Source organism: Falco peregrinus, chromosome 11 (genome assembly GCF_023634155.1).
Source record: "Falco peregrinus isolate bFalPer1 chromosome 11, bFalPer1.pri, whole genome shotgun sequence".
NCBI classification, from domain to species: domain Eukaryota; kingdom Metazoa; phylum Chordata; class Aves; order Falconiformes; family Falconidae; genus Falco; species Falco peregrinus.
The window spans coordinates 891,660-950,300 of NC_073731.1; the positions used below are offsets into that span (position 1 = coordinate 891,660).

Genomic DNA, 58,641 nt, shown 5'->3' on the forward strand with positions numbered 1-58,641 from the left:
GTATTTGTGTTCCAAGCCGGAGCTGAGCCGGGAGCCGTCCCCTTTGCTTTAGCGGGGTGGACGGGGGGCTCGCTCGCCCCACCGGGCTCGAACCCCATCCCCTTGCCAAGGGCCGTCCCCGCGGGAAGCGCTCCGTGCCGACCCGGCCCCGGGGCGGGGGGGAGCGGCGGGGGGTCCCTACGCGTCGCCCCGGCCCCCGGGGGAGCGGGCCCGTGCGGCGGCGGCCGCGGGGGAGCGGCGGGGATCCCCCTGCCCCGGGGGGCTCGGGAACGGGCCGGCAGCCGGTCCCCGGGCTCGCAGAGGCCGAAACCGCCGTTTTCCGTCTCAGACCCGTCCCTGCGCGGCGCGGCCGGGGGCGGCCCCGAGGGCGGCGGGGCCAGGGGGCAGCGCGGGGCGCGGGGCGGCACCCCGGGAGCCGGGGGTTCGGGCTGGCCAGAGCAGCCACACTGCATCCGCACGTACACCGGGAACGAAGCAGCCAACTCTTGAGAACAACTTTTCCTTTTATTGTAATTAAAAGAAAAAAAAATGTAAAAGAATAAAATGCCGGACAGTTCCGAGGAGCGCCCCCGGGGCGCGGTGTGCCCGGGGCGCGGGCGAGGGGCAGCCCCCGGCCCTGCCTGCCGCTCGGCGCCGCTCCTCCTGAGCCGGCTGGGCCCGAGCCCGACCCGCTGCCCGGCGCCGGGGCTGCCGCGGCGATCCCGGGCCGATCCCGGGGCGATTCTCCGTCGTCCCGCAGCTCCTCAGACGTTTGGCGATGTGCCGGCGTCTGCGGCACCGTCCCCGCGAGGAAGCGCACCGTGTCCACACGCGCACACCCGTTCACTAAGCGGAATTTCTTAACAACGATAAAAACGTTCCCCCCCCACAAATCCGCGCCCGGGCTGGGTCGCGCTCCTGCCCCAGCGCCCTGCGCCGCCGCCGCCCGCGGGCCGCTCCGCCCGCTTGCTCCGGCCGCTCCCCGTCCACCAAAAGGCAGCGGCCGCCCCGCCGCCTCCTCCACCTTGCGTTACAGCTCAATTTACCTTCAATCAAATAATAATGAAATTGCACTTCATGGCCACCCTTATAAAATTAATTCCGCCGAGATAAGTTGCACTTCAGAAGATTTATTGTTCGCGTTCAGTGGGTCTGTAAAGTATGTTCGCCGGTACCGGCGCGGGCTCCCGGTGCGCTCGGGTCTGGCCGCCGGTGCTCGGCCGCAGGAGAGCAGGGCCGGGCCGGCAGCGCAGCCCCGGCTGTCCCCGGCTTCCCCCGGCTGCCCGCCGCCGGCCGGGCGTCCCGTCGGGGCGGCTCTCCCGGGCGGGCCCCAGCGCACCCGGGCGCGAAGGCGGCGGGACGCGGAGCCACGGACGCGCCCCCCCCACAGGCAGGTGGCGGCGCGGACACACGCCCGCAGCCCCGCGGCGGCTCTGCCTTCGGGCCCGTCTCCGAAGCCCCAGAGAGTCTAAAAAACACACGCGAAGGGAGGCCGGGGGCGGGGGGCGGGGGGGGCGCGGACCAGGCGGAGGCCCACGGACGGCCATCGGGGCTCCCCGCAGGTGCCCGGCCGGGCCCGGGCGGCCGTCGGGGCCGGGAGGGTCCGGTCCCGGAGCGCGGGGAGCGACGCCAGGGCGGGGCGGGGGCGGGGGGCCCGGGACGGGGAGACGACATACACACGGATTACCACGTCCTGCCGTAGAGCAGGTTGGGGCTGACCATGCCGCTGTTGTAGTCGACGCCGGCCGAGTCCATGGGGGCCAGAGGGGGGCACCTGGCCGTGCAGCGCCGGCGGGCTGGGCGAGAGCTCCTCCAGGTCGGCCGCCTGCCCCAGCGAGCCGGGGTGTGGGTGGGCGCCGGGGGCTGCGGCAGGCAGGGCCCCGGTGGAGGCGGCGGGGGGCGGGGGAGCGGGCTGCCCAGGGGCCGGGGTGCCGCTGCCCGGCGGCGGGCAGGGCTTGCCGTCCTTCACCAGCACGGGCACGGCGACGCGGCGCGGTGAGTGCTGCTGGCAGAGGCCGCTGCTGCCACCGTCGGGGTGCAGCTGCTGGGCGGCCGCCTTGTCCTTGGCCTGGCGCTTCATCTTGTAGCGATGGTTCTGGAACCAGATCTTCACCTGGGTGGGGGTGAGGTGGATCAGGCTGGCCAGGTGCTCCCGCTCCGGCGCCGACAGGTACTTCTGCTGCTTGAAGCGCCGCTCCAGCTCGTAGACCTGCGCCTGGGAGAAGAGCACCCTCCTCTTCCTCCGCGGGGCCGCGTGGAGCGGCACGATGGCCTTGGCGCCCTCGGCGATGCCACTCAGGCCGCCCATCCCGGCCACGTTCATCCCTGCCGATGGACCCATGAACCTGGAGACTGAGCGGGACAGGCGGCTCAGCGCCGGCGGCCGCCCCATCAGGGGCAGCGCACCCCTGCCCCCCGCCCTGGCCCGCCCGTCCAACCCCACACCCGCACTTACTGCTGGAGTAGCGAGGGTCACCGCCGGCCCCATACCAGCCGCTGCCCGCCGCTGTGCCGCTCCGCATCCCCTCAGGGTAGGCGGGCAGCTCACCCATGTTGCCCAGCCCGCCGTTGCAGTAGCCCCCGACGGCGCCGTGCGGGAACTGGGAGACGCCGTGGGGCATGTGGTAGGCAGCCGCCCCAGTGGGGCCCGCCACGACGTGCTGTGGCACGGCGGCAGCAGCGGCGGGCACCGGCGGCTGGCGGTAGGGCCCAAGGGGCGCGCCCAGCCCGCCCGCCCCGTCCATGCCGCCGAACTTCTTGTAACTCTCCTCCATCGGGCTGAGGATGTCGGTGACCGAGAAGGGCGTCGTGTGCTTGGGGCTCAGCGACATGGCGCGGCGGGACGGGAGGGGATGGGCTGGGCCGGGCCGGGCGCTGCCGCCGGCACCGGCGAGCCGTCCGCGGGCGAGGCGCGGCGCGGCGGCCACCAGCCCCGGGAGCCGGTAGCTCGCCGTTTCTTTTAGCCCGGCGCCGGGTTTACGCCAGACGCGGGGGGGGCGGAGCGAGCGCGCCCGGCGGGGGAGAGCGGCGGCGGCCGGCCCCGTCCCCTCCCCGCCTCCCGCCGCCCTCCCCGGCCCCCTCCTCCCGGCCATTGTCCTGCGCCCGACGGACGGCTCTTAAGCCCGGCCGGCCCGGGGCAGCGCCGGAGCGGCTCCCGGCCCGGGCCGAACCCCGCGGCCCCCGCCTGTAAGTACCTGCCCGCTCCCCCTGCCGTGCTCGGGCCGCAACTCTCCGCGCCCCTGCCCGTGCCCGTGCGTCTCCCCCCAGATAAGCCGCCCCCCGGGCAGCGCGACGGCTGCGGAACCGAGCCCGACGGCGCGGACTCGTCGGCAGGAGCCGGGAAACCCCTCGCCCGGCCCGGACCCCCGCGGGGGGCGGCTGCCAGCCGGGGCAAGGCAGCGGGCCGGGCCCGGCCCTGGGGGGACGGCGGGACCCTCGCGAGACTGATGCTTCGTTTGCGGTTGGCTTTGGGGGTCTTTTGGTTGGCGGCGTTTGGGGTTTTTTTTGGTCGTTGTTCGTTTGTTCGTTGGTTTTGAGACAACGAAATGCTCCCTCGGGGCTGCCCGTGGCCACGGCTGGGGGCCGGGGCACACGCGGGACGCACTCCCCCCGCCCCGGGCTGCAGCGGGTCCCGCGGCAGGAGCCGGCCCCGTCGGGGGGCAGCGGCCGGGCCGCCTCCTGCCCGTGCCCCGCCGCTGCCGGCGCGACGGGGAGAGCGGAGCGGGCTCTTCGACGGGAGTAGCAGGACCCCGCGACCAGAGCTTCCCCTTCCCCCCGCCTCCGGGCCGGGGCTCCGCGGGGCAGGCCGGGCAGACGCGACGGGGCGGCCGGGCGGCGCGGACTTGCGGGGCGGTGGGCAGCGCTCCGCGACACGCCGCTGTGTGCCTATGCATCCGGGCGGGCCCCGCAGCAGCCCGCAGCTCCCGCACAAAGCCGCGGCGCTCGCTCGGAGGGGCCTCTCGCTGCCCCCGACCTGCCCGCGCCCCCGGGGCTGCCTGCGCTCTCTGGCGCTGCCCGCTCCGCGCAGGGTGCGGGCCGGGGTGCCCTGCAGGCCGGGGTGCCCTGGGGTGCCAGCCCCCCGCACAGCCCCGTGCACCCACCCGGCCGCAGTCCTTCCCAGCGGGGACCAGCAGAGCTGCGCTTTCCCCGAAAAGAGAGAAAATTCCGTGTGTGCGATAAGCACCGCAGTGCCCGGGCCGTCCTGGGAGGCTCTGGCTGCCCTCCCCGTGGCCCACTCCGGGGGGGCCGAGCCCCATTTTGGGGAGCCAGGGATGTCCCGCACCTCGGGAACAGAGCTTTCCCTTCCTGTCTCCGAACACCATCCTTTCCCTGACACCTTCGGTGAGAACTGCTGGGCAAAGCACCTCCCAGTACCGGGGTGATTATCAAAGAAACACAAAAGATAAAAAATCAGAGAGGGAGGGAGCAGTTCAGCTTCTTAAACCTTGTGCTCCCCCCCTGCACGCTGAAGGTCGGCAGCAGTTAAACAAGGTCAGACCTCCGCATGCGCTGCTGCTTCTGCTCACCTCGAAACTCCCACTCCCCACAATTTTACCTGCAACGCTTTATTCAGTTGCAGTTTTCCCACAGTCCAGGCAGAATTCCTGGCACCCGCGTTAATTTTTCCTGTGTTTGTGTGTCCCATCTGCCCCCTCCCTGCTTCAAAAAAATGCTTTAAAACCCCCTTGGTGGCTGCCCGCCGTCAGGCTGTGCGGAGGGCCAGCTGCCACTCCTGTGGCTGGAGGTGACCCACCAGTGAGACCCCGCTGCCTGCCAGGGCACCCTGGGGGGCACGGCATCGCCTGTCCACCCTGGGGGATGGGGCCCTGTGGCCGGGCCCCCGCTGCCTGTGCCCGCTGGCCCATGTGTTTCCCCGTGGAACGGCTGCGCTGCACGTGCTGCTGAGCATCTCCGAGCTCAGCTTTTCCTTTGCTGGAGTCTTCCTTGAAAGGCAGACAGTTATGCTTTGATTTGATTATTTTTATTTTTTTTTCCTGAAGAGAGTTTTCTGTCCCTTTTGGAGCTGTCCCTGACTCCTTTCTGGGAGTCACACGCCAGGAAGGGGCTGTGGAAAACTCTGTCCTCCCTGGACTTAGAGGTGTCAGGGCAGGGGATGGGGACCGCGCCTGAGCCCCCCAGCCAGGCGGGAGGAGGGAGGGGAACCCCGGTCAGCCTTGCAGGGGAACAGTCCTGGGGTTAGCCCGCAGCTTGGCGAAGGACCCCGCGCAGCCCCATCCCCGTGCAGGGGAGACCCACGGGAAGGGGATGGCTGGATGGAGTCTGGCTGGGAGAGGCAGAGCATCCATGGGGTTCCCGCTCGTCTCTGGGGAGGGGGGAGGCTGCTCCGGGTACCGCGGGAATGATTCCTGCAGGCTGCTGGGGCAGGGAGGAGGTTTGGGATCCCAGTGAGGCCTCAGGGCTGCTTTGGTAACACACCGGGCAGGGTAAGGCGAAGGGGTGAGCAGGGCTGGCCCCGTGCACGTGAGTCCGGCAGGCGTGACCTGGGGTTCTGGGATCTGGCCTGAAGCAGGTGATCCAAAGGGACCTGAGCGATGGGCATGGCTCCGACCCCTGCGGCCTCCGCTTGCACACAAGGTGGCTGCTGGGGGACTCTGCACACGGGGGTACGCAACGGGGCTGCCCCGAGGAGCGCAGCCGAGGGAGGCTGAACCGGGCAGGAAAGGGCTCTGAATGCAACAGCCGCAGCGGAGCACCCACGCGAGGGGCTGGGATGAGGAGCCACACGGTTCTCGCCAGCGACGGGGCTGGGACAGGCTCTCGAGGTCTGCGGTGGGTCCATGGGGCTGCAGCAGGGACTGGCCCAGGCCTCCTGCCTGCTGGCTCCTCCACAGAGCCTGGGAGACTCCTCGCCCCCAGATCCCTGGGGGCAGAGGCCACTTCTCCCTGCATCCCCTTGCAAAGCCAACAGGGAAGCACAGCCTGGGGGGAGCAGAAAGAAACACCACTGACGAAATTCCTCGTGTTTATTTTGCACAGAAAACACCGCTGAATTTTTCCCGCATCAGTAGCATGATTTTTTTTATATATATATAAAAAGCATAGCACGTCAGTGAAGGCTTTCCTCCTTTCTTAAACCGGGCATTGCAACTTTCCTGAAATCGAGCCTTTTGGCAGGGTCAGCATCAAACACTTGGTCCCCATAGAAATGAAGTATCAAGGTGATATTTTCCTTTTGCACTTTTACTCTAGCAGAAACTGAGCACGCTCCTTTGTTCCAGTTCAACTTCAGTGACTGGGTTTTCTGGCAGGGAGATGTTTCATTTTGTTAGTGTGCTGGACTGGTGGTAAAGAAAATCCTATTGTTACAGCGAATGTTTCACCAAAAAATCCCTTAAAATCATCCTTATTTGCAGAATGTGTATTTTCCTGACTTAATCAGTCATTACCTGGAAGTGCCATACAAAAACGGACCATGTCCATCCATAGCCTGGGAAGATCGAACTGAAGATTTCAAGCAAAGTAGTTTCAAAAACAGGTTTTAAAAAAAGACGTGGCAAATGCAATAAGGCTGACAGTGATAGGAAAGAACCTACCAAGAAGTCAAACCATTAGGTTTTAATTTTTTTGAATTATGTTCCTAGCTTCTTGATTACACACCTTCCACAGAAGGTCATCTTTATTTGAAGCTGTAGGAGTGCAGATGTTATTTCAGAGATCAGTTTGTCTTTCTGATAATAATGACATATTTTGGCCGCACGGTGCTCATTTCCACACGTAAGTTGTTCTTGCTGTTTGAGACTGCCTATTACAGTAAAGATATTGACCTTGGCAAGACACAATTGACATATAGATAGAGGCTGATTTTATTTTTTTTTGACGTTTTTCAATAATCCAGTATAAATGCTAATTTATTTCTGTGGCAGCTTGCCTAAAAGCAATAGTTTCATCTAAATAGTCAGCGATAGTCACTCATTGCCCAGTTACAGTGTTGTGATCGCAGCTGATGGCAGTTTGCCTTGGTTCAGCTCTTACCAATAATTTGCACAGATTAAAAGGGTCTTGGAAATGGAGGCTTAAATAATTGCTTTCTAAAGACGTTGTTAGACTGAAAAAGGAACCTGGGGTTTCCAGTGCACTCTAAAATCATTTCCACATAAACCCCAGATTTAGTAGTTTTGAATGTCACTAAACAGGCTGTTCACAGGGAAAGGAAGATATTTATGTGGCATAAAGAGATCTCTGCTCTGGCTGCAGATGTTGGGCTTGCTGCCTGTGCCCGGGGGTGTGTGTCTCCCTTTCCAGGGGAAATCAAGCACCTAGAAAGTAATTGTGGGCAGGAGTTAGTGGCTGGGCTGTTTGCTCAGCGAGGGTCGGTGCTTGCCAGCAGGAACACCCGGCGGTGCCACCGCAGGGATTCCTTAGGAACTTTGGGTTCCTGTCACCCTGCCCTGCTGTAAACGGTGATGATTGCTGTCAGACGGTTACCCTTTCAGTGTTTTTCCTTGTGGCTGTAGGTTTCCCTTGTGCCACTTTTTTTTGGGGGGAAAAACCCTTAAACCACTAAACATATTGGCCTTCTCAAAACTTCCCTGAATGTCACGCTTGCCAGATGGGTATTTTTCCTTGTGGCTTTTTATCCAGAGGAGCCTTTCATGCCCTTTTCCCAGCATCTGTGGCAGGCAGGGTGTCTGCAGTGCCTTGGGCTGAAATTACCACCCCACCCCTGAGCCCCCGGCTGCCAGCCCCATTGCCTGCTGCACTGTGCAGCCTGGCAGAGCAAGGACAGGTTTATCTGGCTAGCTGTGCCTGCCCCGTCCTCGCTGGTGGCTTGGGGCAGTGCCTACCCCATCACCTGGGTGGGTGCTGGCCGTGCCCTTGAGGGAGCCCATGAGAGTTCATCCCTCCTCTGCCCTCGATGCCCAGGCACACGGATGCTGCAGTTGGGTGCATTAAAGCTTTTGCAGTCGCCTTTTGGAAGGAAACTCTTCCTGTAGCCGTTGACCGTGCTGTTAATTTGGGGTGGGGGTGGGTGGGGGGTGAGTGAAAATCCTAGCAGTCCTTTTAGATTTTCTTCCAAATCGCTGGAGAAGATGCTGAGCCACACAAGACCCCTCCAGAAACACCCTGTGGATTGGCAGTGGGTGCAGCTATCATCTGAGGTCACTTGCTGGTCCTGTTGACGAGGGTGACATTGATTTCGTCTGGCGCTGATTCTGTGTTCAGCGAACCCCCTGGGCCTGGGTTACATGACACCGGCAGCGGCCTCCGCTGCACTGAATAACGGCAGCCTCGCTCACCCCGATGGGTTTTGCACACTCACGGGCACTGACTGCTGCCAGCTGCCGACCCGTGCGCTTCTGGGCGGCTGTTGTGCCCTGCGTGGAGCCCCCTGGGGCCAGCAGCCTGCGGGGGGGCCAGGGCGAGCACAGCAGCTCGCACAGCCGGGGGCTGTTAGCAAGAGCCTCCACCGACTCCTGCGTTTATGAAGGCTCGTGGGCAGCGAGGGGCTCCCCGGGGGCTGCCGCGGGCTCTGCACCTCTTCTGCCTTGCCTGGTGGTGTGGGGCTTCTGCAGCCGTGGGAGTACAAGCCCATTTTTCTCCTGCCTGTGGAAGGGGATGTTTCCAGCTACAGACATCCCAGGTAAATGTCTTGTGAGCGCAGATCTGGCCGGAGAGTTTTTTGGCAAGAGAAAGGTGGTGGTGCATGGTGATGGGAACAGAGCTGTCTCCTGCGGGGCTCCCCAGTGTGGGGAACATTGGTCCTCCCAGTTTGGTGGGGTGCTTTTACTGTTTCCCTAATTGTTGATGCAGGAGAAAATATTCTAATGCTGTGTGACGGTGGCATCTTGTCCAGCTTTTCCTCAAATAACAGAACGTAAATATTTATTTGGCATCCCAGCCTTTTCTGCAAGGTTCACTGAACCCTGCACCGCTCTGGCTAGCCGCGGGCTCGTGCTGCCACCGGCTCCTTTGTGCTGTGCTGCAGCCTCCTGGCCAACTTCCCCTTCTCTCTTTGTTGATACGGTTTTCTTTTATTCCGTATTGTTTTCCCTTCCTTTTTAATTAGTAGGCTTGAATAATGAGGCTGGCTCTCCCTGTCACCGCGGTGTGTGAGGCTCGGTGATTTCTCTGTGAGGGAACACCAGTGAAATCTGGGCTCCTGAGCTGCCGCTCAGGTTATTTTTCTGTTGCTCTTTAAAATTTCCTCCCGGTGCATGTTGCCAGTAACAGCTTCTGGCTTTGGAAGTGGAGCCCTTTCACACGGGACATGCCTGTTTGTCCGACCATTGTACCTGGCCTGGGCTGTGCTTAGTGCTGGCAGAGGGACTATCGAACGCCCTCGTGCTCCTTGGCAGCCTAACTAGATGCTGCACAGCCTGCCAGGGCTCTGTTCTACTTCTGTGACATTTGGGGTGAATTTTATTAATGCCTCTCCTGTCCTGTTCTGTCATCCAGGAGAGACCTTTCTGCTGATGTGGGGGCTGCCCAAACCCACATGGCTCCTTCCCTCTGTCAAAGAAGGCTCAGTGTTTCCCCCAATCCCCCTTACTCAAGTATTTTACTGATTTCAATGCTAATTTTTTGTTTCCCCATACCCGTTCTCTCCTGTGCCTGAGTCAGTGAGCTGAGGTCTCCGGCCGGTCTGACCCCATGGCTGGTTTGCAAAGCTCTGGCCCCCAGCTGGTACTGGTGTTTGCCCCAGCAGCTGCTGGGCCCTTGCCTGCCCGAGGGTGAGGGTTTGGCAGCGGTGCGCTGCTTTCCTTTCCGGAGGCCGGGCTCTCCGGGAGCGCAGGAAAGCCCTCACATGCTGGTCTATGCACGCTGGGGAATCCACGGTGCAAACAGTGTATTTAGCAAATGGTACAAACTGTTCTATGTTAACAGGGAGGATTAAAGAGTCAAAGGCTGCAGGCATCCAGCCTGGATAGCAGGTGGAGAAGTTAGTCTTCAGGGCAGGGCTGGCTCTATGCAAAGCCCCAGATAGGCATTTATCAACACATGGGTTTTCTTTGGAAGAGGGGGGGAAACCCACCTCTGTATTCATTCAGTGATATCTGATTTCTTTTGTTGGCATCCTTATGTCAGCACGTGGTCAAGATGACTCTTTGGGTTAGATTTAGATGCAGTGTGAGGAAATCGCAAAGTAGAGAGGCTTCATGAAGGATCCTCTCCATTACCTTTCAAGTCAGAATAATATTCCTTGTGCAATTAGAAGTAACCATAGTTACTCAGAGCCATGGCTCTGGGAAGCCAAGCAGAGCAAGGTGGCAACCAGAGCAGGGAGAAAACATCTCTTTTTGGAGGGAGAGTTCCTGTGCAAGTACTCCATGGAGCAGGTGTGTGTCTGATGGGCAGCATGGCTGCAGGACCTGGCATGGGGACGTGGCTCGTTTCTCAGTGATCTGGAGAACCTGGTCCATGGGGCGTCACTCACCAGCAGTGCCGGTGTGGGTGCTGGTGTTAAATGGTGCTCAGCTGTGAAGCTGGGCTTTGAGGATGTTTGTTCCCTGTTAACTGCTGGTGGAGGGAAGGCTCACCTCATCTGGTCTGACGGAGTGAAGGGGAGCTGAGGAGAAGCTCCAGCTCGTCCCACCTAGGAGAGCAGGATGCGGCCATTTCCACAGGGCAGTGTGGGCATGTGAGGTGAAGCTGCCTGCCTGGTGGCAGTGGGGATTTGGCTATGTGGGGAGATGAGCATTATACTCGGATCATTGCTGACTGATGAAAGTGATGGGTAAAAGTATTAGAAATACTGTCGTCTCTCCCGGTCCCTCATCATGTGTTTACACTGGAGGGGGCATGTGGTGAGGTTTGCATGCAGCAGAGCAGACCCCCAGGGCAGCTTCAGGGCTGTCCCCTGCAAGGAGGAAGCTGGAGACCAGCTGTGGCTGAGCTTTCATGGCTGGGATAGACCTGCAGGAGCTGTGGTGTGGCAGCCAGCTCTGCTGCTGGATCACCTCAAGCCAGGACCTTGCGTAGGGCACTTGAGCTTGCATGTGGCTTGCTGGCACCCAAGTTGGCTTTCCCGACTTGGCTGCCTGTGGCTTCTGTGTGTCAGTCCCCAGGGTTGCTGGTGTTGGACAATGACTGGCAGGTATGCTTCCTGTGATGGGAGGGCTGGAATATGCAGAGTAAAAGAACAAATATTCTCCAGTAATGAGAAGGGGATAATGGAGCCACCAGACAGACATTTTTCTAAAGAAGAAATCATATCTGAGCTTTCTCTTTCAATTAAATTACACTGAGGGAAGCCAATGCGTGTAGGGTGACTTACGGTATTGGCTATTGGGAATCAAGAGGCAACACTTGAAAGTAATTAACCAAACTGAGCTTGGGTCTGAATGCTGTCACATGGACTGGGCGGAGCTGGGCTGGCATGGGAGGGGGTGGCAGCTAGTGGCGGGGTGCAAGGTGGTCTTTGGCTGGGAGAGGGAGTCTGTGTGCCCTGGTCACCTCATTTCTCTGCCCTCTTGTGCAGAGGGAGGCTTCTCGATGCCTCCTTGGGGGTGTCCAGGCTGTCTGACAGTCTGTGATGTGAGTGGGGGTTTTCAGACCTCATAGAGGACCACAAACCCTAGTGAAAAATCAATGGGATTCACACCCCGAATGGGGAGGTAGGTCCTGCAAGGGCATCGGGCGCTTTGGGCTGCCAACTTGTGCCGCTGGACCACTCCAATGCACCCAGAGCATACATGCACTCTGCAGCTGGGTACTGACTCCTCTTTGTCTTGGTGGGTGCCTGTCAGCATCTCCAGGGACTGAAATAGCTTTATAAATCCTGCTGGGGTGAAACCAGTTCTGGTTTGAGCACTGGGCAGCCACGTTACCATTCTCTGCTGAGCTGCCCTGCCTGGCTCAGCCAGGATGAGCAGCTCGGTTACACCACTGCCTGCAAAGGGTTAGCCTCTTGCCCGGGGCTGGCAAGGGCCATGTAGGCCTTCTGTAAGTATGATTTATATATCCAGTGCGTCTGTACTTCAGCATCTTGTGGCTCTCTGTGCATATGGAAGCTTGAGGGGCAGCCTGGGGGGGTGATGATCCGAATCCCAGAGAGCAGAGCCGGGCAGCAAACAGCTGCAGCTGGAAATAACAGGCCAGGTCAAGGCTGAGTCAGGAGGGTTGGTTAAACTGGCTTTGAGAATGATGTGAACCTGGAGGAGACCAGTTCTCCTCTCAAATGAGCAAGTAGTGGTAAAAGGCACCCTGGAAAGCCACTGGCCACATTCCATCCATAGAAGCCCCCATGGCTGTAGCCACCTTTGCCTAGGTCCGAAGCTGTTGCACAGGGGTTTGCCTTTGGGGTTCAAAAGGCTGTAGCAGGGCGAGTGCCCTGATGCCTTCCCAGCTCCTGGGACAGGCTGCTGCATCCCCGGCAGTGGTGTCCCCAGGCTGAACTCCATGATGTGCTGTACCCCAGTGGCCCATGGCCATAACCCAGCCGTTATCTCCTGGGTCTCACCTGCAGGAGGTGGCACTTTGAGGGGAAAACCAGTGGGAAATGTTGCAGGTTTGAAATGCTGAAATAGGCCATTGACAGGCCAGGCATGTTAGAGCAGCGGGGGCAAGGGAAGGAAAAGTTTGGTACTTGAGCAAAGCATCCAAGGAAATGTTTAAGAAGTGCTGGCCTCTTCCAGATTGTGCTAATAAAAAACTTAATTAAGGTAAAAAAAGAGGAAACATAAGTTAAGGACCTTCTCTGCTATGTGTTTTCTTATCCTCAAGGCTATCCTCTTTTTCATGCCCTGGGTTATGCTCCAGTTCTTTGTTTTCTTCCCTTGCTGCTGCACATTCTGTGCAGGCTCTGACCCATAAATATCACAGGTTTCCTGGTGGTGTTTGTCACCATGGAGTTGCAGTCTGCAAAGTAATAGTAGTATTTAAAAAAAAAAAAAAATCCCAAACCTTAAAAAGCAGCATCACCTTCCATAGCCAGCAAAGCAGAGCAGATGGCAACAGTGGCACCGCTGCCCGTGATGCTCTGGGGACGGGTGCCTGTGTCAGAAGGGCTTTGTTTCCCTGTTTGCTCTTTACCCTTGAAGATCTCCTGCAGGTGGAGGGAGAAGAGTGGAGCCGTGGGTGCCTGGGCACCGCACGTGAAAGGAGCGACAAACACCTGTAAGTTTCCCCCCTTATGTTTTTTTTTCTGCAGGATCCTGCTCTGCTCCAGAGTCCTCGGGCTGTTCAGGGTGGGAACCATGCCTGGTCATTTCGTTTTTAGGGTGGGAACTGTCTGGGCTGCTCCATCGTGCCTTGTAGGCTCCCGAGGGCTGGTCCAGAGCCTACAGTGGGGTGCGAGGTGCCCGGTGCTGGGCACCAAGTACGGGTGAGTCCGCTCCTCAGCGCCTGCAAGCACTGGGCATAGCCGCTCAAGGGGCGAGGGTAGGGCTGACTGTCGTCTTTGCGGGGTTCTTGGGTTTCAGCTCTTGCCAAGAGCCAATCTTGATGATTTTTAATTTGTTCTTCTTCAAGTCTTGTTGCGTGTCTGGTGGAAGGCACTGGGTTTGACCCAAATCTAAGACCCCCCATCTGCACTTCTCCATGGGGGTGCGGGTCATTCTGCATGCTGATGAGCACCTTCTCCATCTGGGATTGCTGCCCCTGCGAGGATTTTGAAGGCTTCGTGTCTATGTGCAAAAAAACCAGCTGTGCCTTCGTATCTACCCCATGCAAGGTGTGAACCATGTTGCGAGAGGTGCTGGGAAGCTGGCTGATGTCATGGCTTTGCTCACTAAACATAAAGAAACAAAACGTTCCGATGGGTGTTGAGGAAAGGCAGGACCAGCCTTACCCCTGGGGAAAGCAGCAGGCTTTGGGGTGGTGCAGACCAGCCCCAGGACCCTGTGGCGGTGCTGGGGGTCCAGCAGCAGATCGCTGCCCAGTGTGAGGTTCCCCTGCAGGTGGCCAACGGCATGAGGGTGGGTGATGACACATTATTCCTCTGATTCCAGCTGCGCTTACTGCGAAGGGATGGTGATGTGGGGCCCCGTTCTGTGGTCCCTGGCATACAAAATCCCCAGCAGCATCCCCGCCAGGGCAGGCTCGCACAGCCAGTGCATGCTGGTGTGGGGGTCCTGTGGCTTGAATATTTATAGCACCTTTGCTGTGTTCATTCTAGCATTAAACTGCTAATTAATTATGACATTTGTACTACTTCATTTTTCACTGTGAATCTGCAGAACCTGGCAGGCAGTTAATTAGCTCTCTCTATGCAAAGGATACTAAGGAGAAATAATTGCTTGAGGAATCATCATCGCATTCTTTCAGAAAGGTCTTACCTGTGAGCTGGCTTAAAGCTTGCTAGATTTGCACTTTGAAAGATGCCTCTGTCAAAGGCCAATCCTTTGGAAGAGAGATTTGAAGGAAGAGGTTATCTCAGAGATGTGGCTCAGTGGGTGTTTTTTAGTGCTTGTAAGTCCAAGGGAAATCAATTATCTAAACAACTCCCGTTCTGGAATGGATTTCTTTATTCTTTTCTAAATATGTACTCATCTTTGTCTTCGTATTGATGTGTACAGTCAACAAACCTGAGATTGCAGGAGGTGATCGGTTCTTCTCTGGGTTTCTCACAGCTATTGCCTGGGGAAGGGTGAGGGGCTTCCCCATCATCTTTTCATTTATTTTTTTTTATTATTTTTTTTTAATGGAGCTGTGGGGGAATGGTGCTTACAAACAGTCCCTGATTTCATACGCCCGTCTTCTCTTCCCAAATGTGTCTTGGCCTCATAAACACAAAACCTGTCTGAGCCCCCTGAGGAATTTGGGGCTGTTGCAGAAAGTGCTTGCAGGCTGATGGTTACAGTGCGTCCTACCTGTAAGGTTGCCCCAGTTTTCAGATCTTGCTGCTTTTGGGGGGCATTTATCCAAAAAAAAAAACCACCCCAGCCCTCAGAGGGTTGAGCAGCACATCAGGGGTCTCTATCAAATCAGCTGTCTAATGTAGCTTTGGGTTTTTTTTATGGCCCCTCCGGCATGCCAGGCATTGCTCTCTGTATTTGCTGGCAGCTTCTATAACAAGAAGAGGTCTGCGACCACCACAGGCTCCTTGGGGTAAGGAGCAGGTTTTTATTTTTGGGCAACAAAGACAACGAAGAAAACAGAATAATGAAAATGGTATTTTTGCCTAGAGGGATAAATGGGCATTTTCTTAAACAGATTGAAACTTACAGCAGGTACATTTGCCCTCAGCGCTCCCTTTGAGAAACTTGTTTTATTAGCAGATAGTTACATGTTGGGGTTACAGACGGAGCATTACAGTAATGGAGTTGACATCTATATAATGGAGTTGACATTTTCTTGAAAAGGAAAAAGAAAAAACCTTAACAGAGTTCCTCTCCCTCCCACTTTCTTTATTTCCTTATTTCGCTGTCATCAATTGCAATAAGACACACCAACTTTGAACAGCTGTTGATGCTGGCAATTTAATAAAATTTCATACAACGGTAGGTGCTTCAGGAATGTTAGCGGGACTAATCAGTCTGCTGTAAACTTGAACTTTGCGGAGAAATCAAGGCAATAGCTTGTTCAACAGCAAATCATAACAATTTGAATCAATTCTTGCCAGCACTTTCTTGTTAACTGTTATGCACTGTCTCAGCTTCCAGTTTGTGTTTGATGCTTTTAGCAAGAAGTTCAGAATAGGGATCTCTTCCTACAGGACAAAGCTGCTTTTCTAAGCCAGCTGATAAATGCTTTGCTCTGCTGGGGCCAGAGATTAGACTCTCTATCATTTTTGCATTGAACCGAGCTGGGGCGTAAAGAAAATTCTTTGCACGCCAGATTCATTAGAGCAGGTTTAGGGTAAGAGGGACGAACAAGCCCATCTGGCTTACAAAGATGAAAGAAGATGCCAGAGCAAGATGCCAACTGGATTGCAGATTGGGGTGGGGAAAAGATAAGGAATGGAAACACAACAGCATCTTTGAGCCCACAAGAAGCGTTGATGAAGCTTAGACGTTGATCTCCAGGAGTTTTGCAATTCCCAAATTAACTCGTGACAACTGAGTAGGTGGCTACAGCTACACTGTCACTAAATGGGTATAAAATGTGGCTCTTCCTTGCTGTGGAAGATGAGCCGTTCAGGTCTTTGTGTCTCTGATTTGGGTGATCAAGAAATGGAAATGAGCCGCAGTTCTCCCTTCTGGTTGATTGTCTTGGCCTTCACTTGTTCTGGGTGTAGCAATAGGATCATTTAGGAAAAACAAAAGCTCTCTGCTCCCAAAATGCTGTTCAGAAGTAATACCCTTTTAATTAACAGAAGTTACAAGTCCTTTGTTGGCTTCTGCTCTTCCCTCTGTACTGTAATTTAAGACACCTCTTGCCTTTTTTTTTTTTTTTTTTTCTGATAACTTGGGTTACTACAGCTCATTGACATTTGTATTTCTAATGTAATAATCAAATGCTAAAATACAGAGATTACATTTGGATTGACACATTCAGTTCTTAAACCCTGAAAGTAATTATCTTTTCTCATGTACAATGAAATGAAAATATTATTGTATTAACCATTAGCAGCTCTATTGTCTGAAAGTCGGCCAGTGCAGACTTGCAATGCCACCCACTGCTTCTGTAGACTTAAACCTCAAGAGTTTTCCCAGAGCTGGAAACTTTCTGGGGAGCTGTGGGTGATCCTCATTCAGGGACCATGACATAAGCAACACACAGCTCTTCCCAGCAGGTGATAATCGGCTCGGGTATAATGAAATGCTCATGAAGTGATGAGGCTCTTGAAGACTTTGTGGCTGAACACGTAGCTGAGGTCCAGTTAGCTCCACTCCTGACACCTAATTTATGGAAAACTTTTTGGAGCTGTGCAGCTGAACTGCAAGCCCCTCAAGACACCCCAGGTTGCCCAGGGTGAGGCTTGACCATAGCTGCAGCTGCTTCTTGACCTGCTGAACTCTGAACCGCTGTGCAGATGAGCCATTAAACCTTTCAAGAGCTTCTTGCAAATTCATGTAAGATGGAGAGAAGGAGACTGCGTGTGTGGCAAGGCTGGGGCTGTTCCCAGCCGCTGCCCACCTGGCAGCACAGCCCTGCTCGTGCCGTGGTGTGTGGAGCAGCCTGTCCCCAGCCCGGGGGGAGCCTGGGGAGGGACACCCGGCTGCTGCTACAGCACGAGCCCCACACCGCAGAGATCCAGTGTCTCGCTCTGGGCTGTGAGTAGCTGTTGTATTTCACATACGAGTAGTATTTTAGTTCCTGAGCCAAAGTCTATCTGAACAAACAGAAAATCCTGTGCTGGTCCTTGCTGGCTGCTTGCATGGGCAAGCATTTGGTTCACCTCGGCAATCACGGCTGCTGCTCATGCAAGCCAGAGGTGTGGGACTGAGCTTAAATCGGGCTTTAAGTTCTGGCTGCGCAAGGCTTGACCTGGCCGGCTGTTCCTGAGCGCCCCTGTGCATTGGCAGCTCTCACACTGCTTGAAAACAAAAAGCTGTTGGACTTTATACTGTGCTTGAAATGGACACGGGCGCTGGCTTTCGTGGTGGGTAAATAACCCAAGCAGTTTTCTTGCCAAGTAGGTTCCATTCCCTGTGAGTTACCAGGGGAGGAGAGGAGCTGGCATCACTTCTCTCCATTGCAAGGGGATTACTGGGGTGTCCAGAGGTGAGAATCCGGGCTGATTTGTAATACGTTTGCACAAACATAAGACTTTCTAAACTGTGCTGAGATGTTCTTTGTTTCCAAGATCCAGCATGTTTCAGGCAATGTGATTTTTACCACATAGCTGTGAAAACCACAAGAGTGGAAATCCTTCAAGGGTTTCACCCCCAACAGTAATCTACACTTGATAGTACAATACATAATTGCAGTTTGAAAATGTGATGGTGATCCATGGAGACCTATTGCAAGGCTTCTAGAAAAAGCTTCAAACATCATCTTTAATTACCTAGTGCTGTGAAGTTAGAATTTCAAACCCTCCGCCAGCATGTTCCCACGGCCTTGTAAGAGACAGGGATAAAGCTGCAAGTCCTTGTTGGCACCTACTGATGCGTGGTGGTGATTAGGTTTGCTCTCATCAGTGGGATCCTGTGTCGGTGCCTGCTGAGTGCCCAGTGGGTGCTGTCCTTGGGTGCTGTTCAGGCTGTGGCTCGTCCCCCTCCACAGGGGAAGACATCCACAGCGTCAAAACGTAAGAATGATATCGATGTAGCCCGGTCTGTCGTGGTCCAGCCAGTGTTTTGGCTGTCAGCCTGAAAGGCTGGTGCTAACCAGGGCTTGCTCTTTGGGCAGCTCTAGATCGTCCTTGGCTGCAGCTGGAACGTCGCAGCGAAGGTGGTGATGGCAGGACTGTGCACATTGCTGGGGCTGAACAGCCCCAGGAGCAGCACCCCGGCCAAAGGGGTAGGTACCTTTTTATACAGAGGCAAATGCTGCTTTTCTTACTCCCTTCCATCAATCTGAAAGGGAAATCCCTGGAAAAAAAAAACAACATGATTGCCTATCTTGGGAGGGGCTCTCAGATGAGGGTTACCTATATCCTTATCCAAAGGGCACTCTGAGCCAATCTAGACCCCCTGGAGCAGGCAGCTGGAGACTGGGCTCGTTGGGCATCTGCAACAGCTTTATCAGCACCAGGAACTGACAGTATTAACTGGCCATCTGCTTCAGAACCGAGGGGAAAAAATGTTTCAGCCCTTACACTTTCTAATGTAGAGCAAAGCCTTAAAACTAGGGGAATGCTTTGAGCGCTGCGTGCACAGACTTTAGCTGCTGCCCAGCGCACCCCACATCAGCCTGTATTGTCTGCTTTAAAAACTGCAGTTGAATTCCTTGGGTTTCTTGGCAAGCCTGGCTGAACAGTTGGGATTCGGGAACAGTTGGGATTCGGCTGCTGCTGCTCTGGGTGCATAGGGCAGGCGAGGGGTCTGTGCACGGGGCGATCCCATGGTGTGTGCCGGGCAGGCAACGTTTCAGGCAGCTGCCTGCCTATTCTGCCCGTGCTTCCCAGGGTGAAGCATAACTGCCGTCCCAGATGGGAAAGGGCCTCGAAGGAAGGTAGGAAAACATCTTTCTGGAGCCCAAGCTAGCAAGCATGGTCCGGCTCTCCGGGCATCTGGCTCTCCACTTGAGTCCCTGCAAAATGGGGATGTGATCAAGGCACAGCGAGTATGCTTCAGAAAGCATTTGATGCAGGGAAATTGCACGAGTTGATAAAAAAGTTGATAACGGTGTGTGTCTGAAGTGGAACTTAAGCTAACTGCTGAAAATACTTTGAAAAGCACTGACCACAATTAAGTACTTAATCAGGAGAGAGCTGCAATTTTCTGAGGCTCAAAGTACAAAAATCATGAAGTACAGATCCAGAGATATGAAGGAAAATGTCTCTTTGGCAATTAAGATCCATTCTGCTCAAAGGCTGGAAACGGTATCACTGAATTACTTTTGTTGCACAGTTGATACACTAAATTATCTAAAATGTAAACCATTGTGCCTAAAATGCCACTCAATGAGTAAAACAGCTTCTCCTGTTCAACTGTTACTCAGCAGATTGGCTTCTGATCATATCTGCTTTCCCTTCTTCAAAATAATGCTTTAAATCAACGTTTTCCTCCGCCAGGAAATGAAGTGCTAGCTGGAAGGACCCGTGTGAGCACACCAAGGGTAAGAGCTTTTTCAGGAACTCTTCTGTCTGCACGTAGATGCAATGCCTACCCCAGGGCTGACGTACAAAGCCCCTGAGGAAGGCGTTGGTGGTCCCACAGGAGAAAAGTACTGGGGTACCTGCCCCACGGCTTCTTTGCAGGTATCGTTTGGAGGCTGGCTCATCCTCTGTGCTTCACCCAGCAGGTGAGTGTGCGTTGGCTTTCTCCCCCTTTATTGGGTGTACTTCCATGCAATGCAGTGGCCAATGCAAGCATCCAAGCCAGTGATGTGGGTGGTGAAGAAGCCAAATCTCCATCCGTGTGACGCTGAGAGGTCAGCGGGGAAGTCTGGGTGGGTGCAGCCTCCTGACCTACAGTTCCCTGCTGCAGGTAAAGGAGGTGGTTGCTGTTGCCCACCACAGGAGCCCAGCAATCCTTGAACCCCCATGAATCACCCCTGGTCACGCAGTAAAGGAAGAGGAGCCTGTGTGGCCTCTGGAGATGGACATGCTGTCTCCCAGCCTGTGGTTTTGGAGAGGCTGGACTTACCCGGCATGTGAGGGGATTGACTTGCTGCATGAAAGCCAACGTGTTTGTCTTGCAGGCATCTGCTAGAAGGAGGGGTCCTAGCTTCTGTGGGTGGCTGCAGTCAAGGTCCCAGGCTGGACTTCATTCTTGAGGAACCTCTTTGGTGGAAGGTGGAGCTGATGCTAAGAGGAAGGTGCTGTCCGAAGTACTCCACAGCTGTGCTGCTAGCAGGTATCGGCAGGAGGAGCCTGCCTACAAACCCACCTTGTCAAGGGCTGGAGAGAAGATAAATTCATGCTGCTTCAGATCTGGCAGCAAACACCATGGTTCTCTGGCCAACAACAGGAGAAGATGATGTGGTGCCTTCGAGTGGCACCAGAGTGCTGTCACAGGTAGGTCAGTCAGTCACGTGTGGGTTATGGTGGTGAAGGAAGTGCACTGTGCTCACATCAGACGTGGTATGTGCTGCCACCAGCCAGAAGAGAACTGGCTTCAAGGGACACCGTGCTTAAACGGCCTCCAGGCGCCTGTCCTCTCCCTTGTGTCACAGCCATGGCTGGAATCTGCCAGTGATGGGTCCATGGGGAAAAATGGCTCTGCTAAAGGCAGGGACGTGTACCCCTTGCCCTCCCTTCACACCGTGTGAAGGGCCTTGTGAGGATGGCTTGGGAGGAGCCTCTGCTCACAGCACAAGTGCCAGCCAGGGCGCTGGAAGCAGGTCTGACTGGGCACCCGGGGCACTGGTGCGGGCCACCGGTCAGGAGGACACGCGGTGTTACCGGGAAGGCACGTTCCCTCTGCTCTGTTTTATTTCTTCTCCCTCCCGGGTGAGCTGTGGCAATGACACAAGTGCAAACCCCGCTCTGTTGTGTGAGTGTCTCTTACCCCTTGTAACCCCAAGGTATTGATGGCAGATCTGCAGTAAGTACCGCTGGAAGTATTGTGCTGCAACTGCTGCTATTTCCACTTGTTTTAAACTTGATTATAGATGATGTTGTAGAGTTTTATTGTTGATGTTATTTTTTTACATCTGTGACTTGTCAGAACTCCCTGTTACATGTCCAAGTGCCAATAAACCTGAAGCCTATATCCATCAGTCACTTCTTGCAGCTTGTCTTCCTTTTGAGAACCTGATTCAGTGTCTCCTGAAGTCAATGTGAGTCTTTCCATTGATTCCAGTGGATGTCAAGTCAAGCTCTTCTTTTGACTGAGATGGCAGGCACTGTCTTTGAATTGGCTTTGAGTGTCATACACCTAGTGTGATGAGGCCCTTATTCATCTTGGGGCCTCTAAGAGCTATATTAACAATGACAGTGAAGTCATCTTAAATTCAGATGAAACCCTTGTACCACACCACATCTTACGTTTTGTTTGTGGAGGGGCATAAACAAAGCTAGGACTACTATAGCTGCCCGTTACCTCTTTCGAGAGCTCTGTGTTTGTGTGTAGGCAATTTAGGAGGTGGGAGAAGACTTGAGTGGCACGTATTATTTCTTAGACTGACAAGTTTGATAAACAGTTTGGCAAATTATTTAGTTGTATGTATTTTTAGCTACTCTGGTGTTCCAAAGCTTCATGAAGCAGCGCAGTGTTACACTGACACAGCCTATAGAGGAGTTAAGGGTAGCTTTTATGCTCTGATGACTAACATGCTGCAGCCAGATGGAATGGTATAAATCTCTTCTTACACACAACCAAGCCAAAACAAATATTATGCAATGATTAAGTGGCAACCCAAACAGAAGCAGGCGTCCTGTGGGCTGAAACAGGAAATCTTGGGTTACAAAACTCAAGATATGTTAATTTAATTTGATTATATATTTGATGGCTATCTGAAGTGGCCCATGAATAATTGATGAAAACTAGAAAAGCTGTTGTTTGCCTTTAAAAGCAAGCTGAAGAAAGTAGAAACTGAATACTTAAGAACAAAATTATTGCTTGCATGAGTCGTATGAGAGGTCCCCACAGCCTACCACTGTCCCTGGCAGTGACCAGTAGCAGAGGCTGATGGAAGAGTGTACGTGGAATTCTCCCTATTTGGCTGCATTAATGGCTCATCATAAATTAAGGACCGTCGTGTTCAGTCTACCCATGCCATGTAAATAACTGACTCACGCTCACAGGGATATGCCTGCAGGTTGGGGAGCTGGTGGAGCCCTGGTACCCCCATGTCAGAAGGCAGCAAGTGTTGCTGATGGGATCCTCCATCCCTCGCGCAGGCTGTAGGCAGCCAAGCCAAGGGTATCTGACAGCTTTGGTGCCTGCAGTGTTCTCCGCAGAGGGCTGCGTCCTGCCAACACACGGTTGAACTCACATCTTACCCAGCAAACTCCGAACAGCCACGTAGTGCGAACAGAAGGGTTGGTTAGCCCCCTTCACTACTGGCTCTTGGAGAAGGGGAGGAAACAAGTTTTGTAGGTGTTTCTGGCAAGGGGTTACTCTGTGGTGCCGTTCTCCTCTGCACTGGGATTGACTAAGGCCTTCCTTGTTAAGGAGGAGGGCTGTGCTTCCTGATTGCTTTTTGATCTGTTCTGCAGGCTTTGAGAAAAATCTTTTAAATATGGGTGCGGGGCGGGGGTAACACAGATGATCTTTACCCTGCGAAGGTTGTTTACCCTGCTCTTGGGATCCCAAAAGACATGGTGAGAGCCACAGTCGCATCAGCACAGTGACAGCCAAGAAACCAGCTCTTGAGGGTGACCCCAAGCCCTGGTCTGCCGTTGCTCTGGAGGAGGAACAACAGAGTTCTTCAGCTCCTCTGTGGCCAAGCTAGAACCTCCTGAAACCCAGGTAGGTGCTGCTTTCTGCACTGACCTGATGTCACCAGAGTGTGAGCAGAGGGTGACATTGGGTCTAAGCTTCTCATGCTTTGGGTAGCTGAGTGTCTTTCCCAAAGATGCAATGATCTAGACTTTGGTGGTGGTGCTAGTGAAAACCAGGTCCTTTGCATTTCCAAAACCTTTGTCTCTAACAGGTGCAAAGACCCATTTGCTTCATTTTCTGAATTATGTTTAATATTAATCTCAATGACGCATGCCCAAATAACGACCGTGTGAGTGGGAGCTGTGATGGCAGAGCTGCACTCACCTGATGAGCTGTTCTTAGCCTGAGCTGGTCCCACATCCCCTCCCAGCACCTCCAGCACCTGCAGCCAGCCCTGTGTGCCGGGTGCTTGGTCACCTCCACCAGCAGCACAAAGCTGGCCCCTGGCCAGGCGCCTTCCCCCTGTCCGAGGAAGGATGCTTGGCAAGTAACGAGTCAGACTGATGCACGCAGTGAATATGATTTGAGGCCAAGAAGGCAGATCGCACCCCACGGAAAGCTGGAGACCCAGCAAGGGTCAGATGTCAGCACTTTACCTGAAGAACTGAAGAAAGTGTGGCATGTTTTTTCTCGCAGTGAAACTGCGTTGCTCAGCTGCAGAGCAAACACCACGACCGAAGGCTACACATCCTTACTTAGCAAGGAGAGGGCTGAAATGAAAGGGGTTACCTGGCAGTGACCTCTTGCTATTGTAAGAGGTAGTAAACAAGGTGAAGGTAGAATAGGGAAGATGGGTAAATAGGCCTCCTTAAAATAAAATAAGCATCAAACTTTTATTTGTCTGGGCCTCTAAAGGAGCACAATAACCAGAGGCGCGTGGGGAGGGCAGGAAGCATTATTTACTCCAGGAAACGATCATGAATTATACAGAAAGTTGTCCAGGAGCTCCACCGGCACTGTGACCTGTGATGATCTGTAAAGAAGAGAGCACGTTGGTACCAGTTTGCTCGCAGCTGAAACAAGTGTTACACCCCACGGGCTCAGAGGGAGAGATGCCAGGTTCGCTGAAGATCTGACCTCAGCAGTAACGGAGAGGTAAAAGCAAGTAGATGGAGAACAAAAGCCTGTCTTTTAGCATACTTTAAAGTCCTTAACCCAGATACAAGGCATGGCTATAAATGAAAAGGCAGCCCTAGAATTTTAGTTTAAGCTAAACAAAATTGACTGGTTGTGGAAAAACAGTCTTATCTTGTTTACTGCCAAGCTTCAGCTTTACGTTTGAGCTGAAAGGAGGATAAAGTTTAACAGTGGTTACTTTTAGGCTCCTATCTGAATACTTGAGCAATGGTTATAGCTGAATGGAGAGTCTAGACTCATTTAGGAGGGGTTATGACAGCAGTAAAAAAAACAGATTATGTGTTAGGCCAGATGGCTTAAAATACGCCATTGAGTTGATTTATTCCTTTACAGATGCTGGAGTGTCCAGAAAAAATATTTTTCCAAAGTTTAAGTCTTCCTAAAGTAAAAAGCATTCTTTAATGAGGTTAATGGGTATCTTCAGGCTCCTGCCTCCATCAGCAGAAGGTGGACCTGTACATACCAGTATAGATGGAGCTTGGCGTTCATGTGCCTTTTGCTGAAGCATTTTCCTGGTGATGATATGCCACCACTGTAATCCTTTTCTGCTTTGAATCCCCTCTGAAAATGTATGCTCACGCTGAAGACAAAGTAATGACTTTTCGATTATGTGTGCCAACTGGCAGTCACTAATTTGCTACTAACTTGTTCCAGAATAAGTTTGGACAGGCCAGATTTTGACCAGGTCTCTGTCAAATGGACCACACGGCGCTCAGGCTGCAGTTTAAAGATCAGGTGGTTGTTGTTATTTACAGGTTACAACCAGAAAAGTATTTGGTTCAAGAGAAATGGAGAAGGAAAAACAATCCTGAATGTCCTGGACTGCAAAAAGGCAAAATAACTTCCAATGTTACCATTCCTCTGTCATAGATTCATTTTTGTAATCCATCTATTTTTTGTGGATTTATTTTTCCCAAGTATCTACATTGAAAGGGGGGTGCATAGTCACTGTCTGTGGGCAGTACCCAGCACAAAATGCGTAAGGAGTGTTTGGATGTCCACTGGTACAGACTGGGTGGCAGTACCTTCTTCGCTTCTCCTTCCCTCCTCCATCAGCTTGATTTGTTCTTTATTGACTCTGGGCTGAGTTTTGTTTTTGCCTTGTTCTGAAACACTTACCTTAAGAGATCCAAAATACAACAAGCTGGGGATGTTTCAGTTGCTGTGTTTTTCCATAATATGGAGGTTTAAGTGGCCTTACTTGAGAGGGACGAATCAAGTAGTCTTCTGAAAAATGCAGCAAACAGCTGCTATCCAAAGTCACTGCTAATTGATAACATTGAATTCTCTTTTGTAGTGGATTTTCATCCAGCTGTTACCTAACTCTGAGAGGGACCATCAAAGGCAAGTTCTGCATTTATCCGTCACTTCAAAAAGCAACCCATAAGCATGAGTGAGTTTTTCTTTTGACCTCTAAAGCCTTTGTCTTTAGAAATCAGTGGCAAGAATTTCATGAACCTAATGAATTGTCATCGTGGATGAAATGCTGCTATGGCAGGAGTAAATTAATGAGATGTCTAGCACTGCTAGCACCCCTTTCCTTGTCATTTTTAAATGTGGATGTAAATTCACGCACGTCACACACATGAGTGCATACAGATTTAGACTGTTGGTGGTCATGATGGATGAGCATGCGAAGGCAGCATCAGTGGGGCTGAGGACCTGTGAGAGTGGAATGGATGGCAGTGAAGAGCTTGGGCTGCTTCTGGCAGAGCCAAGGTTTCCCTCTGACATCTCTAACAGTTGCTGGAAGGCGCTGAAGATGCGGTTACCTGGCACGCACGTGTAAGCAGTGTGCAAGAGGGAAAGGGCTGGTGTGATGTTCCCTTGATCTGTGTTCTGAAGCAGCCTCTAAAATCACCGGTAACTGCCTTTCCTTCCCCACCTATCATCGTGGTACCGGAGCGTGAAGGTGATGGGTCTGTGTAGCCACTGCCCCCTCCACCTGGGAGGAAGGCCAGAATTCCAGAAATCTTCAGATACGCGTGATGTGTGCTGAGCTCTGTGTATGTCTCGGCAGAGGCAGCGTCTCATCTTGCTTCTACAGCAAAGTAAGGTTGGGTTAGAAGTAACTTGCATGTAAATGGGTCTTCTAGGATTGCTCCATGGGCTGTGGTTTCACACCTGGTTCAGTTGTGGGGCTACAACATGCTTTTAACCAGGTCCTTACATTGCTGGCTTATGTGAATATATCTGGGGAAATAAACTCAAGGGCTGCTTTATTTGAAAGTGTGTGTTTCGGGCTGATTCCTGCCATGTTTTCTGAACTACGCGTTGTTTCTGTTTGTGCAGAGGTTGTGGAAGGGAAGCTGCACCATGGACCAGACTTTCTCAGCCACTGGAGTGATTACAGAAGCAGAAGTGTAAAGGAGAGGAAGAGGAACGAGCAAACCCAACGGCCGCAGCATGACCCGAGCTCCCTAAGCTGATGAGCCAGGGGAGCCGCCGCTGCAGATCACTGGGGACCACACGCCGGGGGGGGGTTGAGGGGGACAGCCTGTGCCCAGGCACCAGGGGGACATTTTCTGGAGATCCCGTCTCTCCCGTTACATGCGCCGCAGGCGGCTCTTCAGTCCCACGCCACTGCTGTCGCAGTCGCCTGGCTCTGCACCCGCCAGCAGCACTGTGCCCCTCCGGCTGGCTGAGCACGGGGCAGGGCAGAACTGTGCCAGAGAGGGTCGGGAATCTGTGTTACCCTGTGAGACACGATGCCTCCTCCATGGTGAAGCAGAGGATGAAGACTGGGCAGAGCCTCGGATAGAGAAGATATGAGGGACTTAAGGCCACTTACATCAGAAGTGTATTGATGCTGAGTTACTTGGGCTGGTCTTGGGTGACAAATCACATGTGTGTTAATCTTTTTTTAGGAGTCACCGACCCAGGCTTTTGCAGGACAACTTTCACTGAACAAGGAGGGGGAAAAATGTCTGAATAAGAAAATAGCTGGAAGATCCACGACTGGGAAAGCTTTCCAGCAAAATATTATTTTTTTTCAGTCTTGGACATGAGATGAACTCTTATCCTGCAAATGCTTCTTTCCTGCAAGGTGTCATACAACACATGCCACAGGTCACAGGGAGAGCAGCTCTTGTGTGCTGCTCGCAACCCACAGGTCCCAGTCAGCCTTGGTGAGGGCTCACAGCAGCAGCGTGACTGCAGGCCTGGGGGGACACAGCCCCTGCTATGGCCTCTGGGGTGGCACTGAAATGATGCTCTGGTGGCCTGGGGAAGAAGCAGGGACTCTCCTCGTAGTTTGGTGCTGTAGAGCATGCTTCCCAGCAATGGTCACCAGCCCAGTTCAGTTTACTAGTATAGGTACAACCTTAGATGCTGAAAGGATCCTGTATTTAAGTCCCCCAGACCTCCCCCATCCTATATGCTCCATGTGGTCAGAATAGGATTTGGTATGTTAAGGTGCTTGAATTCTTTGTGTTTGTTTCTCGAAGTTAGATTGGTATACTTTTTTTGTTGTTCTTTGCACTAAAAAAAAAATACCTTGGAATACATGTACACTTTTAAAAACTGTTCTTCCCTTAAATAGTTCAGCCTGTTTGACCAGACCTGGGCTGTGGTGGTGATAATATGATTTTACACAATTTATTCTAAGCAGCTTTGCTTGCAGTTTTTATCTCACGGATAACTTTCTTCCTGAAATGGTGCTAAACCCCATGAAATACAGCAGATCTCTATGCAGAATCAAGTGAACCTGCAACAATTGAAGGCAAGTTTGTCTGAGCTCTTGGATTTTTACATCACAGCTTGAATGTTTTCTGTTGATAGCATTGATATGATTTCTAGCAGTTAAATCCCAAGTATTTAAGTGGAACAGAGCTTATTATGTATACCCTACTTACCTCAAACTGCTCAAACTTTATTTGAGTAAAACAATAAAGTATATTAAACATTAAAATGGAGATGTGATAACTCATCTTTTAAATTACTTTTGCCTTATGTATAAAACTTTTTTTAAAGATTTTATTGTCAGATTTGTGTGCCAGTATGTTCTTGCAGTGCCTCGAGGGAACTGCATGTTGATGCTGGTTTTATCCGTGGGACAGACTTTAATTTTTGTGGTTGGCCAGACTCTCTGAGCCCTGTGGAACACACAGTCAGCCTGGGAGCCTGCAGGAAGGAAGGATGCTGCACCGTAACTATAACCCACCCTTCAGGCTGAAATCCATTGTTTTCCAGCCAAATGCTTGTCCTTTGCAGCTCTGGAGCATCACAGGTGCTCTGAACCTGCTGGGCATCCAAATGTTTTTTCTGGGGGGACCAACCTGTCCCAGCGAGGAAGGGAGGGAGAAGGGGCGGGGGGCCTGCCTGAAAGGACTGGGGGAGCCGAAGGGGAGGTCCCTCCTGTCCAGCCCCCTGGGGCCAGCCGGTGTGGGCAGCAGGAAGGAACCTGAGGCAGTGAGGTGGTGTTAGAGGCTCCCTCTGAAGCCTTTTAGGTTGGGAAGGTAGTGGTGACAGCCACCCCCCCCGGTAAGGTCTGAGCCCCCAGGAGCAGCAGAAGAACAAATGCTGGAGTGTTGCCCCAGGTGAGTGGCTGTGCAAAGTGGGAGCAGTGTTGCGTGGGGAGGGAGCATGGGGGGGGTGCACCTCCAGTGGGTGATGGGCAGTGGGGTTGTCACCCCAATGACCCTAGCCATCCAGTTGGTTCTGGTTGATTCTAGGTGCTCTTATATGTGTGCCCATGTATGTGCACATTAAAAAAAAAAAAAAAAAAAAAAAAGACAGAACTGTTGGCTCTTCATATGTAAAAAAAGTATCATTAACTAATGCTGCTGTGAAAAACCCAGCAAATTTGCTGTCACTGGATGGTGAATCTGCTGAATGAAAGTCTTGCTGTTTACTCAATTAAATGCAAAATTTAGCGGTGCATCACCTGGTAGAAATAAACACAGAATGGATCAGCCTGTGAAGCAAAATAGATCTTTCCGGAGCTGGGAATGGGTTATCTCCTGGGGAAGAAATAGAAATCCCTGGTTTGGAGAGTGCTGGTTGCACTCTCAAAAAAGTGAGCAGTGCCAGGCCTTTCTTCTCACGCTTTACTTAAGCGAGGGCTGATTTTGTTTCTCCTGAAGCATTTCCTAGCAGGGTCACTGTAAGGTGGGGTGAGCATGCAACACTGCTCTCAGGAATGAGAGCTGGCACTTCTCCAGAACTGATTAATTTTTTAATTTTTTTTTTGTTACAAAGGTGTCCTAACTCCCTCACTATGAGCTTTAAGTTTCTGCTCAGATACTTTCAAATGCCAGAAGTGGAGACAAAGCCATAGCCTGACTCTTGATTTTGACACAAACTGTGAGTGTTGGGCATTCTTTTAAAGCTAATGCAACACACCAAATAGCACGGCAGGGGAACAAAGCTCAGCTGAGCATCCCTGTGGCTATTGCACGTCGTGGTAGGCTATCTGCTGCTGGGGGGGGACACTTCCTAGAGGCTGCCGTTTATTTGGCCTTTTCCAAAGCACTTTGAGTTGGGTCATGCAAAAAAAAGGGACGTCCTCAAGCACCTACCTGCCATGCTTAGATGACTCACTCGCTACCTTCAAGGGTGCAAGTTGTAAGTGCCCCCAGTGCATTCAAAAGCAGCAAGGCAGCTGTAGCCATCCCCATGCCTGCCCATGCTCTGGCTTTAAGCAGAGGTGGGAAGAGATGGAGTGCTGGGAGGAAACTGCACGTGTCACAGCATTTCAGCGAGCTAAAGGTGAAGCAATACCCTTACTGGATAGTTGGTTTGTCCTTCTGGTGCAGTTGATACTCGTACTTATATAAAACAGGTCAATGCTTTGTACCAGACCCTGTACTGCCTCCCCAAAAGGTGGGTTCCTAGGTCTCGAGGGTCTGCTTGACACCTGTAGCTGCTGGGGGCAGAAGAGGCAGCAGGAGTCCCCACTTCTCTGGTGTCTTGCCCCACATAAGGATTGGGGGACAGATATTTTCACGTCATGACTTTGCACCTTGAGCTCTGTGCTGTACTTCGAAGTGGTGGCTGGGGACCCCTGCGTGCAGGGCCGAGGATGCTCCCCGCCGCAGCGGGGAAAGGCAGGGTGCTGGCGGGACCCCTGGAGCGCTCCCTGTCCATCCGTCCTGTCGGTGCAGCTGCCGTGTCACAGGGGGCGTGGGGGGACCCTTCCCCGGATCGATGCTGTGCTGAAGGGTCTCGGTCGCCATCGGGACCCCTGCGGCGGGGGGGGGGGGGGGGTGTGTGTGACGGCACGTCCCTTATCCGGCAGCGCCCCCGTGCGGCCGCCCGCGGGCCATGACCCGACGGGGGGGCGGTCGGGGAGCGGTGCCCCGCGCCTCGGCTCCCGCGGGTTCCCCCCGCCCCGGCCCCGGGGGAGCGCGGAGAGGGAGCGGGTCTCCGCGCCGGGGCTGCGCGGGGCACTGCTGCCTCCCTGCGGTCGCTGCCCCGGGGAGGGGGGAGGGATAAAATACATTCCTACCGCTGCAGAAAGCGATAAACCCCTAAACTGTTTCTTTTGGGAGCGGCGGGGGGGGGGGGGGGCGGATAGCGGTGGGACGTTTGGCTGGGGAAACGGGCTGCGGGGCTTTATTGGGTGATGCGGGCAGGATAAGGGGAGGTGATGGTGCGGGAAGGATAAGGGGAGGAGATGCGGCCCAGAGCACCGTGTTTCTGAAGCCACAAGTGCACGTTTCCTGAAACACCGCCCAGGGCCGTGTCTCGCCGCCCCGCCACTCCAGCCGCCCCGGGCACGTTGCAGGGTGGGGGGGCGGTCCCCCCTGTGTCCCCCCGCAGCCCTTCCTCACCGGCTCCTTAATAAACACCGCCGAGAATTGCCCTTATACTCTGTAAATATTGGATTAGCTTTTCATTGACCAGCTCTCTTGAAAAGACCCGAAAAATCCACACCGGTTCCAAACTAAGCCAAACAGTCAATAGGTGACGAAAGTAAGTTATTTCCAGGGCTTAAGGGGCTTCCAGCTCATTATCAGGTTATCTGAGGCGCCTAAACAGTGCCTTCCCTGCTAGAGGGCGGAGGAAGGCGGCGGGGGAGGAAGGGAGCGGGGCGAAGAGGGTAGGTGCCTGAACTCCGGGCTCAGCTTCTCACCCGCCCTGGTCGTGGCCCAAATCGCGATCAGCGCCGTGTGTCGCGATCCAAACCCGACGGGCGCCTCTCGCGGCGCGCAGCCCCCGGGCGGAGGAGAAGGGCGCACCGTGGTGGTGTGGGGGGATGCACGAGCGGCGGGGGCAAACCGGCAGGCAGCTGCCAGACCTGCAGGCAGGAGGAGGGCGGGGGGGGGGGGGGGGGGGGGGGGCGGAGGTGCCGGACCCCCCGGGTGAAGCCTCGTCTGCGCTGCGGGCTCGCGCCCGCACCAGCTCAATGCCGGGGCACGGCAACGCCCCGCGCAGCGCTGCGCATCCCTGCGGCCTGGAGGGAAATGCAAGGGTGGTTGGGTTGGGGGGCTTCTCCCCCTTTTTATTTTTTTGGGTTTTTTTCTTTTTTCTTTTTCTTTTTTCTCCCTTTTCTTTTTTCCTTTTTTCTTCCCCCCCTTTCTTTCTCTCTCTCTCCGCCTCCCTTTCTCTCTCCTCCTCTGACGGCCTGCCTTGCACGACGAGGAGCTTACAACAAGAAAGAGCCGTTTCTCCGGGGGGAAGAAGCGGGACGGTGCCAGCCTGCCGCTCGGTACGGCCGGGGCCGCGCAGGGAGGCAGCCTGCATACATTACCGGCCCTGAATGCTGCCTTGTTCTGCTGCCCGCCGCAGCCTCCGCGCAGTGCGGGCAGTGCGGGCAGCGCAGGCAGTGCGGGAAGCAGAGCCCGGCTGGTGGGCTGGAGCCGCAGGAGCGGGCATCGCCTTGTGTTTTACGGGGGAGATGCTTTTGGGTCTTTTTTTTTGGGGGGGGGGCGGGGGAGTCTGATTTCCTGTGAAATGAGAGAAACTTGTCAGCGGGAACTGGGAGAAGAGGAGGGCCTCTGTTAGCCTTCAAAGGAGAGGGAGGGAGGAGAGGAGAGAGGGAGAGAAAGAGAGAGGGATTCTTTTTCCTTGTTCCCCCCCTTCCTTTTTTTTTTTTTTTTTTTCCAGAATAGATATAGCACGAATTTTTAATTCGTCTTCCTTTCACAGACAACAATGCTGGGTTTTGAAAGCTGGGCACAATTTGGGTTTTGTGAGGGGTCCCCCGGCCCAGCTGGCCATATGGGATACAACATGTAGAACATGCCTAACAATGAGCACGAGTGACAGCCCTAACAAAACGCAAAGGACACTGCTCCCTGACTCCGAGATGGACTGCCTCCCATAAATGATTGAATGGCCCTAAAAAGAAGAAGGGTGGGGGGGGGTGGGGAAAAGAAGGGAGGGAAGGCACAGGGAGGGGGCCTACCCCCCTCCATACTGTCTCCTCTTTTTTTCTCCCCCCTTCCCCGGCCCGGCCCAGCCCTGACTGCCTTTGCCTCCGTCTCTTTAATATGCACGCCTCTAACATGCTCACCTCCCTGCCTCCCCCATTGTGCTGTTTTGTGAAGTCTACTGTATATTGTGCAAAGATAGACTGCCCGGAGCTGGCCCGGCAGCATGGGAGATATAAGGCCACGGAGGTTAGGGCCACACAACTGGTTTTATAGACTTAACAGAGCTTTGGGGGGAGGGGGGGGAGGGGAAGAAAGAAAGAAAGAAAGAAGAAGAAGAAGAAGGAAAAAGCGACGATTTTCCCCCTTCTCCGCTCCTGGCTCGCACGCTGGGGCTGGAGAAGGGAGAACCTGCACAAGCCCGTGTGCCCCCCGCAGTCGGCACCCCTGCCCCGCTGGCCCGGCCGGGCTGCTCCGCGTAGGCACCCCCCCGCCGGCCTCGCCGCCAGCCGAGCGGCTCGGGTGGGCTGGGTGGGGGCTCACCGGGGGGAGGAGGAACAAGAAAGGGGGGAAGTAAAAAGAGAAAAGGAAAAAAAACCCCAAAACAACAGCAAAAACAAATACCGGCAGCGCGGAGGCTTGTGCCGGGGGCTCTGTGGCCGGGGCGGAGAGGGGCACGGCGGGCCCGGGGTGCCGCGGCCCGGTACCGACCCTCTTTGCTTCGGGCCTTGGACTGACTCGGCTCGGCACGGCACGGCACGGCCCTGCTCAGCCCCGGCGGGATGGGGCGGGTGCTGCCCTGGCCCCACCGCAGCAGACAAACCCCGCTTGTTTGTTAATTTTTTAAGCACCTTTACCAGCCTAAAAAGCGCAGGGGAGGGCGAGGGAGCGCCCAGCCGCCCCGGCTCTGCCCCAGCTCGCTCCGAGCCGCGGCTGCGCGTGCCCAGGACCGGCCGTAACTGCGCCAGGGCCGGGCTGGGTCCCCGCCGCGCCCCGGCCGAGCCTCCAGCCAGCCCCCGATCCTCCTCGCCTCTCTCTTCTCCCCTCTCCCCCTTTCCTCCGTTATTTTGGGGGGTAGCCCAGGCGTTAACCCTTTCCCCCGACCTGCATGAGCCGCCGGCGCATCCCCGAGGGCCGAACGCGAAGTTTCCGCGCTCCCTCCGGTGCAAACGGCACCGGCCCGGGGAGGGAGAGTGGGGGTGATGCTGGTACCCAAACTCCGCAGCCGGAGGCCCCCAGCAGCGCAGGGGTGTATAAAAGCACAGTCACAGATATAAAATAGTTCTTTCCCCCTTCGCCCCAAGTTTTTCGCCTGCTCGGGGCGTTGCGGAGGAGCCGGGCTGAAGCCGACTGCCCCAGAAAAAACGTTTTCCCCCGAAAAAAGAAGTTGTGGGAGCGGCGGGCGGTGGGAGGCCGTGGGGCCCTGCTCGGCCGTGTCTCCGGGCCGGGCCCGCCGGCGGGGGATGCGGGAGGCGGCTGCGGCCGCCGGCCGCACCGAGAAGTGGAACAAAACTGGTCCGTCGTTGTTACCGGTTCCTTCCTTTTTTTAATTTTTTTTCCTCGAAACAGCTTTTTTTAAAAAAATTAAAATTCTCATTGAAATATCGAAAACCTGGGTTTGTACACAATGAATCCACAGCGGCGAGCGGGAAGGGTTTAATCTGCGTTTCTTTTCCCTCTGCTCGTGGTTACTGAGGAATAGCTGCGCGCAACCCCCCCACCCCCCCAGAAAGAACAAAAAATACCAAACCCCAAAAAAAACAAAATGAACGCCCCGGCTGCTACCGAGAGCAGCGATAATCACAACGGGATATAAAAATGCACCCGGTAATAGCTGTCGGGGTCGGAGGCGGCGCAGCAGCCGGGAAGGGGCAGCCGGGACCGCGGGCGGGGTGCGCAGCTCGGCGTCCCGGCCACCGCACGCTCGTTCCTCACACCTCACAGAATCACAGGAGCAGCGGGGGGGTTTTATTCTTTATTATTTTTTTTTTTTTAATTCTGACGATTACCCCCCCGCCCCCGGTTTTATTTTAGTTGTAGGTAGACAGGACCACTCTGAATGGCGCAAAAATTTCTGTAAACAATGACGCACAAAAACACCTCCCCTCCCTTCCCCCCCGCCTCCCCCCGAAATGAAACCGAGTCCCCCCCCAAAAAAAAAATATGGAGGGGAAAAGAAACGGGAGAGGGAAAAAATCCCATAATAATAATAATAATAATAATAGCAATAATAATAATAATAATAGCAGTTCCCTCTCCATTCCTTCCCCCACAGTTTTGATTTTATTTTTGGAGCATCAGTCTGTATCTTTCTCTCTCTCTTTTATTATTTTTGTTTTTCCTCCTTTTTTTTCCTGTGTGGGTGTGGGGCGTGGGGGGGTGGGTAGTGTGTGCGTGTGTGCGCGCTCCCCTCCAACCTTCACCAAGTCCATTGCTGAGCTTGTACCAAATGGTGTGCTGTGGGGTACTGGGGGTTGCTGGTAGCGCTGTACTGGGCGTTGTATTGCATATGCTGTAGAGACTGGGCGCTATAAGCGGAGAAAGGGATTCCCGTCTGGAAAGTCGCGGCTGCCAAGTCCTGAGCTTTGAGCGTGTGGCAGGGCTTGCCGTCCCTGACTAAGACCGGCACGGCCACCCGCCGCGGGGAGGGAAGAGGAGTCACTTCCATACCTTTCTCGGCCCGGGCCCGCTTCATCTTGTAGCGATGGTTCTGGAACCAGATCTTCACCTGGGTGGGGGTGAGGCGGATCAGGCTGGCCAGGTGCTCCCGCTCCGGCGCCGACAGGTACCGCTGCTGCCGGAACCGCCGCTCCAGCTCGTAGGTCTGCGCCTTGGAGAAGAGCACCCTCCTCTTCCTCTTCTTCCCCGCGTCCCCGCCGCCCGCCGCCTCCTTCTCGTTGTCGGGCGACTCGTCGGCCGACGGCTCCGGCGATTTGGCGGAGGGGTCCTGGCCGCCGCCGCCGGCCGTCAGCCCGTGCACTGCGGAGAGCCCGGCCGAGAGCCCCCGTCAGGGGGGAAGCGCGGAGGGGGCTCTGCACTGCGCCCCCGCCGCCCTCCCGCCGCCCGGGACAGGGCGGGGGCATGAACGGGTAGGTGGATGGATGGATGGATGAATAGGTGGATGGATGGATGGATGGATGGAGGCACCGGCCGGGGCTCAGCCAGCCGTGGCGAGCGGCACCCCCCCGACACCCCCCCTCCCTAAACACCCTCCGGCGCCGGGGGAAGCCCCCGCGGTCGCGGAGCGGCGCTGCCCCGTCCCCGCGGCACTGCGCGGTACTCACGGGAGTATTGGATGCCCTCGGCGCTCGCCAGCCAGCGCGTGTAGGGATTATCGCTATTATCATAGAAAGGGTTCTTCAAAGGCAGCGTCTGAACAGTGTCCAAGGGGGTTTGTCCCAAAACTCCCGCTTTCTTGGGCGGCTCGGGCACCTCGCTCTCCTCCTCGCCGCCCTCCGCGGCGGAGCCGTCCTCATCGTTGGTGTCGGGGAGATCCAAAATGTCCTTCACCGAAAAGCCCGTCTTTGTGTTGGTCAGAGACATGTTCCGGCCAAATTTAGGCAGGAAAGTTGGAGGAGCAGCTCCGGCGAGCCGCCGTGCCAGGGGCGCACACACGGAGCGGGGAGAACAGCACCGCGCGCGGCAGCCGGGGGGTGGGGGGGTGGGGGCTTCGGGGCGGCGGCACGCGTGGAGAGGAGGAGGGAAAAATAAAAATAATAATACAGACTTATAGAAAAATAACGGCAGGGGTTTGTGCAAAAGAAGAGAAGCGCGCCGGCCGCAGCGGTGGATCTCTGCGGTGGTGGTTTCTACGGGCTGGTTCTGCCACGGGGAGAAATTCAGCGAGCGGGAGCAGCAGCTGGCTTCGAAAATAGTTTGTAACTCCAGGGGAAAGGGGGAAAGATACGCCAAAAAAAAAAAAAAAAAAAAAAAGTTTAAAAAAAGAGATCACTTCTGGATCTTGTTTAAACACCCCGAACCCGTGCCTGCCGCTTGGGAAGCCCGAGCCATTGCTGGAGCGAACAGTCCATATGAGGCTGGTCCCCGCACATGAACCTGCCGAGAGGAGGGAGAAAAAAACACATTAAACCCGGGAAAGGTTGGCCACGTGTGGGCGGGTCTTGGAAGTCAAGTGGATGAAGACAGTGTTTGCAGATGTGAAATTGCGGGTTTTGGGCGAGCTCCGAGCTTCCACCATTGGTGATGAGTGGTATAACGTGTCAGTTAATTACCGGCGTGGGGAGGGCCCTTCCGCGCGTGTGTGTGTGTGTGTCAGCGAGAGAGGGAGGGTGTGATTTCTTTTTTTTAAACACAGTATTTACATACAAAGAGCCTCGCACCAGCCCGATATTCCGCATACTCCAAAGTGTGTTTTCCACCGATTGCCTTGAAAAGCAGGGAGGGAGGGGGAAAAAAATAATCTATATACTTGCGGGGGGAGGGTGGTGATAAGGATCGAGTGAGGCTGCGTGAGCGGTTTGCCACCCCTCCCGCGCAGCCTGCGCGCCCACGCAAACCCGGGGGCAGCGCCTTTGCGCGGGGATGCGCTCAAAGCCCCGCGCGGGACCGAAACGAGAGGCGGCTCAGATGGCAAGAGACCAACTTATCTAAACCGCCTAGGTCAATATTTTGGTTGAGGCTTAGGGATGAACGCTGGAAATTAAACAGCAAGTAATTGATTCTAGCTTGCTCCGAAATTAACCGAACTGGCAAAATGCGATCGTCAGTCACGACCCGGGGAGATCCGGGAGGTGATTACTCGGGGGGGCGGGGGGGGGCTTTATTTGAAGAGTTCTCATTGATTGTGCCTCCTTCTTCCAGGGGAATAAAACCCAGCCTGTTTGATTACTTTAATGGGCTGAAGCCCAATGGACTTTCAAATATAACTGATTTTTTTTGCTTTTCTTTTCTTTCCTTTTTTTTTTTTTTTCAGGACCTGGGGAAGGAGGGGGATGAAGAAGGGGTTGCGTTCCAAAGGGGCGTTTTGGAAGGTCGAACCTTCAGGTGTCACGCAGGCACGCACCCACGCACACGGCGCCGGGAGCCATGGAGCCCGCCGGCATCCCCGGCCGCGGGCCCCGGCGGAGCGGCGCGGAGCGCAGCAGTGCCTGCGCGGCCGGGGAGGCTGCCCCTGCCCGTGCGGGGCTGCAGGCCACCACCTCCCCAACTTCTTCCCTCTCTAGCTGCCTGCCACCAACTTTAATTTTCCTTCTTCCTGCCTTTTCCTGCACCCTCCGAAGACCCTTGGCCATGCGCACCCGCGCCGGGTACAGCCCGGACCTTATTCCCCTTCTTCCTTCCCCTTCTCCTTCCCCTTCCCTTCCCTTTCCCTTCCTTTCCCTGAACAGCCCTGCAGCCAGACCCCGTCCCGGGACGGGCTTGTGCGTGGGGCTGACGGTGGTGTGCGGGGTCCTACAGTGTGGGAAAGGGCTTCTCACCACCACCGTTATATTTGGGAAGGAGAAGTTGCCCGAGTTTCTCTTCCAGGAGGAAGGAGCGGGAACGAAGCTGCTGGTGGTGGGAAGTGGAGGAAGACGGTCCCTCAGACATCCTCCTATTTGCCGATCAATGTATTCGCACCTTCCCCTCCTCTCCCTCCCAGCTCCCCTCATCTTTCCTCCCCCAACCCCCAGCCTGCCTCCCATAAAGTATGTGATGTGTCTGACAATGCCCAGGGATTTTCCGCCCCCCCCCCCCCCTTTTTTTTTAAGCGAGCCCCTGAGCACATCCTGGGTGGTCGGACCCGCGCAAACACAAATACAACCCTATGGCTAAGCTGGAAACAATGTCCGCAATGTAGACAAATGTCCGGCTTCTGTTGGAACCCTTTGTCTCGGCGCAGTTTTTGCATTTATTTCAGTGGCGAAATAATACGTGATTGACGCCCTCTTTCAATGTGTCCTAACTGTTGGGAATAAATCTGAGGTTGTTCCTAGTTGTCATGGTATTCAACTGCGCTCAATGGCTATCTCTTCATCCATTTCGGAGTCCTTCCTCGATATCGAGGGAACCCCCTCGGGCGGGCGCTCCCCCGCTCCGCTTCCCTTTCCCCGCGGGGAGGGGCTTGGGACACACACCAGACTTTAATTTCCAGCAAATCTCGGCTTTATCGATTGATTTATTCCCCCACCCCACCCCCCGCCCCCGGCTCGACCTGCCCGGAGCGGGGGAGGCGGCGTCGTTTCGATCAGATGGGGCAGGATGGGGTTCCGATTCCTTTTCGCCGCGGCAAGCCAGCGGGAAAAAAAAAAAAACCAGCAGCGACAATCGCGACAGGGGCACGACGATACAACGTTCCGAATTAAAGAACCCCGGCAGAAAACAAGCGGTCCCACCGGGGGAGGGACGGGCAGAGCATCTGCGGGGCGGCGGGGCTGGCGGCCCGCTTCTTTCGGGCCGGCCTGAAGGTCAGGCCTCAAATAACTAATAACGACAAAAATAATAATAATAACAGACACACACACACCCGAGCCCGGACAGACGGAGAGCCCTGCGGAGCCTTCGCGACGTGGGCCCCGACGGCGCCGGGAGCGGCCGTGCCCACCGGAGGAGGCCGGGCCGATCGTCCGCGGGCACGGCCCGGGGGTCGCGTCGGGCTGGCCCGCCCCGGGGGGCTTTGCCCGGGCCCCGGCGCCACCCGAGAGGTAGCGGGCGGGAGACCTGCGGCCCGTTCCCCTCGGGGAGCCCCGGCGTCCGGCAGCGGGGCTGCTCTCACGCGCGGGAAACGCTGCGGGCCGGGGCCGCTCTCGCACTGCACCGAGCTAGCGGCCCGGGACGCCGTGACGTCACCGGCGGGGAGTGACGTAAGAGCCGGTTCGGGCCCTTTGGCGTCAGGAGTCGCGGGGCCGGGACGCAGCCCCGCGCCCGGGGCCGCGCTGCGTGGGAGGAAAACCCGACGGCAGCCCGGCGGCTATCGCGACAGCGCCGTGGGGCGCTCCCCGCCACCCCCCGTGCCTTTTCCCCGCTGCGTGCGTGTCCCCCTCCCCAGGACCCTACTGGAACCCACCGGCTCCGCACCCCGCGGCGTGGCCCTCCCCACAAGTGGGACCAGCCGGGGCCGGGGGGCCACGCTCCAGCGCCAGGGCGCGGGGTGGCCCTGCGGGGGGGACCCGCGGGGCCGGCAGGGGGCGAGGGGCTGCCCTCCCAGCCCGCTCCCCCCGTGGGCTCGCCCCGGCGGGGTTATTTGCACAAGCCCACAGGAGGCCGGCGGCGCGGTGCGTGTACATAGGCTGAGTGGCTGCACTCCAGGACAAGTGCCCTGCGAGCGGGGGGTGTTTCCCTGTTTACCTTCACAGGTAGCTCAAACACCCGCCGTTCGCCTCCCCTGTTTGTCCCCCCGCCCCGAGCTGCGTGGGGAGCGACCCTCCCACCCCACGAGCGGCGGGTCTTGATTTTAGAGGCATTAAAGCTTGTTTTGTTGTTTGGGGTTTTATTATTTCTTTCTGGGTTTTTTGGTTTGTTTAAAGAGGGGATTAAAGCGGGGAAAGCCCTTCTGCGCGTCTCACCGCGCCTGCGGTGCCGGGGCTCCAGCGGCGGGTGCGGGGCGCGCCGATCCCAGGCCTGTACCGCACAGCGCGTGGGCCGGCACAGTGGGGTTTCGCCACGCCACGGGTGACCCGTTGGCTGCTGTCTTTAGGCGGCGAGGTGCCTTCGCTTGCTTCATCCCGCTCTGCCTCCCGCCGGCGGCCCGAGGGCTCCCGCTCCCCGCAAAGCGCCGGGTGTCTCCCTCCGGTTGAAGCCACCGACGCCCCTGACTTCACTCCTTTCCCTGTCGAGCGATACCGTACGCGTGTATTTGCTGTATAACACATCAATGAGCGAAGGGTGTTCGGCAGGAGCCCGCCGCCATCCCTCCCCTCCCGTGCGGTTCGCTCGCGCTGACCTCTAACCCAGCCCCGCATCGCATCGCCGATAACAGCCGTCAAGTGGATTAGTTTATTGTTTGATTAGCCCAAAGGTGCGAGCTATTGTTTTCCTTCACTCCAGACCACAAATAAACAAACAGAAAGGACTGCACCTTGCCGCTCGGTACGGATTAGCGAAGCCCACACAAAGCCTTTGTTAGGGGGACAGGTTTATTTTATCTCTCAGAATGAGCTACACTTGAAATAAAGAGCGAAAGGGAAGCGCAGCCCACGTCGCTCCTGGTAATTGTTATTAGGAACTTCACCCTGAGAGCATCCCCTGTAAGCAACACCCTCTTTGTTTTAAAGTGTGGCAGGGGGAAAGGAGAACCGCGTTGTTAGAGAAGATATCTTTTGTTGGCGATTTAAGAAAAAAAAAAAAAAGATAAACCTTCTAAATATCCCCGCAGGAGCCCCGCACGGGGGGTTTCCAATCGCGTTTCTCCAGCGGTGCAGCGGCAGCTCGGCAGAGATGCTGCCGGCTCGGCGGCGGCGGCTGGCAGGGGGACAGGCAGCGCAGGCGGGAGCCACGCACCGGGGCACCTCGCACACCAGCACCCCGTCCGGAGGAGGGGTGGGGTGGGGGAAGTGGAAAAAAAATCCTATTCCCTGAAATGAGGGGGAACCAGAGCCCTCCGAAACCTCCGTCGCTTTCGGGAACTTAATTTAACGTGCGGGGGTCGGAGTTTCTGCGGGGTGAAATTCCCGTCCCTTTTCACGGCTGGAAAAATGGCATTAACAAAAGCGTTAAGGATGTTTTGGAGGACAAGAAAAAAGGAAAAGGAAAAAAAAAGGGGGGGTAGGGAGGGAAGATTCCCTGGCATGCAGAAGGGAAGCTGGCACCAGCCTTCCCTGTCAAGGCTCAAGAAAAAGCCCCTGCCACCCCCCAAAATCCCGGCGCCGGCCGGCCTTTCTCCTGCAGACAATTAAATCTTCTCCAGGACATAGGAATCTAAATGAGCTTTCCTATTCTCACGATTACTCTATCTCCTTCCCCCCGAAGCTTCAAAGGCGGAGAAATCCTTCCAATTCACCGATATTACTTATAAATTTGTAGATCCCGATCTAGCCTGCCCCCCAGCCAACCTCCCGAGGTGGTGAATTGTAATAGAAATTGGGATTTTCCCCCCTCCTCCCTGGGGGCTAACGGGGTTATGTCAGAGCCGGAGGGCACATGTTAGGGCTTTGATAAATGCACTTTAATGAGATCTTTGAAATTATTGCCAATAGTGGCGGAGGCAGTTTGTTAAGGCCATGCGTGCGAGCACAAAGCCGGGAGCCCGCAGCCCCCCGCAGCCCGACCCCGATAGCTGTTTGTCTTATTTAATTTCTCCCCCCCCCCCCCCCCCCCTCTTCTCCCCGCCCGGAGAAAGCCGGTAAGCCCGGCCCGGGGCCTCCCTTCCCCTTCCAGTCTATTATAAACTGGTTTATTTACCGGGCAAACGTTTCGCCCTCAGCCCCCGGCGAGCCCCCCGGCTGCATTCGTTCCCGTCTCCCCGATGATTAAACGTGCCCCAATGAGATTAAGCTTTGTCAGGAACGTTTCTGCTGCGGGAGGAAAACCCGACCCGTTTCTCCCGGGGCGATGGGAACGGGGAGCGGCGGCGGGAGGGGATTTACGGCTGAGAGCACTTTCTTATCTGACTGTACCTCCCGCACCCGCACGCCCGGCGCGGAGGGCTCAGCGCAGGTAGCTGCCGGAGTGTGCCGCGACGGGGCCGGGGGCCGCGCTCAGTCCCCGAGGAAGACCCCGGTGCCCTGCGTGGGGGTCGAGGGTCAGGCTCTTTTCGGGAGAAGGCCGGGGAAGGGCCCCTCCGGGGGGACCCGGCCCGAGAATCGGGGCCCGAGTCGGGGCGCACCGGCGCGGCGTGGGCAGCCCCGGGGGGACGGAGGGCAGGGGCGGAGGGGGAGGGCGCGGCGGGCCGGGCGGGGGCCGGGGCCATTCCCGGTCCTCTGGCGGACTCTGCCGTCGCAGCCGAGAAGTGTCCCGCCGCCGGGGCGCGGGGGGGAGCGCCCCCGGCTCCCCCCTCCCTGGGCCGGGCGGGCGGAGCGCCCCGGCCCCGCCGCGCACGGGGGGGCGGCAGGGCGCTCACCGGGGGCCGGGGGCGGGCCGGCCCGGCGGAGCCCCGACGGCGGAGCAGGGGGATCAGCACCAACTTCTACCTGCGACCCCCCCTCGCGAGCCCCTTCCCACCTGCTGCTCCCGATCCCCGCCCCCCCCCCCCCCCTTTTTTTTTTGTTGTTGTCGCGGTGCCCCCGCTGCCGGCGGCGCGGGTGCCTGCCGCTGCGCGGACGGACAGCGCGGCAGCCCCCGCCGCTCCCTGCCCATCGCGGCCGGGCTCACCTGGGGCCGGGGGGTCCCTACGCGGGCGGGGGCTGAGCTCCGCGGCGGCGGCGGCTCCGCGCTTCTCGCATTGTCTCCGCCGTGTGCAGGGCGGCCGCTCCTTCCTCCGGCTTTACATCGCTCGGTCTGTTTGCTTTCCTCCCCGGCGGGTGACGCCAGGCGAAATACTGGCCATATGTTCAGCGGTAATAAATTGGTTATAAGCGCAAACACGCTGGTTCCTGGATGGCTCTTTTAAGCCTGCCCCGGCCCTGCCGCTGAGCCAGCCCCTCTTCCCCCGGGGGGCAGAGCCCTCCCCCCGGCACCCCTCCTTCCCCGAAGATGCGGAGAAGCCGCTCGCTGCCGGCGCGGGGAGCCCGCCCCCCCCCCCCCCCCCCGCCCCACGGCGCGGCCCGGATCGCCCCCCGCTCCCACCGCGGCCCCTCACACCTCCCACCGCCGCACCTCGGGCGGCCGCAACTTCCCGGCCCAGCCCGGGCTGCTCCGCGGCGAGCTCGCCCTCTATAAATCGCTCGGTAGCTAAGACGCTATAAAAACCAAACAGCCAGATGTGGCACGTTATTTATGTGTGAAAGCTCGTTTACATTAGATATGCTGATCCAAGCTTTGATAGCGGGGGCTTGCAAGAGATTAGAGCTGGGTTGCCAGAGACGGCTCCAGCTGCAGCCCCCCTCCCCTGCCCCCCTTTTTTTTTAATGGTAATTCTATTTATTTATGTGGGTTTTTTTAAAGGGGAGGTGAAAAAAAGGTGATGGAGTTGGGAGCAGCGGGAGTTGTGCTGTTCGACTTCTTCTGAAGCCGGGGATGTAAAGTGGTACCTGCACAAGAAGCTCCTGCAAAAGGTACGACACACACCCCCGACGATACAGACAGAAATATGAAGAGCTGGTCACAAGGGCTTTCTGGGCATCCGAGCCTGGTAGTCCATCCTCCTTTCAAGGGCTGGGGTAAGATTACCAGGGCAGCCCTGCTGCAAGGTGAGCCCCGTGGCTACTGCCCACCCCAAGGAGCCAGCCATGCCGCCGGGCCTGGGTGCAGTCAGGGCAGGTCCCTGGGAGCCAAGCCCCACGCAGCAGAAGGTTGTGCTGCCTCATTTTAACCCCAGAGACTAAAACACTGTCAAAAATGGTGTAACCCTGGAGGCTGTCCATGTTCAGGAAAGCTCCCATGTCTCTCCAGGGCGATATGCAAAGTCCTCTTGAAGGGGCATCACCTGTGACTGCTGGGGGTAGTGGGAAGGTCACAGGGCCCTTTCTCCCATCTCACCTCATCTGAATTCTTTCTGCCACCTGACATATTTCTAAAAGCATCGGAGAGACCTTGGACTCCTCTGTGAAACTCCCCAGGGCCCAGGACAGATATCTCTTAGCTAAATACCCCTGTCACAGGCAGCTCTAACAGATAAAGTGATTGATCCTTATACTAATCAATAAAGATCTTGTTCTGAGCAATTAATAACTTTGCCAAGCTTGTTTTGTTTGGATAGAGAAGTGCCCAGATTGCTGACCCAGGGAGTGAAACTGGGGGGGGGGAGGAATAAAAATCCTGTTGCCCACATAATAATACAGCAGTAAATAACTAGCTCTTTACTCACATACCTGTGAAGTCTTCAAGCTTTCATAACAAGAAATTCAGTCTGGATGCCTGGGACGTCTACTATGTACCCAGGTAAAGCTGCACAGAGGGATCTGAGCTTGCGCTTCTATACGTTTGGTTATAAACCCATCTAAGAGGAGTGAGCTCACAGCCACAACGCACGTGCGGGTCCCCCTGTGGCAGAGCCCACTGTGCCCCGGGCTGAGGGTCCCCCCACCTCCCCAGCTGTGGCTCTGGCCTCCACACAGCCCCATGGGAGGAGCATGGGAGAAAGTCAAGGGTGCAACAGCTGGATTTGGGGCAGGTGAGGGAGGGTCAAAGGGGAGAAAACTGGGGGGGAGAAGAAGGCTGCGAGCAGCTGGATGAGGAGATGGGGCTGGAGGTGGGGAGAGGAGGAGGATGGTCCATGGTTACAGCAGCGGCAAGCTGTGCTGTCGGGAGTCTGACTGGAGCCTGGGCTCCCCACTCCTGACCTTGCCTGGTCACCGGCAGCAAACCTCCGGGCAGGGGATGGCTCAGCCCCAGCCCGATGCCGGGGGGCATGGGACCTGCCTGCTGACGGCATTCCTGGGCCTGATGGACTGCTGGGCTCCCGGCCCTGCACGCATCCTCTCTGACAGCAATGAGCCCCCTCTCAGGTTGTATTGCAAAACATGAAGTTACTATTTTATTAATAAACCCATTTTGTATTCATTATTGACAGCAAACCTTTTTGGAGGGCTTTCTGGTACCCGATGTATGTCTCCCACCACCCTGAGAACTGCCGAAAGCCACACCGTCAGGCCTCGGTGAGGGGAGTAAAGCAAACGGCGCGGGTTTCCACTCTGAGCCCGTGTGGCCTTGTTTCACCCAGTTATGGAAATTAAGTCTTTATTGGTGAGTGAAACCAGTGTGGGAGATATCGAAGGGCATGCTTCACAGGTGTGGGAGGCTTCTGAGATATTCCTTTATTTGTAGGCTCGTCAGGAAAGGCTGCTTTGGGGAAAAAAGGTGGAAGAGCAGAGGTCAGGATACCTTTTCTATCTAGGTTTGCTCTCTTTTCCTTTAACAGCCCCAACAATTGTAGTGATTTTGTTGGAGAAGGTTGGACTCTCAGACCATGAGGGTGCATTGGGGGGAGCTGCCAGATCCCTTCCAGCTCCAGGGAGAGAACAAATGACACTGCTGCTCAGCTCTCTCCCATGGTCTGGTGCCCTCCCCCATCTACTCCTTCAGCACCTCTGTGGGACAGCAGAAGTCTGCTTCCCACATCCATCCCTGCTGTCCTCCCTCCCAGCACCTAATACGCTGCCCACCTCAAAGAGGAAAAAGTGGAAACCCCTGCTCTTAAAATTTCCCACGTAAAGTCTCTCGGCGAGATGCAGGATGGACAGTCTGGACCCCAGCTTGGAGAGGTTGGGATGGGCTCCACCTTGTTACAGGATGGTCGTTTCCAAGTATCTGCAGTCACAGCCTGTTTCTCTTGTGCAGAGCCCACGGGCACCTCCTTGTGCCTGGCTCTGCATGGGACTGTGGGTTACGAGTCCCCATGTGCCTGAGAGAGGGGAAGGGTCTTTTCCCATTTCAAGGCTTGGTCAATTTCTCAGCAGGCTCTTCCAGGTGCGTGGGGTGGCTGAGCTGCCTGCCCTCTTCCTGCTCGTTGTTCTGAGGTGACAGCCCTTGGCTACTGCTGATACGATTTTGAGCCAATTCAGGCTACCTTGACCCTGTTAATAACCCCCTTTCAGCATTTCATGTGCATGATCCCCAGTGTCCCTGGGAAGCAATGTCTGGAAGCTGGGTTGAAGCAGTTGGGGCATGGCATCAGCATGATGTGCAGGATGGGCTTATGCTCCTGTGGGCCTGTTCCCAGCTTTTCTGAGCCAACCCTTGCTGCTTCGGCCCATCCAGAGGCCGGTCTGATGGTGCACACAGGGGAAGCCTTGGGCATGGCCAAGGGGCCTGAAGTTGTCTGCTGCTGTCATGGAACCAGGGGCTCTGGGGATTGCTCCTCTCAGGAGCTGAGTTTTGGGCTGCAGTCCCTGGAGAGTGTGGGTGTCTGTGAGTCTGTGCTGGTTAAGACCAAACCTGGAACCTGGGCTGGCCGCACAAGCTGGAGCAGATGCCAGCCCCAGCATTCCCAAGAGGTCCCTAAATCCTGGGACAAATCTTGTCTTGTGAACCAGATGGAAATGCTAAGGCTTGGTGCCTGAGCTTGGGATGCTCAGGTTTGATTAGGTAAGGTGAAATAAACCCGATGTTTCCCTGGCTGAAGGCAAATATTTCCACCTTTCATACACACGTGCCTACTCCCTTCACAAACGTGGAGGAATGCAAAATGACCAGAAGGACCTTCTCCCCTGGAGGGGACGGGAACATGGGGAAGGCGCTCATATGGCATCATGTGTCAGGACACGTCAGGTTTTGGTGAAGAGCAGGAGCTGTTTCTGTGAAGTCTGGACTGAGTTGTCCCTCATTCCAGCCTGCTTTTTGTGATGACTAAAAAAGAGACAACCTGTTCATCACCTAAGCCTTCAAACCCAGTCCCCAGAGCACCCAAAGGTGCTGGGGACAGTGACGGAGGAGGTGGGAGAGGGGATGGGGGAGCACACCTGCACAGCGCTTTAACAACCCCTAGGCACGCCGAGTTGGGCGACCCGTGTGTTTGAGGAGCCAGAAGACTATCTCTGCCGATGGGGCTGCAGCGGGTACACACCTGGGGCTGACAGATGGCCACGGGCTGGCCCTGCGGCGTGAGCACACAGCGCAATCTGGCAGCAGCAGAGCCTGCTCTCTGGGATGGGGGAGCTCTCTAGGTCCTGCTCCTCGTGCCTCGGCGGGCTGGATGAGGAGAGGGGAAAGATGAACTTGTGGAGAGGTAGAGGTGACGCCCCATTCAGCCAGGTTTGATGTGGATGTGGTCATCCATTCTTGGTTTTCTTACTGAATTTTATTTTTTCCTGGGGGTCGCAATGGGGAGGAGCAGGAGCAAGTGTTGGTGGGAGCCGGTGGGGCGCAGAGGCTGGTGCCCCAGCTGATGGGGAAACAGCAGCCTCAAGTCATGACATCTGTGCTCAGACACCAGCCCTTGCCCACATCTGGGCTGGTGGGGAGCAGAGGGGTCCCATAACATCACCAGTTTTGCACAAACTCTGGGGACTCCCTGGAGATGCTGTGGGCTTGTCCTGGCCTCACCTGCCTGGCAAAGCATGTACGGGGGGAAGTTTCTATGTGTTTTCAAGCGAAGGTCCATGTCCCTGGGGAAGCAGAGCTGAGTGCCCAGGAAAGGGGAGAGGGAGGGATCTCCTAGTGATGCTCCCAGGCAGACTGATTTCCTTCTTCTTTTCTTCTTCTTTCCTTCTTCCTTTCCTTCTTTCTTTCTCCATAGCTAACCTTGGTCTTTCTACACACCCCAAAGTTTTACTACGATATTTGCTATTGTGATGTTTGACTAGGAATTCCTACGGAAGTTGCTTTAGATGCATTTAGCTTTCAGCAGGCTTACCAGGAAAAACAGGTCCCCACTTGTTCAGACTCACCTGTGTCCCATGCACAGTTGGGAAAGATGGGTCTTGCCCAGGATAGTTTGTCCAGTTTTACTAATCCTGAAGACAAAACAGATCTGCTGGGGTACATGAATAGGTGTGAAAGAACCAAAGCAGGTTTAAAAAAAAAGAAAACCAAGGGAAAGAAAGTGACATTGATGCCGTAAACCCCGCGAGCGACATGGAACCAACTGGGAAGCCACAGATAAGGAGCACATTGTGGCGTATCGCGGGCACCCCATCAATCACTCGTCCATCTCCAGGCGCCCGGACCCCCCGGTGCGGCAGGAGCGGATGGGAGCGTGGCTGCGGCATCACTGTCAGTAGGGATCAGTGAGGCTGTTGGTGGGGATGCTGCTGACACGGGTTGTGGTGCTGGCTGGCATCAAAGGAGAAATCGCAGGAGTGGCCGGTGAGATGGGGGTGGCATCACCCATTTCAGTGGCTTCCCAGGAAGTGCCCAGGGAGGGTTTGACCTCACATCATTCCCAATATGCCAATGAGACAGAACTCACTGGCTACAGGGCTACTCTGGGAGATACAGCAGCTTAAATAAAGTGCTGCTTAGCTCATTTTTCATCTGATTTCATCACTTTTCTGCTGAACTCGCCCCTCACTAATGACGTTACCTGGTCTTCCCTATGTGAAACCTCAGTGACAGTGGAAGCACCAACTCATGACCCTCCCAGGTCTGTCTGGCGCTCAGCGCACTGGCATGCAGCAGCCAAACCCCAGCCGGAGCAGGTCAATGGTGCCATGTGCTCCAAGGACTTCCCTGGGAAAAATGTGATATGTCCAAAGTGACAGAGAATACTGCAAGGGTTTTCAAAGTTGGGTTGGGAGGGGGCTTACTGCCCCATTTCTTTCATTTCCATGGAAACAGGATACAAACCTAGTGATAAGAAAAGTTGAGCTCAGTCCCCAGTGGAACAGTGCAGCTCTTGTCCCCCTGACGTCGGGACGGACAAACCCTGTTCCCTACGGCTCTGCACTTTGGAGCCCAACACTGATGCCTGTGCTCTGGGGGCCACAGTGGAAACTCCTGCCACAGCCCTTCTGCCAGGAAAAGGAGGATATGAGGATGATGACAATGATAAGAACAGCTGTCACTGCTGCTGAGGAAGTGTGAAGGGGAATGGGACATTAGTTTGTGGGAAGGAAGGGTGATCTGGGGAGGGGATGGGCAGCAGGAGGGTCTGCAGACAGAGGGGAGAGGGAGAGCGGGGGCTTTGAGGTCTATGACAGCCCCACAGGAGTTTGGACAGTCAGGATGCCCCTGAGAGGAGCACCTGAGGGACCTCTCCTGAGCAAACCTCACCAGGTTTCCCTCATCAAGACCCCTCCTAAGCCCAGGGAAAGGGTCCTCTCTGCATGCAGGGGCACGACCAGGTGCTACAGGAGGCTGCCCACCCCTCCCTCACCCTTGCCCTGTCCTCTGCCCACCACACCTCCCTCCCAGAGGTACATAAGCCCTGCCTGGGGGCTTGCCTGGGCTTTGCTGCCCAGGCTGCTTTCTCTCTGGTGTTTCTGGCAGATGCTGACACCCAAAAGCAGGCGAGCAGAAGGCAAGGTAAGGGTGGAATAGATGTTACACATTAACGGTGTGACCAACTGCTTTTTCCTTCTGTCTCATAACCATTCGTGTTACAGGGACCTTGGTGAGGCTGCTCTGGCTAATGTGTAACCCCAGATATTCACTGCTCCCTTCCATAAGGATGTCCCAGTAGCTAGGGTGGCTCAGTGAGGTGGGGGTTGTGCCCATGGAGGTAGGGAGTGTGTGCAGGGGAGACTATTTGATGTTCTTGATCTTTATGGTTAGATCTTTTTCTAATGCACCTAAAAGCTTCCTTGTGGGCACACAGTGACCCTGAGGAGCTCTTGCACCAAAGACAGCTTACATGACTGTTTTTCTGCTAAAACCTAGCTAACAAGACACTAGTGTTTCCTCTGCCTGCTCGGCTGGGCTGCCCGAGACACTGTGGCTGCTGCTGCCCGGTCTGTGGGGTGATGTCTGGGGGGGAGTTGCAAACGCTGAGCCGCTGGGGTTGTGAATGGCTTGGTGAACTTGTGCTGCTTCCTCTGGATGCTCAGGCTTAAGATGCTGTGTGGTTATTGTTTATACACATGCTGAAAGTAATAGCATTGCCATAGCTGTTGCTAATCATAGCCTTTTCAGTGGTAATTAAAAAAATATATTGATTGGTCCTTCTCCTTGGTGTAACTCTGATCTTTCTTGCTGTAGAGAAGCCTTGGTTGACTTGCATTTCACCCACCCACCCAATACTTAAGTATCTGGAACTTCAAGCCTGGGAACAAGTAGGCTAAGCTACTAGCTGGCAGGTCTTGGCCAGGTGATCAGTTGTGATGATGTGATCCCCGTTTTCTTTGAAGCAAGATGGGAAGGAGAAAGTGCCCATTTTGGTTAGTGTCCTCCCACCCCCATTTTTTTAAGTAAGCACTTATGTTGAATGATGGTTCTCAAGGGTTTGTTGTTTTTTTTCCCTTTTTAGTACAACTAAGTAAACTGTTTTGCTTATGAGATAGTGCTACATAGCCCATTTATTCCAATAGTAGGTCACATTATGTACTACTTAGGGTGCAAAATACTGTCTGTAACCCAGAGTTTTTCATCAAAGGGAAAGACCTGAGTGAACAGCTGAGCCAAGTAATGAATATCAGGAGGGTTCTGCTCTTCAGAGGCAGAGGAAAGTTGGTTCTTTTCAAGATAAAAGCCTGAGGTTTAAAAAAAAATAATTGGAAGTAAACCTAAAAAGATTTACTTATCACAAAAAATTGTTTGCACCAATAGCAGCAGTCTGATTTCCTCCCCCATGGCAGATGGGAAGGTATTCTGTGGTCTCAAAAAACCCTGATTCAAGTGAGAAGCAGAGAGGAGCAAAAGTACCGTTGGGTGTAAACTGGCCAGACTGGGGACATTGGCTTAGGGGCTCTTTAGAAAACAGGGTCCATTTCCAGATGTGCCTTGGTGGGTGTGTGGGGTGCTGATTGCTTGGCTTGGCTGGGAGAAGCGCAGCACTGGCAAGGCCAGCTTCACCTCCAGGGCTCGCCAAACCAGTCTGCTGCAACTGTTTGGGGGTGTAGAGGGAAGTGGGGGACGGTGCCCTACTTCTACTGCAAAATGTACAAGAAAATCAGCAGGCAGGCCTTAAAAATGAGGAGATTAACCGAAAAAGGGGAGACTCCCCACAAGTTATACAAGAGCAATTCCACTCTAGTCCTCTACAAAAGCCAGGCTCTTCCATGAAGCAGAGATGCAGGCAAGCTGATAAAGCTTTTGACTAGTGGTTTAGTTGAAGGCTGAATGCCTGACCCACATTATAATCTGAGGGTAACTAGTAGGCTGTGATGCAGGTAGAGAGGTGTCTGGGCTTTTTATATTTTTAACCAGTTTGGGATAGTTTTTTTCTTCCACTCTCAGATAACGCTCAAATGTAGTGGAACGAAACCAAATGAGCTTCTTGGAGTCATTTTTATATTTTGCCACTGTAATCTCTGGGTTTATTTAAATGTTCTCGTTGCAGTTATTTCCTGAGACACACTTTTTGTTCATGAAGAACATCTCCTGTTGAATGACTCCTCCGACACTATAATTTCAGGATCAACAATGATGCTGACAATAGAGGAAAAAATTACATTGTGAGGCACAGGAAAATGAGTCCATATCCCCATCTTTATTCTGCTCTTCAGAGAGCACTCATGTATCCATATTCCAAATTAATACAATGATCAACTTTTACTTGGGCTATTTTTGCTCAGACTTTTACAAAAGACAGAAGTACATGGTGACATGAAATAATTGGAAACACTGTGGGGCTTGTGACCTCCGGTAGGAAAGCACATGATTTCAGGCCTTTTGGAAAGGGGATGCTTCAGGTGGTAGCAAAAAATGGTTGGTGTTTCTAAAGTCCAGGACTGAAAATCAGGCTCTCTGGTTCCCATTTTCGCAGCCACTCTTGCTTCAACTTCCAGAAGGCTGCAGCTGCTGGTGGGAAGTCTGTAGGCATCAACATAAATGTACTTGGAAGTGTCGCTTTTCTCTGTTATAAAGCTGGTCCAAGCTTAAAGACAGTTAGGCACTGTTTGATCTAGTGCATCCCTAGCAGGGGCACCTTGGGGGGGATGTAGGTGATTGTTTGGGGTGGGTGCGTAGGGATGTCTACCCTCCTTGCTGTCACCAAACTCATAAATAGGATCAGGATTATTATGTTTTTAAAAAAACTCCAACCCCCCAAAACCAAACACCCCATGCCCACCAGGACTTCCAAGGAAAGGTATCACCTCCCTCACCCACGGCAAAATCACCAGTCCAGGCTTGCCCCGAGTCACTTGTGCTTGTGCTTGCAGGGCTTAGAGCTGCTGACTGAAGCACAGGTACCCGAAATTGGCCTCCTCCCTCCTGCGGTACCTACATTTCAGGTGGCCATGCTCATGGCTCGCAGGGGCTACAGTCCTCAGGGAGCCTGGCACTTTGCTTCCCATCCAGCCTCCCTGGGTGGGTACCTCGGTCTGTGATGTGGCCTCTCCTCCTTGGGAAAAGCAGGCTTACAGGAGTCCATGGCAACTTGCTCACGTGATGTGCACTACCTGATGACCAACCGAGCAGTAATTAGCAGGGTGTGAGGAGCTGGCAGCCTTCCCCTCCTTACCCTGCTCCCAACCTCGGGATGCCCCCCCATCCCTGCTTCCTGGGGTGCTTCGTTCTGCGCTGGCGCTAAAACCAAACCACAGCTGAAGGTAACCAGTACCTGGCGTGACACTGCCATGCGGCTGGCTCCCACCTGTGCCCAGGAGGCTCAGGCTGCCTCTTGAAAAGATTTAGAAGAAATGAGCCAACCCAAAGCACTAGTTTCATGCAAAAATGCTAGCAGTCACATGCAGCGGGGTAGCAAACAGATGGCTGCTTTGTTGTTACAAACCCCTGGGCAACTTGCTTCAGTGGTACCAGAGGAGAATTTGGGCTACAGGCATTATTTTATGTTTTTGAAGCAGCAGCCCACATTGCTCTGGTGCGTGGGGCTGGCATTCAGCAGGCTAAAGGCTTCGGTGCTGTTAATCATTATTCACTAAGGCAGAAGCTGTCTGGAGCCAGGGGTGCAGCGTGCAAGCTGGAGGAAGAGATGACAGCTCAATGAAAGAGGTTCAATGGCTTGTTCTTCATGTCCTGGACACCTGGAATATTTTCCTTGAACTTCCTGCATTTACTCAAAAGCCCTACATTATTTTCTGAAGGACATCAGAGATAATTTTATTCATAACAGAATAAATTCTGTGACTGTCTGTAAAAGAATAAATGAAGAGACTTAACACAGCGGAGGATATGGAACATGTCACAACTGTGGCATTTCATTGAATATGCAGCATGTCTTCCTCAACTTAAGTGAATTGAAGAGCTTTAAATATATTCACTAACTCTTGTAACCACAAAAAAAGTAAAGCAAGTGCATTACTGGGGTGGCAGGTGTCAAGTGACTTAGCATTTTAACATTTTCATTATGCTTGGGAACAGTACACAGAAAAGCAAGCCAAGGATTTTTCCTGTAAATTGTGTTAGATTTCTAAATGATACGTGGTGAACCCAAAGCCAGCGCAAGACTGGTGAATTGGAAGAGAAAGCAATAGGAAATCATTGGTTCTTTTTTTACCTCTGGGTGGCAAGTGTGTAGACACGGGCAGATGGCTTTGTCACAGCTGAAGTTTCCCTGTCCCCTCCCCAGCCTCTTCCAAAGGAAGGGCTGACCCCACTGCCCAGACCCCCTGGCTTTGGAAAGCACCGGGGGAGGGCTCCCAGCTTTTTGGGACCTCTTGGTGAGTCTGCACTCTCAGGGAGCGTGGCAGCAAGCAACCAAAACCATGATAGATCTGGCCCGGCACTGATGCTGCTGAGGGGGTGGCTGTGGGTGGGCTGGGGCAGTGCCAGCCACCTCGGCGGGATGGGGGAGCTGCTGGATGTCGGGGAATTGGTGAGGCTATGGCATCGTGCTTGGGGCTGCTCCCACCTGGCGCCAGTCCGGTGTGTGACTTGGGTTTCTCTTGTAGCTGGGAAGTATTGGGTAGCAGAAGGAAAGGCATGGGGAAAGGGGGCCTTTCTTGAGGCGAATGTATCGCAAGGATGCAAGCAACGATGCTCACAAATAGAGCGAGCAGTGATCTCCACTGTTAGAGGGAGATGGTGATACCGTGACTCACCTCTACAAAAGCTGCCTGTGGGTTGGTGCTGGCAAACTGGGACTGGCAGCTCTGCTGATGGGCATCCGTGCACAGACTTTGGTGGGACTGGAGCTATAACTGTGGAGGATGGGTTAGCATGCCGAAAGACCGAAGGCTGGCTCTCCAGAGCTGTGGGAGACATGCACGGCACTGCACTGAAGCCCCAGTCTTACAGCCCTCCAGCTGCAGAGGTCCTGCACCTCCCTGCCTGGCTCCCACAGTGCTGGAGCCCGCGCCAGCCCCTGCGTGCTGCTCCACTGACACTGCCCAGCCTTGAAACACCCACTCCCTTCCCAAGCACCCAGCAAAGCCGGCGTGGTTCACAACCTCTGCTGAGGTGCCGATGCCAGCACAATGAATAATACAGGGCTTGGTGCACCTCAGCGCCCGCGGCACAATGCGCCAGCTCTTTTGTGACTCCCTGACTCAGGAGCTCTCTGCATCTGTTCGAGGCTGAAGTGGCTCTTGGGCTGTTTAAAGGTTGAGTGCTACTGCTCCAAACGACGGAAGACAGATTCGGTTAAATAAACACAGGGGCTTAGAAATAAATTGAAGGTTACGTGAAGAGCTGGATCAGAATATAATGTTGCCAGACACATTACAACACGCTGATCTGAATGCGGCTCTCCAGCCATATTACTCTGAAATGTGCTTTGACACATTCCCTGTAAGTCCCCGCTGCTGTGGAGGCGGTGGAGATGGGGGGGTGGTTGGGCAGTGGGGGGCTCAGATGTGGGCTGGGGTTGGGAGGAAAAGGATGGATGGCATCTGACCATGAACCCCCCAGTTTAATCAGGAGGAAACCTATAGTCGTCCTTCTGCCTGTTAATTACTTCACATTTAATTTTTTCTCTCTACTACACCCATAACTGCGCTGTAAGTAGCTACACAGGGTCTGTTGAAGGTGGCATGCATCTCCTGCTGTCAGCTCTGGATGTCTTCTAGCCCCAGTGCCCTGCCATGCAATATATAGCCTTATAAAGCTATATCCTTCCCTAATAACTGAAGATACTGTTTTACTGTCTGGGAGATTGTTTGGGTTTAATTCCAGGAGCTCAATAGCTTTCTGCGAGGCAAAGGCAGTGCACTTTGGTTTAGTTCTTGCCCCCTATAAATGAGTCTATGTTCTGGATGTTGCTTTTGTAGTGTTATAACGATTTTGATTTAGAAAGCACTATTTTTGGGGTGCACTGAAATGGCCACAATAACATAACTCTTATCACACTGGTACCAGCCTGCCTTGCGCGGGTGCAGCTAGCTTTCATGCTCATCGGTGTAAATGCTTTCGTGCTGGCTGGCTCAGTAGTAAGGCAGAGCCGTAACTTGTGTGTTGAAGCAGTGCCATGGCAGCGGTGCTGACCTGCGCTCAACAATCGCTGGCGGGGTTAGGGTTCAGCGTGCTGTTTGTTCTAGGTGTCTCATTGTGGCGCAGACCTCCTCTTTATGCCTGCGCGAGTGCACCGATAATCTTCTGGCTGAGAATAGCATTATGTGAAGTATGTTTATGCTGGCGTCGGAAAGAAGAGAGTCCCAGTGGATAGACCAAAAGATTATTCTGCTGTGGCTTAGCCTCGTTTTCCACTTGTCTCCCTTCACAGCATTTCACACCATCCTGACTGCTTGTCTTCCCCAAGGTGAAAATTCCAGCTTAGCCCACTGAATTTTTGGGTGGCAAGAACTTTCTGACCAAAAAATGTATGGCTTTTTGTTGTTGTAAGAGAATGTTTTCTGCAAAACATCTGCTCTTTGTTCTGGAGAGATATACAGACCTCTTCCTTTCAGTTTCTCACGAATGTTTCAAAGCCAGCTGGTCAGCTTTCCCTCTGCCCTTAGGTGGGGAGCCCTCGGCAGCACAGGGTTGCTGCCCACCCTGGGCCCTGCATCACGCGTGCCCTCCCACCCCGGCTGCTGAGGCAGGAGAGCAGAGTCACCTGCCTGAGCTTGGAGCCATCAGTGTGCTACTGCAGGCAGGAGGGGGATCCTGCCACAGCCTGTCTCTGTTTGGTGTTGTCTGAGGGGTCTGGGTCCGTAACAGAGCTCCCCAAAGGCTGGGCAGGACAGCAGTGATACAGGGGAACAGCTGATGGAGTCTGATGCAATACGGCACGCTGTGCCCAGCACTCTTTCAGTGCCTTTAGTGCCCTGATCTCTCCCAGCAGATGAAGGGTGGGCCGAGAGCTCAGCGTCTCACTCCTCCATGGAGAAGTTCGGGACCCTTTTGCAGGAAAAGTGTTTTGGCCAATACCAGACTCCAGAAAAGACCAGAGTGCAGGAGAAGGCAGGGAAAGAGAATTTTGTATGGAAGGAAGATTCCAAACTTCTAAAAGTTCACAAAACACCCCTATCTGGCGTAAATGTGTGCTGCTTCATTGTAGCAGAGTGTAGGGTTATGCTGCTGATTGCCATTTGTCACTATGTTTGCTCTAATGGCTTTTGTATATGTCAGTCCTTGGGAATTTGGGTATGAACTGGGATCTTACTGGGCTGGGAGTGGTGCAGTTCTGGCCAAAATTGCCTTCACTTAGTCTGTAATACTGTTCTCAGTACTTGTCTTTCCATGGTCACAAAGTGTCTGTTTGGATGCCCCAGCTCAACCAGTTTCATACATATTCCAGAAGGCCATAAAATCATACTTGGGGCTTATTGATCCCTCTTATTACAACCCCCAGAATACACACCTACTTTTAGAGAGCCTCATTTGTTGGGTTCTTGCTGTTAGATTCTTGTATTCTCTGCTCTGGTTTAAAGAGGGAGGAAAATCGCCGGCTTTTCTGTTTGTAGTGGAAAAATTGAAGCAGGTGCATTCAGAGGGCACAGACACCTGAGGATGAGCACAGAGAAATCTACTGCATTTTAGAAACTGTGTTATGTTTGAAGCAAAGCTCCTGATTTTTCAGGGTTTTCCATTGTTTGGACAAGTGGGACAGGAAAGGCAGCCAGAGTCTGGCTGTGGCAAGTGCTGGCTGAGCAAAGGCAGCAGGGGGTGCAGGTGCAGCCCAGCACTGGCTGCCCTGGGATCCCCTGAACATCCCCCCAGCAGCAGAGGGGCACGGAAGGAGGGGACCTGGCTTGCGCTGCTCACCGGAGGCAGGTGCAGGATTAGGTGTCTGGTGAGGGATGAGGCTGGAGTGGTGTGAAAGCAGAGGCGCTCCAGGTGCTTGCCTGTGTCAGTGTTCAGCCTCCCTGGCACACTGGGAAGAGCTCTGCTGGCTTCTGCAGGTCAGGGGAGTGCGGGACTGGCCTTGGAGTGGGCTCAGTAGTGGTGCAGGTTACTGAGCCAGGAGGAGCCCTTTCTCCCTGCCAAGGCAAAATCCCTTGTTGGTGTGAGGAGGAGTGTCTCCTTGGCTGGGATGGATGTTCCCAGTGCTCGGCGGTGAGTGTGACCCACCTCGGTGCTGGACTGCAGGACTCTGCCACGCTGACATCCTGGCACACAGCCAGGCTCAGGCTGGGGGTGCATTTTCAGACGTTGGCACTGGGGGAGCGTTCCTGTGGGCTGCTGCCAGTCTCATTTAAGGAAAACATCCACTGAAACCCATGTTGCCAGCTGTGTAGCCTCTTCTGACTAGAAAAGAAGTATCATCATACGATTTGACTTTTTCTCTTAATGCTGCCTTGGTGGTGCCAGTATAAAGCCAGTGTATAAAGCAACACTTCCTTGAAAAGTTCTGTCCATTTGGTTGTATCTCTTACAGTTTCCCAGTGCGGGGTTGGTAAGGATAAATACTGGGAAGTTATATTTCAAAGCTGTATTTCCACACAGCCCTGGAGCAAACCAGTAATGATACAAACAGAGAGCTATGTCTTTGGTGCTCACCATGCCAGTGTAGGACCATTACACTAGCTCAATCATGTAACTGACCAGCCAGCTTAAAATGTAAATACCCAGGAATTAAAATATAAATGCTTAAGTAAGACTGCCCAGCAAATAAACAGCCCTTGCTGTGCTGCATGGGCCCTGTCCCCACGCTCAGGAGCCTTTGGTGCCCAGAGGGCAGGCCAGGGCTGGGGGGGCTCTAGGCATGCTGGGTGGCCCAAGTATGGAGGAGGAGGAACGGATAGAAAGAAGTGGGCAGAAAAAAGGAAAGGGGGACAGGGACGGGGGGAAACGCCACCAGAGAGGAGGCAATCCCGGCAGGGGTTATCTGTGCCTTGCTAAGTGCCTGCTACCTGGTTTTGGGGCCGGCTGTCCCCTGTCCAGGTTGCTGCTGGGGCTGAAAAGCGGTGCTGGGGACAGCCGTGCCGGTTCCTTACCTTTCCATTCTGGTGCTCCTCGGGGCAGGGCACTGCCCGGGGCAGGACCGGGCACGGGGAAGGTGCCAGAAGCATCTGCCTCCGGACACCGGCAAAGGGCGTCTGTGGGGACCCCGGGGTTTTCAGCGCAGGTGGAGCAAAGCCGAAGGGACCGCGGGGGGGGGGGGGGGGGGGGGGGGGCATGGCTGGTGGGGCCGGGAGGCTCTCGGGGAGCAGGGAAACGAAGCAAAGCCCTTTTGCACCCAGCGACGGGTGTCCCCGGGGCTCCGGGCGAGTGGGGCTGGGGCCGGAGGCCGGGCGGGCCGGGATGCGGCGATCTGCGGTGACACCGTGTGGCAGGTCCCCGCATCTCCGCCCCGGCAGCTGCGGCAGCTGCAGCGACCCAACAATGGGGATTTTAGAAGGAAAAAAAAGAAGAAACCCTCACCCTGAATCCTCTCCAAATACCTTCTGAGCACAGACAAATGTCATTCAGCGGAGAGACAGAGCGTGCGGTGCTGGGCACGAGCTGCGGATCCCTTT

General features: G+C 54.8%; 2 protein-coding genes and 1 long non-coding RNA gene across 4 annotated transcripts; 1 reads left to right on the forward strand and 2 right to left on the reverse strand.

Annotated features, from left to right (window-relative positions):
• Positions 1–1,630: 1,630 nt before the first annotated feature.
• Positions 1,631–2,813, reverse strand: NKX2-4 (NK2 homeobox 4). The gene is given in 3 exon segments (XM_055816542.1): positions 1,631–1,749; positions 1,751–2,331; positions 2,435–2,813. Coding segments are annotated over 3 exon segments (1,044 nt in total). The 5' UTR covers positions 2,811–2,813; the 3' UTR covers positions 1,631–1,662.
• A 276-nt stretch (positions 2,814–3,089) lies between these two features.
• On the forward strand, positions 3,090–27,858 carry LOC114011482 (uncharacterized). 2 transcript variants are annotated; one of them, XR_008749306.1, is made up of 6 exons: positions 3,090–3,165; positions 19,502–19,545; positions 20,131–20,446; positions 22,661–22,844; positions 25,252–25,347; positions 26,247–27,858. It is a non-coding gene; the product is annotated as an uncharacterized LOC114011482 (long non-coding RNA). The 2 variants fall into 2 exon arrangements; XR_008749305.1 differs by having other exon boundaries at positions 19,502–20,446.
• Positions 27,859–34,499: 6,641 nt separating this feature from the next.
• On the reverse strand, positions 34,500–36,166 carry NKX2-2 (NK2 homeobox 2). Its single transcript, XM_055816506.1, has 2 exons — positions 35,554–36,166; positions 34,500–35,248 (listed from the first exon to the last, which is right to left on the reverse strand). Exons 1-2 carry the CDS (start codon positions 35,810–35,812, stop codon positions 34,689–34,691), a joined length of 819 nt encoding a protein of 272 aa, XP_055672481.1. The 5' UTR covers positions 35,813–36,166; the 3' UTR covers positions 34,500–34,688.
• Positions 36,167–58,641: the final 22,475 nt, after the last annotated feature.

Excerpts from the sequence above, each read along its gene's own strand:
- NKX2-2 (XM_055816506.1), bottom strand. The coding sequence starts at position 35,812 with ATGTCTCTGACCAACACAAAGACGGGCTTTTCGGTGAAGGACATTTTG. Across the intron at positions 35,249-35,553 it reads CGAGGGCATCCAATACTCCC|TGCACGGGCTGACGGCCGGC; the intron begins GTGAGTACCGCG and ends GGCTCTCCGCAG.